This window comes from Glossina fuscipes, unplaced genomic scaffold (genome assembly GCF_014805625.2).
Source record: "Glossina fuscipes isolate IAEA_lab_2018 unplaced genomic scaffold, Yale_Gfus_2 61646, whole genome shotgun sequence".
Taxonomy (NCBI): Eukaryota; Metazoa; Arthropoda; class Insecta; order Diptera; family Glossinidae; genus Glossina; species Glossina fuscipes.
In genome coordinates this window covers 812582-884670 of record NW_024003855.1, presented here as the reverse complement: position 1 = coordinate 884670, position 72089 = coordinate 812582, and the positions used below count along the sequence as shown (strand labels likewise).

At 34.5% G+C, this 72089-nt stretch overlaps 1 protein-coding gene and 1 long non-coding RNA gene across 14 annotated transcripts in view; one reads left to right on the top strand and one right to left on the bottom strand.

The window, feature by feature from the left end:
• Window positions 1-3397, top strand: part of LOC119643796 (zwei Ig domain protein zig-8) — an 84940-nt gene extending 81543 nt beyond the window's left edge. For all 13 annotated transcript variants that reach the window (XM_038043288.1, XM_038043295.1, XM_038043292.1 and 10 more), the window contains 3 exons: window positions 1630-1732; window positions 1788-1975; window positions 2037-3397. In XM_038043288.1, the coding sequence (XP_037899216.1) occupies window positions 1630-1732; window positions 1788-1975; window positions 2037-2293 (548 nt within the window). In that variant the 3' untranslated portion in view covers window positions 2294-3397. The remainder of the gene's footprint in view (window positions 1-1629; window positions 1733-1787; window positions 1976-2036) is intronic.
• An 18580-nt stretch (window positions 3398-21977) lies between these two features.
• On the bottom strand, window positions 21978-53182 carry LOC119643791. The gene is made up of 3 exons (XR_005248438.1): window positions 52991-53182; window positions 49750-49861; window positions 21978-22891 (listed from the first exon to the last, which is right to left on the bottom strand). It is a non-coding gene; the product is annotated as an uncharacterized LOC119643791 (long non-coding RNA).
• Between the last annotated feature and the right edge of the window lie 18907 nt (window positions 53183-72089).

The window sequence follows — 72089 nt, the reverse complement described above, 5'->3', positions numbered from 1 at the left end:
AATGAAAAATTCCAGAAAAAAAAGCGACAGTAAATTCCAAGGCGTATATTTATTTTATGCAACTATTGTAATTCATTAACATTATGCACAAAAGCCACATTTCTAAAATATGATGTTCTAATTCTCTTAAATTTTGGTTAATATATTGCAAGAAGCTAAATTGCAAAAACACGATTTTAGAAAGAAAAACGAGGAATACTGTCATCATTTTTATCTGCTCAGTGGCAGTAAAAATAGTTTGACCTTCCCGTTTACCTTTCATTACTTATCAAAAAGTTATTTGCGATATTTCAAGAGGAAGTCAAACTTGCTTTTAATATTTTTTAGTTCTTAATAGATTTTAACAATCCTATTCTGGTCATCAAAATTAACAAAAAATTGTGTTTAAAAAATTCTCAACTATTTAGAATCCACTTTAACACAATACTCTATTATGGGGGTTTTTTCAGAATAAGCGATACAGGTTTTCAGCGATAGTGATTAGTAAATGGACTGTCTTGTTTGGACATTCTAATTGAAATAATCAAAAGCAGGCAAATGTATTTAACTCTTCGAAGTCTTCCGCTTGATTGCGACCGCACGGAAGAAGAGTCAGATCTAATAATCTCGAGGCTTTGATATCATGAATGGCATATTATTGCATTATTCGACATTGAACTTACTTTACCTGACATTAAATAGTGCCAAACAAAACTTTTAATTCTTGTAATTCTTGTACCATTTGACCAGACATTGAATAGCACTGAACAAGAGCTTTAAGCTTGTAAAACTAGCACGGAACTTATAATCTAATAAAACCCCCAAAAAAAAAAACAAAACGATTTAATTGAAATATTTCAATTCTACCCGTACGCTACTAACAGAAAATTACAGACAAAATCAATTTCTTGAGTTACAAGGTAAAATTTTGCGCCAGAAAATGTGGTAAAAAAATTCTTAGTGGAAGAAACTTTCATGAATAATATCCGCTTTCTATAGAAATTCGTCCTCGTAAAGAAATATAGTTAAAAATTCTCAATTCCTTGGGTGTCCCGGTCAATTCACTGAAGTTTCTGCTTGTATTAAAACTAATGTTCATACCTGAAGATTACTTTCAGAAAACAAGTTGGAAATACACACTCTTCTTCTTGGACATACCGAGCACATGAGCTATGATGGCCTGGTCGACAAGCTTGAAAAAGTTTCTTTTGCTTCCTACAAAAGGTGATGGAAAAGGCGAATTTAAAAGCACTGAATCGGATTTGCAGTTTGCAGACAATATTCTATATGTATTCTATTTGACGATTCAAAAACTGACTGATAAATTAAAATGAAGTAGGAAATTAAAATTAAAATTACTTATTTCCTTCTACACTACCACTGTACATGAACTTTTAGTACGAAAACTCATCCCGCTTCAAAAATAAAAGAAACCCACTAATTCTAAAAATACGAAAAACACAAATAACTTCCGTTTAAAAACAACAAACAAAATATTATACGTACCCGAGCAACTTCGAAAGCACTTATCTCTGCCATTTTGGTTTCTCCAAATGCTACTTTTTAATAATCTTGATGACTAGAATAAGATCGTTTGCTTAGATATTAATTTGCTAACTTTGCTGTTTTAATTACGTCTTTGTATGATAGCTGCTCGTGCAAAAATTTTGGGCTCAACGGAAATTCATGTAAAACGTGATAGCACTATAGCATTGGCCTGCTCCGTCAATATACATGCTCCTTCAGTAATATGGTATGAAAATAATGCATTCGTGCAATAAATCGTAGAATGCATGAACTCTTTTCAGGTACCAAGGGTCGTCGATTGTTGACTTCGATTCACTACGCGGTGGTATCAGTCTAGAAACAGAAAAAACGGATACAGGCACTACTAGTCGTTTAATGTTGACGCGAGCTTCTCTACGCGATTCAGGCAATTATACTTGCATGCCCACCGGTGCGATACCTGCTTCAGTGCGTGTACACGTTCTAACTGGTAAGTACAAATCTAGAAAATACTTTAAAGGAAATCTCACAGCATGACTTGATTCCTGCAGGAGAACAACCCGCCGCGATGCAAACCAGTAAAGGTTTGCACATTGCAAGAACGAAATTGGCTATTGTTACAATATGCTTGCTCACCTTAACTGCATGGCAGCGTTTCACATTTATTTCACATATGACGTCTGTACAATTTATTAACAGCAGGTTTTGGCAATTACAAGAAGAACAATTTAACGGTTGGCTCATATCTCGCAAGCAATGTAGCCATCAGCAAAATAAATGGCACCGTGCTGATCGACGAAAAAGTTGATTCGAAATTCATCATTACGTACCACACGCTGTTCTCGTAGTGAATTAATTGTATTATTTACTTGTCATACATATAAAAGCCACACAAATAAATATTCATACATTCAATAAAAATACTGAATAGAGAGACAAGCTGGAGCATAAACAGCAAAAGTTTTTGTAGAAAATCGTCCGTTTCCTGTGATGAGAGTTCAATAAATCGTATTGTTCAATTCAATTACTTGTGTTTCCCGTGCCTTTATTGCCCTCAATTTTGTTTATTACTTTAAGGGAAAAAGCTACTATAACACTCCGCAAAAAGAACAAATTTCTTTGACAATTTGTTTCGAATGAAGAGAAGGTAATATAATAATAACATTAGAAGAAGCGGTTAACCATATATACGCATATTTACAATGGGAGTACCGAGTACGATCGCTTTTAATTTTCGATATCCAAAAACGTAGTTATTTGTATGAAAAGACCTTCGGGTATTCAAAATCAGGTTTTTTATATTCTATTCCTTTCGAATTTTTGAAATGTCGATGCCATATATACACTTAATTCTCATTTTACATTTACAGTTACAACGCACATTTGTGAGAAGTGTGAATAAAACAATTCATAGAAACGTCAAAAAACAATAATAATATTCCTTGTGATTCTAAAGAAAAGAAAAAAACAACTAAATGTTTATAGACTAATACTATTGGTTTGGCGACGTTGATTGTTTAAATTTTTTGTTATAAAGCTGGAATTGTATATGGTTAAGAGGGTTATTTTATCAGTTAAAAGTAAAAACACGGAAAACAGAGGTGTTTACAGTTTTTGTTACATAGACGTGTGGGCGTTCATTAAAAAGTTTGGCTCATTTTTAACTTCTTTTGCAAGTTTGGGAGTCATATCTTCCACTGTGGTTTATGGAGCAAAAAACAACTTGTTTACTTCTTTAAAAAAACAGACGTGTTCTTAGCTCACATAGTAATATAGGGGTGTCCTGCAAACAGTTTTGTCTATTTTCAATACCAATCTACATGCAAAAACTTTCCAGGTTTTTGGCAAATTTGAAATCGATAGCTTCATTTTTGCGGCCAGGAGAACGATTACAACAGACATTATACAAATAGCCAGACGGACAGACAGAAATATATTTAGAATTTCATGTAGTAGATTAAGCATATATATACTTTGTGGAGTCTATGAAATTTTCTTTTGGACATTACTAAAGTTTTGACAAACTGAATATATCCCTTATCCCTTCAGTGACGTAAAAAATTCATCAGAAAAATTTACTAAAAACATTTATAAAAAAATGCATATAATATTGAAAATCGTGTTGAAACAAAACAATCCCTGTAAAAAGAGAACTTTTTCTTTTTAACTCGTGTTTCGCGAAAAAAAGCTGATATAAAACAATTTTTGTGTAAAGGGGTGTGTACCTTTCTGGCAATATGGTGATACTGTATCAAAAAAAAGAGTTTAGCTTGGCAGCGATCCAACCATCCACCCATTTTCGCAGTTCTTCAGTTTTCCAAATAGCGTGTCAGCCAAACCATGCTGCATCGATCTGAACAAGTGGGAATCAGAAGGTGCAATGTCTGGTGAATATTCTGGGTGCAGCAAAACTTACCATTCGAGCTGCAACTTTTGCAACGCGTGGCCGAACTTTGTCATGCAAGAGGATGACTTTGCGTCTGTTGATGGTCTTTTGTGTAATCATACACGGATCAATTTGTTCAATTGATGTCGTTACCCATTTGGAGTAACAGTTCCATTCGGTTTTAGCAGCTCACAATATACCACCATATGCAAAGCAAGACTTTATGTCCGTGAATGCTCCGCTTTGACGTTGACATGGATAGCTCTCCTGAACGAACAAATAACTTTTTACGCTTGGAATTGTCGTAATAAATCCTTTTTTCACCGCCAGTCACAATACATCACTGTTCTTTTTTTGCCCTAAAATGACACCCCCTATGCTGAAACGCTTCGAAAGGGCATTTTCAGTCAATTCGTATCGTACCAATTTTCCTTTTCTTCGCATTTCCCATCGCATATAAACATCTACAAACAGTAGATATTTCAAGTGCTAAGCTTTTCGAAAGTTTTGTGAGAGTGCGGGCTGGGTTAAGTGTTGCAATTCATTGTGCTCGAACTTTTTTGGTCTCTCAAGCCGTTCTTTGTCAGTCGCATCAAAATCACAACAATCCTCTACATTTCGATAGCAGTTTTCTAAAAATATATTCATGGGATCAAAAACGACAAAAGAAAATTTGAAAAAAATGTCGGCGTTGTTCAAGATAACATTAGTTTCTTCTGCATTGTGGGCATACATGCGAAAAAATTGCATTTATTTGTCAGATATTTTTCAACGATCAGGGAATGTTTGTGCTAAATTTTTGTTTCCTATCTTTATTTTCGAGGCTGTAAGAATTCGCTAAATTTACATGTCAAATTAGGGGTTATCAGTGAAAATAAGTATACACAGCCGCGTTTGCATCAAAATAGCAAAAGTGGGTATGCCACAAAAAAAAGAGTAGAGATGTATATTCATTGCATTTTGTCATCAAATTCCATCATGTCACATTTAGGAACATCTATTTCCTCATGCTTGATTTTTAAAATTAAAATTCCGTTAAATAGACTGGCGTCGGTAAATCTAGTGCTAAATTAGCTATTATTTAATTGAACTAAAAGATGGAGAATAATTTTAGAACTTTTCCCTTTCATGTGACTGTACAATAATACTTTCTGGAGTTTAAAAAAAACATCGTAAAAATATTAGGCGCTTCAAGCTTACAAATTATATCTTTCATCTTTTAGTTCACTTAAATAAAAGCCCGTTAAAAAATGCTTTTTTGATATAACTTATTTATTCTTAGTATATAACTTATTTTTATTTGGTGGCAATCTTTTCTGAAATGTTATATTTGGAATAGATAATACCCAAATATCGTTCCCAATTTCTCTCTCTATCAATGTTTGACGCAAACATTACAATTTCAATCATATATGCAGACACAGTATCACCTCGTTTACAAATGAATATGTGAAATGTAATTCTTATTGGGTAAGATATAACGAAGCGATTTATAAAATTAGTGTCTTCACCCAATGTCTTGACATAGACAGGAAAATAAAAAGAACGAAGAAAGAAAAAGGCAAACGAACATTGAATCAACAATCAATCACAAATAAACGTTATAACCTATTTAATAATTGCCACTTGGTGAAACAAGAAAATAGAAATTAAAATTGTTATATTAAAATTTTAAATATCACAACTTTTAAAATTCTTATTATACCGAATGTAATTAAGATACTAATATTGGTACTAAAATTATTAATATTAATTAAGAAAGTGTTAATAATAATAGCTAACAAGTGAAAATGATATACAACGGTATATTCGGCAAAGCACTTGTGCAATGAATTGCGTATTAATCCATAGAATATTTCGACGATTTCTCTGTACATATAGCCCTATGTCTTTAATATCACAATCTTCAAGGAAAGCTTGTTAGTTTTAATTATTATATATGCCCAAACCGTCCGCAGGTATTCTGTGCGTTTTATACAAAAGAGTGCTTTTAATCGATGTTTTATAAAAAGGAAACACTATAAATGAAGATGAAAATGTGATATGAGCTGGCATAAATTTTCGGTTTTTATCCATCCCCTTTGAAGAAGCCAAACGACTCCATTTAGAACTGTTACAGACCAATTAACTTAAATACGTATAAATTGTTTGCATAATTGGGTTGTTGAAATCGATTCTTATAAAAAATTCACTGCAGCTTTAATATGTGTGCACGCCACATCCCGTATGTAACAGTAGTTGTGCAGTTCTGTGTAGAATTGAATTCATTCTGCGTAAGATTGAGACAATTCTGCTTTTTTATTCTACCTTTATTTTATGTATTTATTATTATTATTATTTTAATTTTAGACTAATAAATTGAATTCTTACACTAAAAAAAGACATTGAGCACTAGCAACACAGGCTATCGGCTCTAATTTAAATGAATGGATATTAGATAATAAGCTTAGTAGTATTAATAAAGTAAAGTATTGAATTGATATTCTGTTCTGAAGCTGATTGTAGAATGTTCAAAGGGTTAATCGTTCCAAATGCAATACTTCTAGCCAAGGAAAAGTTGAGGCAGTGGCAGAGAATGTGCTTTATAGTAAGAGTTTGTCCACAACAGCAGATTGGGGGAGAAGACTTCTTCAGGATCCATCGGTGAGTTGCAATTGTACGACCAAGGCGAATTCTCGAAAAGGTTTGAATCTTGGCTTTCTCAACATTTGTTGGATATAGAGGTAGAGTTAATTGAGGGTTAATGCAAGAGTAGTGTTGATGATGGTATTGTAAATTTCCTTCTGCAATTTTCTCTTTAACTTTTCTTCCAATGTATCTTTGAAGATCCAACTTTTCCATGACATCATCCATAATTAGAGGAGCAGAAGCAGCATACTTTGCCGCTCGATCAGCCTGCTCATTTCCCAGTAAACCGATGTGACTTGGTAACCATAACATTTTAATTTTTCCGTCGGGTGTAGTAATTATATTCCTTAATTTGTTGATGGTGCTCCATCCGAAGGGTTCCGAGTAGCTAGTAATACATCCAAATTGTCAGTAACAATGACGGTTTTGAGTTTATTTTTATGGACAAGGTTCGCAGCGTGAAAGGTAGCTCTGGCTTCGGTGGTAAAAGTTGAAGTACTTTCGTGAAATATGTGGTTGAGAAGAACCCGTCCTGTAGCATCTACCACCGCAGAAGCAGCAGGCAGACCAGGAGATCTTGAGCCGTCTGTGTACAAAAGATTCCAACCAGTAGTCTCCAATACTTCAGCTATTAGATTCCTGAAGACGTAATTTGGAGTATCTTCTTTCTTGTGCATAGACAGTGAGATGTCAAAAGAGCAGTCTTTCAAAATCCAGGGAGGTTTAACACCAAAAGAGCGGAAAATTTTTAAGGGAATGTTCAATTCCTTTGCGATGCACAAACAATGGTCAATTGCAGATGGTGACTTTGGAATTTTCTTCGCAATAATAATCTTTTTTACGTCATCACCGAGAATGGATTTGTTTGAATTAAGAAGCTTAGCTTTTAACTCATACAGTCTATTTTCTATAGTTGGGAGACCAGTTTCAATTATAATATTATTTATGGGCGTCGACCGAAAAGCATAACAACTTGCTCTAACGGCTTGCTGATAGACCGGTTTAAGGATGTTGATATTAGATTTGCAGCTATTGCCATAAATTATCAAAGCATAGTCAATCTTGCTTAACACAAGCATTTTGGTAAGATAAGCGATAGTGTTAATATGCGCATGGCTTCTCCAAGCAACGTACTGTATGAAATTTACCCTTGTTAAAAGGGAGTTTTTTAACCGAAGGCAGTGTGCTTTCCAACGATAATTGTTTGAAAACGTGAGCCCGAGAACATGGAGCGTCTGCACATTTAGTACTGGTAAGTCGTTAATATACATCAGTAGGTTTCCTGCATCGCACATTTGTTTTCGACAAATGTGCATTTTTTTGATTTTTGTATAGAGATTATAGCTTCTGACGAGTTTGCCCATGTGGAGATCTCACATGCAATAGATTCGAGGATGTTGATTGCTTTCGTCTTGTCTTTTTCTTTTGTAAAAATGTATACATCGTCCGCGTAGAGACAATGTTCCACTCTTGGTACACGGCAAAGAATTTCGCTAATTTCGTTGAAAGCGATCTGGAAAAGCGTGACAGAGAGAGGAGAACCTTGCGGAATGCCATTCTTTAGCGGAAAGGAACCAGAAAGATGATTGCTGATTCTAACTTTGAACCGTCGATGCGACATGAATGATTTGATGTAGTTGAAGGATTTGGGTCCAACATTCCATGATTTCAAGAGTCTTAAGATAATATGAAGACTAACTCTGTCAAATGCTTTTTCGAAATCAGTTAAGAGAATTGTTACGTGATTTCGTTCGGAAATTGCTTTGCTTGTGAAATAATCAATATGTAACAGAGCATCCTCTACACCGCTTGAAACCGACTCGTTGCTTTGTTATCAGGTTCTTAGATTCAAGAAACCAAGATAATCTAGATGCCATAATCTTCTCTAAAACCTTAGAGAGGCAAGATAAAAGAGAAATTGGACGATAATCAGATGCGATGGAGTCATTTTTTGACTTTGGAATTGGAACAACTGTTGCCAGTTTCCACATGTAGGGTATATGGCCAGTCATAAATACCGTATTATATAGGTCCAGTAATTCCTTTTTACTAGACTTAGACATAGCACTGATCATTTGGTATGAGATTCGGTCTAGACCAGGTGTCTTCGCCTTCAAATTGGAGAGACAACTTTCAAGTTCTGAGGTAGATACGCAATTTTCCAGGAACATGGCACATCTATCGATATTATTTGGAGGAGATATTGGAGTCCTTTTATTTTCGTGAAAGCACTGGAGAAGTTGCTGTCAGAGGAGTATTCGCACCACACTTTTTCAAAATAATTAGAAATCTCATCTGCGTCAGTTAAAGTTCCATTGGGAGTGCAGATGGCAGAAATTTGGTTCAGGTTTGAAGTCCTATTAAGTCTGTTGATTTTGTTCCAGACAACTTTCATTGATGTATTTCTGTGAATTCGTCTCGAGAAAAGTTCGAAACTAAGTGCCTTTGATTTCCGTAATTCCTTCCTGAATAGAGCATTGGCCTTTTTGTATAATAACAAGTGATTCTGATCAGGACATCTCTTAAAGCGGTGCCATAGATCCATTTTATTTTTCCTCAAAAACGAAAGCGTGTTGTTCCACCATGGAACCCTAGCTCGTTTAAAAGAGGTGTTGGATTGAGGAATAGAAAGATGAGCAGCCGTGCGAATCGCTTTAGACATAATAGCAGCATCATGGTTGCAGTTTCCGTTAAATGGTTTTGAGTTCAAAAATGACTCCACCTGTTTGGAGTAATTGATCCAATCCGCTTTATCTAGGAGGAATTTGGCCTGTTTTGCTGGAGTAGCAGAGGATGTTGAAAGTTTAAGATCGATTATGATTGGAAAGTGATCACTATTATGTAGATTATCAGAAATAGACCAGGACACCAAAGGAAGAAGTGATGGAGAGCAACATGTTAAATCAATATGTGAAAAAGTATGATGAGTTGAGAAGTGCGTTGGTTTTCCATCATTTAAAACGCAAAGGTTGCTTTGAAAAAAGGCCTTTTCTAAAACAGTACCGCGAGTGTTGTTCACTGTTGAGCCCCAGATGGTATTCCAGCTGTTGAAATCGCCGCATACAATTAATGGGGGGAAGGTACGGAGAATAAATTGTAGAGTTCTTGCTGGGAAAACGATTGCGAAGGCGGAATATAGAGCGAAAGCACTGTAAATTTTATATTTAACATTATTTGTATCGCTACGGCTTGTATATTTGAGCTTAAATTTATGCGTTTGTGAGGTATACTTGATTTTATAAAAATACCTACTCCTTGTTTGGAACATGAACTTTGATCAGCATTCGTGAAGTATCCAGTATATGATTTGGGTGGAATAGGATTAAAAGAGCTTCTACAATGGGTTTCTTGAAGTGATAAAAAGGTTGGATTAAAATCACTTATGAGTGTACGGAGTTCATCAAAATTGTTAATAAGTCCCTTAATGTTCCATTGTAGAATTTTAAAAACTTTATTTAATTGTAATGACATGTAAGCAGAGTGGAGGAAGGGTTAAGTTGACATGTCAGCGTCTCCGTCGAGAAGGTCGCTATAGGAATTTTTCGTGAATGATTTATTCTTACCAGCAGAATAATCTGTATTTAGGTGATTTGGTACATTTGAAGCGCAACGGGTTGGCGCACGTGAATAATTTGAAATTGAAGGTTGATTGAGGGATGAAAGAATGGATTCATTAACACTTGTGATTTGTTGAGTAAAGTTGAGAGCTGGAGATTCTGGAGAATTTGGTATATTAGATTTTAGCATATGTGTTGTTGTTTTAATTTTTTCAATATTTGCCGTTGCTTTGGTTTTCTCAATATTATCTTTGGCGGGTGATGGAACTGGTTTCGCAATATAATTTTTGGTTAATGGTGGAACAGGTTTTTCATTGGAAGCAGTTGGAGTTAAAGGCTTACTAGGCTCGATTTGCGAGGCAACAGCAGCGTAGGTATTACTTTTGCGAATTCCATGGGCTACAGATGGATTTCTTTCCCGGTATGTGCGTCGCGCTACGCCCATGCTACAGTAATTTTCTGTTTTGATTTTCAGTATTTCACGCATCTGTACAAAACGTGGGCATTGTTTGTCTAACGCTGAGTGTTGATCATTGCAATTTATGCAGAAACTACGGGTACAGCTTTCAGTCGATGGAGTCGATGTATGTTGTAATGCTATCTAGAGCTTTTTTGATAGCAAAAGGGCTAATTTGGGAAATTGTTATTCGAGCATCGGTTGAAGAAATAACAATATATTTTTTATCAATAGGGGTTATATCGCTGATCGGCAACACCGGAAAATCTGAATTTTTACTTTTTTTTCTTTGGGGGGATGTATCACTTAATAGATAAAATCTATTCGAGTTTTTGTCTGGCGGCCCCGGGGCCATTATGCCTTATTTATGTCTATTGCTTATTATTTGTGAAATAACCACTCACTTGAAAAGGTTTGGGAACTGTGGAAGAAGGTTGGGAACTACTAAAGAAAAGTGTCAAATGTTTTCAATTTTTTTTATTTTGTTTTTTTGTTTTCTATTTTTTATTATATGTAGACGAAACAAAGCACATGCGCGATATCCGCGTTAACCAGTTTTAGCAATAACACTGAAAAGACAGAAGTTAAATACACAAAAACACTGAAAACACCGAAACAATTGAAAAAACGCAGACGAAAAGAAAACACGCACTACGCTGAACACAAGTCGACTTAACAATGTATTTATAAAAAGTACAAAGTACTCGTATCAAGAAAAAGAAGTATATTATGGATTCAACGTTTATTTCAATTTTTATATAAAAAGCAAAACTCGGAAGGTGTACTTAGGCAAATTGATAAAAGAAGAAACAATACAGTTTTTGTCTTGTTATTTGGAGAGGAAAATCGAATTTTCAATTGGAAGCATTTTTTAGAATTCTGCTTTCTATCCCTTTTAACAGCGACGTTAAGGATTTAGCTATGCTAGCATATACTATGACGAACCTTCTATCCAGAAAAATTTCCATGTAAATAATTGTTTCTATAAAATTGCTTCTTAAGACCTATTGGAAATCCTGCGACCCGTGTTTTCCTAAGAAAGCCTTTTTCACGTCGGTTCCCTTTGAGGTAAAAATCGCGATTTCGACCTACTACCATGATCTGTTGGCAACCGCTTAAGTTAGCAGATGCCTCATTTATGTCGGAGAAAGTGTATTTGTCAGATACGGTGAATGCATTTAGATTCCTGGAATCCCCAGCAAATGAATGTTTCCTTTTCAGCCAAATACAAGGCGAGCAACATATTTTATGATCGCCCATCATTCTCTGTATCCCATGTTTCAACGCTTCTCTTAATGCCACCAGGTATGGGTAAGTTTTGATGTAAATGGAGGTTTCGCTTATGACAATTTTGGAAGAGGTTTGCTTCTCACCTGGATCAATGAAAGGATTTTCAAAGGCCTGAGTTATTATCTTTGATTTGCTCTCTTTTAGAGTTTTTCATTGGTTTAGTTTAAGTACCTAGGGTATTTACGGAAATTTTTCTATTGGTTTTAATGGTGAATTATCTACAGTGCGGATAAATGTTGAAAGTTCCTTTAACCTATCATTTTATAACATACCGTTAGCAAGTGCCAATCCGAGTAAAATAAAGAACTTTTGAGGAGTGATGATGTAACCAAGAGTTACAAATTTGCATTGAATCACTTTTACACTCGCTGTCATGGGTTTGGTGAAGAAAATTACCTCGCTTTCCTGCGGGCTTTTCCCTATCAAAGACTTTATGTAATTTTTAATGCCTCCTGTATCCAGCAGAATTTTCTATATTTCGCGATTACTCAGCCTAACTTTATAATAAATAGCAGTTTATTTTGTATAATTAAGATTTAATGGGTATTCGCTGTTCCGTATGTAATGTTGAGGACATTGCCCGTGGCTTTTACTCCATTGTTCATCATGTGAGACTACATATTTATTTTCTTCGTAGTCCGATATTTCAAATTTTCCTCACTAAGCTTCTTCGGCCTCTTTTTTCTACTGTTTTATTTTTGTGCTGCCATATTGAATCGATGCTGTATTTACTGCAACGGGTCATGGTGGTTATTCTCTTTTAACAGCTGTTCTACTTACGGAGCTTATTTTTCTTGCTTGCAACGAAATATCCACTTTTATGGATGTTAGAAGTTTATTGGTTAGAGTTGGCCTTTGGAAACTCTGCTATTGTTGCAAATGTTGGCGGAAAGGTTGGTTAATAGGGTATCTATTTTAATACATTTTCAGTTGATTTCGGAGGTATTGGCACAGTGGCCGTGGTTGTATGAGGAGTGGTAACAGTGGTCTTTTGGCTATACCTCCCTGTGGTATAGGTCAAGTCTGGAAAGAATTTTGGTCCACACAATATATAATATGCCATTTCCCATGTGCAAATTTTCTCCTCGAACTAAATTCTTCAAATTTTCTTGAGAATTCGCGAATTAACTTCACGGCAACCGGTATTTTACGTCGTTCGTTAAAAGAGGACTCAACGCTATCCTACGATTGACGAACATCTTGATATGTCGTCTCTGATTCTGCTTGACTCTGAGTTAATGTTTCTGAAATAAGAGGTTTCATTTCTTGTTTCTGCAATGCGGGCAGAATTGATGCTGAATTAATTTCTCCTGCAGACATTGTCAAGTGTTTGCTTAACTTCTCTGACAGATCATCTACGAAGTTGTTCAGCATGGCAGACTAGGTTTACTTTAACATTTGTTCGTGTATTGTAAATAATTATAAAAAAAGCTGGCACCTTGCCTGGGGACTCCGCGACATAAGAGAAGAAAGAAGAACTCAGCTTCTTTTTGTTTAACCACTTTCTTCCATTTATTTTTGTCGAAGGTGAAGGCAAAAAACATTTCAGTTTGAGCAAATTTTGGAACATTCGTCTTTATTTTGTTGGACATATAGAGCTATAGATATTGGTTGCGTTTGTAGGTATATTCGAAGACTCAGAACAATAAAATTCGCTTCGTACAATAATCCATACTACAAAAAATATTTGGCTTAAAAACAATTTTTGTGGATATCCCATTCGAAAAACCTTATGATCATAAATTACGTTTGCACGCTTATTCAAAGGTGCAACCGAATAAAAACAAATAAAACTTTTGGCCCATTCAATAAATAGCGTATCAAACAACATTCGACTTAAAAATTTTAGCGAAAATTCAATTTCAAAACCCATATCGTGCATTAATATTTCGTGGTTGATGTCATTCGTTCGTGTACGTAAACCAAATCTGTGCTATCTTGATTTTCTTTCTGCAAAACTATCTTGATTTTCTTTCTGTAGGTAAGATACCTCCAAAGTTATTAGATGCTTTCATGTACTTTGAAAATTTTTTTATTTGAAAAGGTCATTTATTGAAAAAAAGTTTGACACAATATATATTAATCAAAATATTTTTCTTTTTCCATTTTTCTGGCAGCGCGATACCGCGTCGAAAGAACGATATTGAATTGGCAGCGCTCCAATCATCGACCTACTTTCGCAGTTCTTCAGTATTTCTAAACCACGTGCCAGCGTACCTATGATTCGTCGATCTGAACAAGTGGCGATCAGAAGGCGTAATGTCTGGTGAATATGCTGGTCGCGTCCCGGCAGAACGTTCCATTCGAGCTGCAATCCTTGACAACTCTTGCAATGTGTGGCTAAGCTTTGTGTGTTAACTGGTATTGATGGTCTTTTTGCAACCATACATGCACCAAGTTGTGTACTTGATGTCGTTGCAGTAATAGTTTCCTTGTGCTCTAGCAGCTCGCAATACACTACACGTTGTTATTCACACCATATGCGCAGAAAAACTTTATGGTCATAATTATTCCGTTTGGTATCGACACGTTTGGCTCTCTTGGACTAACCAATGACTTTTTGCACCTACGGTTGTCGTAGTAGACTCACTTTTCATCGTTAATCACAATGCCCACAGAAAACTCGGCTTTTATAATAACAATAGCAAGAACAATATTAGTAATACTTGTTAAGTGGTAGCATTTTTCGCGATTTAACGCTCGCACAAAAGGAATTAGTGAATCTGTCCTCCACTTAAAGCTTGAATCCACCATGCACAAAATCACGTTTGCCTCCGAAAACAAGTAGCGCAAGGAAGAAATGATACCTTTCTACCATAACTATTTGACATAGATTTTCTTTGCCTTCTATTTGAAGGCGAAGATAGCGGGCTTTGAATGAAACTATGTTTATTCTGGCATTCTGCACGGTCGGTTGCCGGTCACAGTCGGATGTTTGTTTTTCTTAGGTCTAATTTGAGTACTGATAGTTAATTAAGAACTACGGTTATTAAGAGCTAAGGTTTTAATTTCGTAATTAAGAGTGATTATTCTAGTTTAAGAGCATTCTCTTAAAATTCGGTTCTCTTTGAAATTCGGTGTGCGTGCACAGCTGAGAATTTATATCATAGTAGCTACTTTTGGTAGAGCAGTTTGAAAAATCAATCTTTGGTGGCGTTTTACTGACGTAGCATTATCATTAGTCTAGCGGGAAGACAGTTCTGCACTGCGCTTTTCGTTATTTAGTGACATGAATTTTGTGCAAGTATGAGTAACTTTCTGGAGTGTTCCACAATAGTAAGCTAGTTCCTCGAACGTCAACGTTTTACCTATGTATTTTGTATTTATATGAAATCTCCTCTTCTGACCCACCAACGACTTGGTTATTGCAGTAGTGTTAGGTGTACCATATATACCTTTATACAATAGCCCCCAAAACAATGTGGAGAGGACGGACGCACAGTAAAGAGACGATAATCAAACAGGAATGGTGGTGAAAAGCAAATGCTTTTCGGTTAGCCCGTGGCTTTAATAAGCGTGGTGAGAGTGTTTTGCCGAATGAGTCCAAGAAGAGACTGTTAAAATTGCCAATTGCGGAAAAGAAAGTTGTGTAGTATGTTAGACAACTACGAATATTATTAACCCCAATTTCACAAATTAATGCATCAGAACAAAACCAACTGCGCCTCGAATTGAGTTGAATGACACTTATTCATTTCCGTACTGATCTTCTTTGCACTAAAATATACGGGTTATTTAATTTTATACAATTCCATTTTATTATATCCTACACTCCTTGCGGTACAAGGATGTATTATGTTTGTGCGGATATATGTAGAGTCCAAAAAGACTTGTGATAGACCTACTTTTCATTGTACCGATTGATTTCGACTCGACTTAAAATTGTTCGTCCATCTATCCGCTTCATTTTCTTGTGTTCAACCTATAGGCCATAATTTTTGATACAGTTTTATGAAATTGGGTACATTGGTCCAAGAATGAACGCTATTGAAACTTATTCAGTTCGGAATTTATTATTTCTTATTTTGAAAAACCTTTACATCAAGAATTGTAAGGCGGTGTAAGGTGTTTAACGTGTGGTCATGGCCGTTATAGTGTTTTCGCTTGTTTTGCTTGTTGTTACTTTTATCTACATTTTAAGCCATTATAAACAACTGTATTTATAATAGAGAGAACAGACATGAAACAGATATGCTTGTCTGGTCTTTGGTCGTTGCGCATTATTTGTTGGGATACTTTCAACCAACGTTGCAGGTCCTTAGATGCTGGCTTTAAGTAGACAGGAAAACGTGGCGAAATAGTAGAAGCAATAAAATTTTTGTAATATCACTACATAACGATTCTGCTATTTTACTATTGGAATTTTCTGTTAGTACCAAAATAAAATAAAATCCAAAATAAACCAGCGGCACGAATGTATGATATGTGTCACTTTTACACACAACACTTCACCACACACCGACACAAACTACAGACCCTTTTCACTTATTGACGGCAAACTACCATATATGTCTAGTGATATTCGAAAGAATAATAAGAAAGAAAAAAGGAGAGACGTTGATACTTATTTGATTGAATTAAAACCCAACCCAAAATATATTGTAAGAAGAATTAGAGATTTATCATTTCAGAAAGAAAAAAATGTAAGCCACCGTACGATGGTGCAGATAAGATTCCCGATCCATATAATCCCAACGTAGCTAAAGAAACCTCGACAAACGGAACATTAATATCAAAAAAATTGTTTTAAGAAATGTATATGGGATAAATCAACCGTTTAAATAAGCAAAATTAATCACACTCCTACACGTCTATAGGGGATAGTATAAGTACTACAAGCTTACTTTTAGCATGCTATTATAATCGCTATAGATTTTGCGTAACAACAAACATTTTTTTTTTCTAAGCAAACTTTTTTTTTAAAGCTGCAGATTTAATATGCGGAACATTTCTAACTCTCAATTCGCAAAACGGTTCATAAGCATACTTTGTAAATGAAAAAATACGCCAAGAATGAGAACACTCATTTATTTTTGTGCTGACGTACTATGCACTAATATATACCGCATTGGTAAATACCTAATCATGTAATTTTCGTCTATTCTAGTTTATTTTTCTTTAATTTTCTTGTACTGTTTGCATATAAACCACAGTATTTTTAATATTAACGAGAGCAAATGTTAGACGAAGATAGTTGTCTCGTGGGTATCCATTGCATATTATTTGCTGGGATAACTGTGTCCAACGTTTTAGGTCCTTAGATCTTGTCTTTAACTAGACTGAGAAACGTAGGGAACAATAAAAACACCAAAGTGTTTGCAATGTTGCCACAGTGGCGAAAGCTCAAAGTCCAGGGGGTATCTGCAAATCGCCCCATGTTAAAATGTTCGCAATGTCGACTGCTTTGTTGGCTGCTGCGCATAGAACTTATTCTCCGGATATGGCTACTGCTGTCTCCCCAGCTATTGCTGCTGCTTCAGCTGCTGTTACGACATCTTCCGCCGCTGCTGCCGATTCTGCTGTTGCGCATAAATGGAAGCAGCGATCGGTCGCGTCCCCAATTTTAAGTGGTATCGTTTGCTGCGGCCAAAACTGTTCTCATGTGGCCCCGATGTTTGGCATGCAGGTTTGCGATCTTAAACCAATACGTGGAGGTAGGATGGTTATCCGCTTCACTCCTGTTAACGGGAAGTCGAAGGTTGTGACCAATGCGAAGTTCGCGGAAGTCAGGAACGAAGATTATTGTGCAGTTGAGCCTTCAAAATTGAAGCCCGTTGAAGTTTATGAGGTAATCGTATAAAATGAAGTTTAAGGCCCGCTACCCGTGAGAAAGTCGGCAGAAGCACCCCTCTCATCACGAAACCCTGGAAAGGTGCTTATAAGTGTCCTAAAATGGTGTTTTAAAGCTAAAAATGTGCGCCTAAATGATGGCGGGGTCTTCGCTGTTTGGATGTTATTCGTAGTGGGTTGCTATAAGGATGCACTGAATAGTTTCACTACCTATACCTTGGCTATATTGTCCGAGGGTATTGGGTATATGGGTATTGTAGACACTTTGATCGAGATGGCTATACGTATGGTCTGTGTATGAAGGCCGCGCATTGCATGAATTAGGAGTTCATTGGACTTCTTTCCTTGCATAATGTCCACCGCCTGACTTTTTATAAAGGAAAGGTTTCGCGGGCAGCTGTTTTATGATAGCATTGAATACCTTACTGGGAATACCTTTCTAAGATGCCGCTTGGAATTTTGAGTGTTAATCTTTGGATAAGCATATAATATACAGCTTGTATGTTACTGGCTTGCTCCTTCAGGTAAGGAGCCATCCTTCGTCTTACTGGCACTTTAGAAAACTTTTGATCTGAGCCTGTGTGATAGGCAGCTTGGTTCTCGTAAGGCCTGTGCGCAAATCTGTAGCAATAACTGAAACTGAATTTATGCCACTCATGTTTATTGGCTTTAAAAGTGTATATAACTAACTTAGCTGAAACAGTGTACTTGCCAAGCTAGGGGAGATAGATGGCTTGAAAATCAACCTTAGCGGAAGCTATGTCTCGCAGAGGGGCGCTTGTGCTATTGGCACAAACGGCGTCGTCTATAGAAATTTGGTTAGAGATTGTACGCAGGAATCCATCTGTAGACCATTCATTTGGAATCTTCTAATGAGTCATTAATAAGACAACTAGAAAGCATGTACATAGAGCAAGAAAACATACTCTGCATGTGCTGAGCTCCAGAAATAAATCAAGACCGCAGCTAGGTGCGAGATGGGGAAGATTACTGTATGGGGACGTGATTAAGCCACTAAAAGGTAACCTTTAGTTCGGTAGCCTTCCATGGAGTAAGGGAGGGTTAGTAAGACCAATTTTAAGTTGTAACGAGAACATAAAAAAAAAATAATGAAAAAACGAGAACTGATGTAAAGGTTCGTCTGCTATGTAGAATTTATTTGTCTGTTACTTATCCAATTTCCACTTACTTGTAGTCCTTTGTAACATGTTTTATCAGCATTGAGTGCAACACCCACTCTTTAAGTCCGTCCTGTTGACATGTCTCTACCTGCAACCACTCCATTGTAGTCTTTAGTCATTTCAGTAAGATCAACAGATAGAACTTTCAATTTATATTTTTCCTTAACTTTAAGGATATAAAAGGAGATAATGATATATACGTAAAACAATACTCACCTGCTTGAACACAATGAATATGGATTGGCTGACGTCCACGGTACAATATGAATAATGTCCTGTGTGAATTAACATAATATATAAATATTTTTTTTGTGTATGTATACAATTCATTTTCGTTAGCTTAAGTTTAACACGTGCGCTATTTTCTTAAGCATTTAATGTTTTGGTTTGGCGAAATCATTTGTATACTTTTTTTTTGCTGTTATTTTTCTTTACTTCTAGAAATACATGTACATCATTATTATTTTTAGAACATATGTTTTTATTCTAAATTCACATTTAGTTCTTTATATATCTGTGTGCGCCTGTATGTGTTCTCATCTGTTCTTTGCCATCGTATGGATGTCGGCATCATTCATTTTTCTTTCTTTATTTAGGGAAAAGTTACACGGAGGCCAGAGGCCTTTCCTTTTTCTGGTTTGGTAGTATAGTGAATATCCGTTTCCGCGTTTCTTTGAATTACTATTGTTTTTTAGCCTGTTTGGAGTATTGATTATCTATCAAAATGTCGTTTTTCCGATTAAATAAAAGAGTTAGAGAAGAGGGTGTGCAGTATGTAAAATTCTTGTATTTTCTACAGCTCCATCTGCAGATACTAACCTGTACCGAGTGTCAAGTAATATGGAGTCCAAAGACTAATTATTTCTTCGGTCTATTGCGGGAGTTTTGTCGTGGATGTGGTTTACGAATAGTTGTAGATTGAGTATACTTACATGCTCGTGTGTCTGATCTTTAGAAATATACTTACATATACATACTTTGTACGATAGAATTCTGTCTAGGCGAAGGGGCGGGGAGTGCTCATACACATTACTCCACCTTGGTACTTCTCGACAAATCATCCTCCGGTCGTAAAGTGTACGATTTCAGGCTCTCTTTGTCATTAACCATAGTGAAGTTAAAACTTCGCGTCAGTGTTGCGACACAAACCACTTATCCATCTAAAGCGCATAATATTTTAACGTATTCGCACGGAGCAAATAATTATAATTTACTACAGCCACATGCAGTGAACAAAGAAAATGGACCACACACTTTGACAACTGATTTCACACCTCAACACTTGACAGCTTGTTTCAGTTTACTTATTTATTAAATAACTAAAAAGCCACAAATGCATTACATACTTACATAGATACATGTCATTTGCAATAAAAAAGTATAAGATAAGTGAGCATGCAAGTCAGATAGATGGCTGGTAATGTGATCATCTTGCTCTATAAACACCGCAATCATTAATTCCTATCAGCAACAAAGAACATTGTGAGCTTAACAGTGCGGTAAACCTTCCTCTAAAGTTATTCAAAAAAGCTTCGAAAGATTTCAGGAAGGATTTTAGTTGAGTGTGCGATAAAAGGTTGGGCCAAGACTGCATGGAATTTAGAAGATCAATTATATTTATCTTGTATTTTTATATTGAGGCAATTTATTTTTATATTGAAGCAGAAATACCCAGCTGATCATCCACGGCTTAACAATTGCTAAAGACTCTTTATCGAAAGAATTCAAATTATTTCCACTATCTCTATAAAGCGCAAAGATGTCATCTGCATACGTGAAAAAGCACAGCCTTTATTGACTAAATCCCCTAGGCCATTTACGAAGAGACTAAATAATAGGAGGCCGGGAATATATGGTACGGTTGCGGTACACCAGACATGGTTTCTTTTTTTATTATTGTTATTATTTATAGGAACAAACTGGTTACGATCCAAAATATACGACCACATAAGCTTATCGGCACTTTGCAAAAAGTTAAATTTATCATAGAATTAGCTAATAAGCTTAAAGTATTGGACTCTGTTACATGCTTTTGTTAGATCGAGCGCAATAAGAACACAGCTCATATCAACATTGCTGTTATCCCTAATGGATTCCACGACGGAGATTAATAGTTTTAAAACGAAAAGTCCAGGTCGAAAGCCGTACTAGATACCATGCAGGACATTGTTATTACGAATGAAGTTGTTTATTCATGATATGCTCCATAACTTTGGAGAGGTAGAGTAGGATGCCAATCGGTCGAACATTATTATGTGTAAAGGAGGAGCCCTGCTTAGGTATTGGTCGAGCTATTTTACACTCCTTGGGAAGTTTGGAAGTCATTAACACCGTACTCACTACCTGTAATAAATAGTATAAAATCACAATTACGTTAATATTGGCCTTATTCAAGTTTGTATAATAGACTCTATGTCCAATTCTGATTACGCTGACATAAAGTGATAATGAGATTAATGCGCGGTGCGAGAGCCAGAGGGCAACATCTGGACAATATTGTACAGAAGTGAGATTCTCACCTATGCGAAAATCATCTATAACTGAAGTGGATTATTGCTGAATACTAAAATGAGTTGGTAAATAGTTATGCCTGCCGCAGAGATCATTTCTGAAGCACATGGGTCGTAAGTTAAAGTGCTTATTCGATTTCACACAATGGACTGTCTTCTTTTGTTGTTGTACACAGTGGGTGTCCGCTATGTAAAGTAAATGTCAAAACTACTTGCTCGAGGTTTTGCCGTATAGGCCATTTTACTTTGGAGTTTGGACAATCATAAAAGAAAACAGCAGAAAAAAGCGGACACGTCCTAATTACACACAACATGACGTTTCCATCGGCCTATTTTTTTTAAATGTAGCGATCTTCTATGCGCTTCATTGCAGTTTGTACGGAATGATTTTAAAAAATATAATGTATAAGTTCTTCCATTCATGGATGTGTGATCTCATTTACAACTTCCCATATTCAGCTTTCTTTGATTCAAAGAAGAAAATAATTATTTTCTTTTTTTGCTAATCCACTGTTAAGGTAGATTACCATATTTATTCTGATTTAAAAGTATTGATTTTAAAAAAAAAGTGCGTATCATTAATGTTGATTACATGGTGATGAGAGTATTGTTGGAACATACTATTGATTAACAATAACGCGGTTTCAGGTTTCGTCTTCATCCTGTGTTGGCTATTTTCGTTGTAGTTTTGAGTGACATCACAATATAGCTGTGTTGGGTGACGATATAGTTATGTTGGTAGAGTGGAGGCCACAAGAAGTTTAAAACGGTTGAAGCGATAGTAGGTGTTGTGTGCGGTTTCATGTTTGTTTCTTCTTGAAGGATCAAAATGTCTTCCTTGCCTTCAATATGGTAGTCTTCTAGTTTCTGCAGACTGGTTGTTTCTATGATGGTCTTTGATTTTATTTGTACATATGTTACTGGAATATTCATATCGTGATACAAAATTGATAATTCTTTTAAGATATTAGTAAAGCGTTGGTATTCTAATCTTAAATATTATATTAGAGTTTTTATAATAGACTTGTAAGATATTAAGCTACCAACTGTGAAAGAATCGTAAATTAGTTGTATCTTGCATTGATGCAGTATGAGTGTTGATATGATGTTAAGTACAATTCTATTTTTTCTTGCTACTTATTAATATGGAAAGTTAAATTTTTGAATCTTTAGAACATTTGATTGTTTAAGTTATTTTATTTTGCAATATTGACTTTATATCTTTTTAAGTTTTCTATTTGATTATTTAGATTTAACCACCTTTATCATCCATATTTGCCGTTGTAAATTTTATTGCAGTTTCCAGCCCATTTATCAGTCCGCCCTTTGCTCTTTTGTTAGGAGTGAAAGTAGCTAGTTTGTTTTGCAGTTTGTTATGTTTAAGATTTGTAATTTAAAGTCTGTCGGAGTTCCTCCTTTTTGAAACATCGTCAGTACGTATGAAATCGTCTTAATATGTGCATTGAATTATTTTAAATTTACTATGTGTACATGATTACTAAATTTATTAATTATTCATGTCGGTCCATGATGTAACTGAATTATACTCTGGTTGTTTTGATGGGTTGAATTTGAGGTACTTGAGTGAAGACCAGCGGAGTGAAAACCTAGGAAGAGATATTTAACGTTTTTCTTTTACTTTTATTTATTGCTTTGGGAATCTTTAAATTTTTTGTGGTAATTACAGTTAATTTATTGTTGTGTTTTATACTTTATGTTTTGAAAATCTTAGTGTGATTTTGTTTCGCCTATATTCTATTCTATCGACATTCTCGATAATCTCAAAATTTTAAGTTATATATTCTATTGTATATATTTATATATTTAAATAATATTTAGATTTAATTTGTTTATTCCGTTGTTAACTGCATTTTCGAACTTGTCCTTGATGGTGGGACATAGGTCTTCTCGAAATTCGTTAATTTTTTTATGTAATCGTGTGAATTGTTAAATGTTATATCGTTGTCGAATTTATGAGTTCGTCCGTGAAAAATCTCGTATGGTGTTAACTTGGTCGTGGAATGAATAGCAATGTTATATATAACTAGTGCATCGGCCAAAATTTCTTCACGATGTTTTTCTAATCTGAATTATTTTCGTTTTGCATTATAATTCTATAGGTTTCAGTAAAACTGTGATGAAGTCTCTTGACTGATCCATTGGTACTGGTCTGTTGGAATGAGGTAATATTTAGGTTTATACAGTATTGTCTACAGAAATCTTAGAACATGTTACTTTTGAAACTTAATCGCATATTATCGTTCTAGGAAAGTCTTGCCTAAAAAATGTTTCCAAAGATTTTGTAACAGAATTTTGAAAATTTATCAAGTATCGTAAGCACTTAGTTGTGATTTACACCGTATAAATGAATGTGGAGTATGTCACTTGATTTTTAAGGTGTTTCTGGCTTCTCATAGTTTAATTTGGTCGGTTTCTGTACTTCATCACTTAACACTTTTTGCAGTTGTTAATTGTAAGGTATCAATATTTTATATAAAAGTTTATTTTATATGTAATCTTAAGAATTTGTGTTTTTTTGATTTCATTATAAGTTTTGTTATTAAATTAATTTACGTTTTTTGAGTTAGTTAAAACCTCAATAAAGAAACCAACCAATGTTAACAAATAAAAATGAATTTATCTTATGTTACAACGTGGTATAAATGACGATCCTGCCCAAAAGATATAAACGGTTCACGCCCTCAGTTTTAAGCAAAAAGCCAATGCAATTTAAATATAAATAAAAAACTCTCCATTAAAAACCTTTAAAAACAAGTGACGTCCACAACAATTAAAAAAAAAGTACAAATATGCTATATAAGTATTACACAAAGCCCATACAAAATTGTGTAACAGCCGTCAATATGATTTAAAACTTTCATCAATCAGTAAAACTTGAATAATAACAAAAATAGCTAAATTGCTTAGCAACTGGTTTTGACAATAATTTTAATGGGTGAAATACTAAGCATAAAATTTCAAAACTAAAAATTTTGAACGCCAATTAAAAGAATTAATAAATAGAAAATGGAAGAAAACTCTGTCAAAAAATGAGAATGATTGAACATTGGACACCAAAATTCAATTTCTTTTTTGTTTTACAGATTGATAGATCCTTAAGAATAATAATGCGCCGTTGTCAAATATGGAGTATGAAGAAAAATATTAAACAAAAAAGAATAGTGGATAGGTGCTTTCTTTCAATGTTGTCAATTTTTTCGCTTGAGAAAGGAATTTCTTGTGAAAAATTGGTACATTGTATATTAATCGAAATATTTTCCATAATTTTCTACATTTTATCACATTTCTGGCAACACGGCGATATCGTGTGGAGTGGCCTTATATTGGGTTGGCATCGATCCAACTACCAACCCATTTTCGCAATTTTTCAACTCCGCGCAACCGTATACCGGCCAAGCCATGCCGCATCGGTCTGAAGTTGTAATGTACGGTGAGTACGCTGAGTGTGGCAGCATATGATTTCCATTCGAGCTGCCACAGTGTTTCTCTGAACAGTATGGTTAACATAACTGAATGGAAATTCAAAAGTAAATAATTTCGTTATTCAGTGCATGCAAATAGCAAAAAATGTTTCAAATATCTTGAAACACGAAAAAGAAATCCGATAAAGTACAGGAAGTACAGGAAATGAAGCAATAAAGGCGAACGCGGTCGATAATGACTCAATCGAAAGTATTAACTAATACCAGAATATCAGAAACAAAACAACTAAACCAAGGAAAAATATTTAAAACATTTTTTTTATTGGTTTGGAAAAAAATTTTTTTTCTTATGTGTCAACTTTTGAATTTTTTCTTCATTTTTCTTAATTCTCATATATTGTTATTTACTTCTATCTAATCATAACAATCATATATATATATATCATATATATATATATAGATATCATATATATATATATATAGATATCATATATATATATATAATATATATATAAAATAATGTATGTATATATATGTATATATATATATTTATTATATTTATATACATATTCTTATGTGTGTATATACACGTAATGTGTATATAGATATTGTTATATGCATTTATATTGTTTTTATTGACTGATAGATGGCGAATAGATTATAAGGTAGAACATTTGGCCTGTAATATTTGCGTATGCAAACTATTAAGTACTACTTCTAGGCACCCAACATAAACAAATGATATGAAAGACCGTAGGAGAGACTAAACGAATTGAAATTTACATTCAACGTACCGATCATTTAACTGAAATGCCCGTGAATGTCATATGCAAAATTTCATTAGCTAAATTATTTTTGATCGAAAATTAATATTTAGAATTACAATTATTAAACAAATGTCCCTAATTGAAGAACCCGATTACATGACCAAAACCGTGAAATATAAAATCTCAAAAGAAGAATCCGAATTGCTAGTGAAGGCCGATATATGTGTGTGGTTAGGAACAGTAGCATTTTTTCAAAACTAGATACAGGAAATACACATTATCAAGTGCCTATGGGTGAGGATGACATTTATAAAACAGCCGTAGTGACACCATTTGGCATGTTTGACTGCAGAACGCAGCACATAGTTTTTACATTTGCGTACATTGTCAACGTCTTGGTTGCCAGTAAATCTGAGTCAGAACATCTAACATATTTAAAACTGGTATTCGACCGGCTCAGCGAGTACGGTTTAAATGTTCAACCGCGTAAGTGCGTTTTTGGAGGAACAAATCTCGATTTTCTTGGACACAAGATCTCAAGAGAAGGTATTCTACCCTTCCAATATAAGAACCATTCTGCCATTGAGGACTTGGAAAATCCCAAATCCATTAAACAGGCACAAAAATTTGGGGGAATGATTAATTACTACTGTAGATACAAACCTAATTTAGCAGAGTATAACGGACTGATTCACAACATTATCAACTCTTGTGAGCATGTTGAAGATGCATTTGCCTCAAAGGTTTTATTAAATCATTTTAACAATGAGGCCGATCTGGTGTCCGTCTGAAACTAAATATGGCACGATCGTTAACTTTTAGCAGTATATGTTAGTACGTAGCGAAATTAACGTAGTGATAAATACTCTTTCGCGAGTATTCAAAAGTAATGCGCTGAGATGAATAGATTTAAATTTCAATATTCCCTATCGTGAACAACAGATCGGTGACGAATTTGCAACGCGAAAGGGTCTGTTAAATTCAACTATTTGTCTAAATATAGAAGTATGAACTTTATTACTTTTAGGTCCCCACGTAGGTGCCATTTTAAGAGGATTGAAGGCTATAAGAGACGGACACACATGTCATTGTGGAGCTAGCTAGTTTAAGAAGCATGGGTGCTTCCAATTTTTGTCCCACGGACACTCCACAGACGGTTACAATATTCGTATATGGCCCAACGGAAAGACCAAACCTACTTAGCGAACAGGCGCTGCACTCTGGGTCATTCTTCATCCTACTCTATCTACGGTCTCCAGCGGCATACAATTTTCAATGTCGGGTCCGTAAGCTACTCCCCTCTCATAAAAAAAAATTTAACGCGGCATTTATCAAAGAATTAAAAATATATTAATATGAATAAGAAAATTCTTATTTAAAGTCAATAACAAGAGTAAGTAAAGTAGATACATTTACATCACAATTTGTGTTACGTTATGAATACTTATTATGATGAAGCTAGAGTAATGACGACGTTGTACTAAGCGGGTAAGGGCGCTGATAATGCTCCAGAAAAGTGTAGGTACAGCTGCTAGTCATGATATTATTGAAAACTATATTGATGGATTATGTTGATACTGCTGATATGTTTGTAGCACACAAAAGTAGACGTCCTTGAATTACTTATAAATTTTAGAATCATTAGGTTGCAGGGTGATTATATAGTATGCTTTACAGTACATTAATGACCTTTACGTTCGTGAAATATTAAATTGTTAATATATTAACGTTTAAACACATACACGAATTATGTAATTTGCTTGCATGCGTTTAAGTAAAAACGTATTGTTTATATTTTTATTTATATGTATATTAACTTAATTATTTTCTTCTTCTTTCTGCAATGACTTTCTGTGAAAAAATATACTTTTACTAATAACAATATAAAAATACATTCCCTATAGCTACATAAGCATATAAATTCATAAATCTTCTTCTCCAAATTGTTCTTGCTTTAAAATAATTTATCATTTTAATTACATTTGCTTTTATTCTCAACTTCCACTCCCCTCATACTAGAGAAACAATCACAAAGTTATTCGCGATCACTTCATACCAGCAAAACCTTCGTCTTCTCCAGCCCTTCTCCCACCATCTTGGCCATCTTATTTTTCTTTCCTTAATTTTGCGTTTTCAGTCCATGCTCTTCGGGCTTCCCATAATTTTGCTAGTCGTAATTTTTGGTCGATGAACTTACTAACGCTAACCTCTGTAATCCTATAGAGTTGAGTTTGTGAAAAAACGGAACGAATGTTAGATGTTACAAGCTACGGCGTTTATTTAATAAATAAACCAACAATATGAAACTTTTCAAAGTTCCAGTACTAATCTTTAAAATTATTTGTGAAATTTCTGGAAAATTGTCGAAACCTTATGTCCTATCGGCTTTAAGAGGAATAGAGTTCGAAAAACTACAATGACTTATTGCGACCAGACATTACTGACCAGATATGACTCACTGTCTGGTCCAACCAATGTACACAGTACCAGAAATCAGAGATTCGCAGACATACCAAATCTCAGCTTTTACAGATTCCTATTCCCAAAGGCAGGTTTAAACTTGTCTATATGGGTCTGATTGAACTTTCATCACCATCATAAGGCCGTCGACCAATATTGACAGAAATATATTGATTTTCGCGCTGGCCAGAAACATACGCTCTAAAAGATATTAGTGCTAATGCAATCGCATTAACCTTTTCTAATAATTATATATCAGAATCGGGGGTGAGAAAATAACTATTGGGCAAGGACCACAATTTACAAGTAAGTATTTCATCGAGTTACTTGGTTGTCATAAGATGGCATAGTTTAACGGTTTCATAGACAGTTCAAAGCAGCCAAAATGACTAAAAGCAACACAATGAAATGGTTTGACGATCTTTATTTAATACTTCTGCGTCTCCGATCTACTTTCAAAGGAGATACTTCCGCAACACTCGCCAAAATGGTATATGGTTGAAATTTACGTTTACCAGGTGAACTCTTAGCTCCTAGCTTCGACACTAATAGCTCAGAAGTTATAAACAGCCTCAAACAGCATTTTAAAAATATACGATCTGTAGTTTATCATTACAAAATACAGTATATTTTTTGTGCTAGCTAAGAATAATACCTTAATAAAGAGGCCAATCAATATTGACGAATGATAATCAGTCCATCTCGTTTTAAAATGTGTTATATTAATACTTTGAGTTATCTTAGTACTATTTTACATTTCTATTGAAGTGGATAACAATTTCGATTATTCCGGGATGATTATTGCTCTCGTTATATTCCCTGATAAGTTCTTCTTGTTCATCAGTTTATGTGATGTTGGGATTGTTTAATGCGTGAGAAGTGTTTTCAATATGTTTATTATGCTATGAAGAATGTTTCAACGTCCGTAAATATAGTGTTCAATTTATTAGATAGTATTTTTCTGTACTCGTTTCTAAATATTGTTGCTAGAATTATTATTGATCTTATATTCCATTCTTCTAATAATTCTTGCAAATTCAAGTCATTCAATGGCTTTTAGAAAATTTAAAAACGGTTATCCAAATTCCATTTACAAAATGTTAGGGGCCTAAACTCAAAAATTTGCTGTACTTTCCCATGTCAGTGCGCACGGAGTTTTTTTGTTTGGCCTTCACTGAAACCTGGTTAAAGCCCGATTTACATTCATTGGAACTTTTCACAATTCTTTGCAGATTTGCAGAAAGAATCGATTGGATCGCGTTGATGGTGACGTTTTAATTACCTTATCTGCTTCTATTCATTTAAATTTCCTACTCCTACTGACGTTGAATTTATTGCCATTCGGGTGAAAATTGGCAGTAAAAAGTTGCTCCTATATTCCCCCAAATACAGACATCCCTATTTGTAAGAAACACACTGCCTTCGTTTGTGGCATGGCTGAAGAGTCTAAGCTAGCTGATATAGTCGTAACGTTGGGGGACTTCAATTTTCCACAAGTCACTTGGCGTTATAGTGATAATTCTGTCTGGATAATTTCCACTTCAACTTCAGCATCTGATAGAGGTATTCTGTTTGTCAATGAATTATTTGATCGTAATGTACTTCAATACTTCTAACTGCAATGGCAGGCTGCTTTTCCACTATGCTAATGTCCACTTTTAGTTTGCCTGAAAATCCGTATCATCCAGCAATTAGCATTTTCTTTCTTTACAAGAATGATGGTCTATTGAACCATTGTAATGTGTCAAACCCAACTTCCTCAAATAACATTATGATCTTACTGGTCAAATCTTATCTTCCATCCATTATGTTCGATTTTTTTGCAGAGAATATCAAAACCCTACTATCATAGTTCGATAATGTATTAAACCTAGCAATTTCTCTTTCCATACCGATCAAGCAACCTCGCCTTTAAAGTATTAGAGTATAAAATATTATAAAAATAGGAAAAACGAACTTTCCAAAAAATTTGTGAAAGTAGTTCTTCTTATTTCGCTTATTCTGCTGCAAGACATAGATTTAATTACCTCATCCACCAACCTTGTTGCAGATACCTTCAGTTGATAAAATCCTCACGGCTTGTTAATCCTAAATATTTTTTTAAGTTTGTCAAGTCCAAAAGAAAAATGTCCATACATTCCTCGCACGTATCTATCATTTTTTTTGCTGAATTCCTCCGACGAAATTTGTCACTGAAGGTGCCGAAACGAGCACCGGTGTCCGTTGCTTCGCCACTGTTTGAGGCGAAACTCTTATTAAAGAATTTATAGTGCCTTGAAATCTGGTTGTGATTCAAATTCCTATAAGGCTGATTAATTTGATGCATGGTAGGGTAAAATTTTGAATATACGACTGACTGCTTTGAGCTAATGATATTTTTAGTGATTTAAAATTATAGTTATAATAAGATTGGTATATAAACATGTGGTTATCATGGTCCCTATGATTGGGTTTGAATGTGTGTTTTTTTTGATAAAATATATTTTGTTCCTTGACGCAAGGGCCAGTGTTGCGGCTAATGAATCAGGTTTCGTGACTCTAATTGTCGATGCTTAAAGCTTCCTTGAGCCTGTAAGGATGGTATTTAAGCATATTTCGGCAAAATTTCTTTTTTTACCTTAGCAACACCTGGATCGGTTTCATGAATTAATATATTATTACATAAGTTGGTTAAGGTTATGCAAATCCCTGATCAGAGAGCTTTCTATCCTCTTATCAGAGTAATGTAAAATTAGATTTTGTTTTATTTGGTCCTAAAGTAAAGGCGTTCCGTACATATTCAGAACTTCACTATCCTCTTTCCTCTTCTTATGGCTCTTAATAAAATTTTGGCATGAGTAGTTCCTTCGGCTTCCCTGAGGTGAACTAAAACTTTTTCACGTCAAGTTATAGGAGACCTTAATTAAAAACGTCTGACGCCATCTTTTCGCTACTTGAGTTACTATTAAGTTAAGCATGGATATTATTTTGAAGATGATTATCTCTTTTAAACCTTAAGAAGAAAAGGCCGTTTTTTTTTCTTATTATTATTACTATCACCTTTTTTCATTTATAGTGGGACTGCAGCTAAAATAAATGCGTTTGTTTTTTTCGTCTTCTCTTTTTAATATTTTTTATATTTCGTTTTTTTAATACATATATATACAGAAAATGTAGTAATATTCGATTTGATTTTCAGACGCCCATATGATAGAAGCAGTTGTATGCTACTGTATTGCTGATTGCAGACTCAACGATTTCCTTTCAGAAAACGTGCGGCTATATTGAAGGTAATGGTAGACTTCAAAGCATTAAAAAGCATCAGTTATTGGGTGCGCTTGCAATTTTGTCTCCTTTTGCAATGTGCTTTTGATGGATACACTTATACTCCGGAAATTGTCACTTCTATCTATGACATGCCGGCGTAGATTTTTATTACAATTTTGTCACTTTTATCTAAAATATGCCGTCATAAACTTTTATTAAATTTTTGTCACTTTTGCCGCCATACATTTTTATGACATTTTTGGTTGGTCTTTTTTTTCACTACACAAACCCATACACCGTTCCGTCAACTGCGTCACTTACGGCCCTGTTTGATTGAAACAAGAAAAAATGATTTTCTTTTTCCGCTCAACGGCTGTTCAGCTAGATTACAATATTTATTCTGGTTAATACTGTTGAGTTTCTATGTATTACATATTCAACAAAAAACTACTTACTGCTAATGTTGATTACGTATGTAGATGATATTAGTAGTAGTACGATTCAGTGTTAGCTGAGTTCGTTATAAAACTTAAATAATTGTAAAAGGCACTATTAATCGAATTTTAATTGTAATTTATATTGATCGAATTGTTTTTGAGCGTTGATGTCATTTAATTTGCTTTAATTTTCCTGAAAATTTGTGCCGTGAAAAAAAACATTTTTTTTTTTTGTTTTTCTTTTTTTTCCTTCATAAGCTACTTTTTTTTGTTTTCAATGGACATAGACTGTTTATTTACTCCATGTCGTGCGAAAACCGGCCCTGAATCTGAACGATTCATTTCTTGTTGGTTGTGTGATCGTTTTGGACATGCAAAGTGTGCTGGTATTACCGGCCGTGCTGCTGATGCAGTCCTTGACCCTTCTAAAGGTTTACTATGGTCATGTCCTGACTGTAGAAAGCGGGACATTGATTTCTACAAACTCTTCACGGAGACGAGAAATTGTTTCTCAGATTTCAGCAAAAATCTCGGCTCTTTGTGGGAGAAGTTTGAATTAATCAAGACTAGGTTTGATGAATGTCGGTATATTGTGCAGTCATCTTCCTCTCCAGCTAACAAAGTCTCAACGCGTAGCGTAGCGTGTGGTTCGTCACCTCCTAAGTCCGTTTCGTTGATGCAAGTTAGCGATTCCCTAAAGGCTACAAATAATGTTAGTGTTTCTGCTACGGCTGAGTTGGTTGGTAACATAAATGTTACAAATAGGCCGAGAAGTCCTTCTGGCTTGAGCTATGCTGAAGTGGCAAGGGTATCTCCTCCCATAGATGTCACTCAATCTTCTCAGGCGTCATCGCCCAAAACTAATAAGGGTAATAGTAAATCGTCCTCTCCTCCTCGCTGTTCGAGTGTAAATGCTGGTCGCCAAACTGAGCAGGTCGCACAAGCTGCTCGTGCAAGTGTGGTTACCCCCTCTATATTTTCCCCAACTCATAACTCCCCATCCGTTAACCCTGCTGCTTCCAGTACTGATGACATATGCTTGAAGGCAGTTCCTCCCAGAAAGGCAATATTTGTGTCAAGACTGGCACCAGATACATCTGTTGAAAACATAAAGGGTTATCTGGCAGCGAAAGCCCCTTCTGTTAATTTAAAGCGCGTTAGTATTTTCACACTGGGTCCTCAATCTAGAGCTATCTCATCTTTTAAAATTCTAGTTCCGACCGAAAATATGGATTTGATTTTAAATAAACCTTTGTGGCCGGTTGGATCCTTAATTAAGGAATTTATCCCTCGGGACCGACCCCGTAATGCGAATGCAGTAGCTCTTTCCCCTTCAAAAAACTAAATATTTCTTCAGCCTCATTTTCTCTCATTTATCAAAATGTTAGGGGCCTAAATTCAAAAATTCGTTCTACTTTCCTAAATTCAGTGAGCACGGAGTTTTCCTGTCTGGTCTTCACTGAAATATGGTTGAAGCCGGATCTACATTCGTCGGAACTTTTCCATAATTCGTTTCAAGTTTTCAGAAATGATCGTTTGTATCGCAATGGTGGTGGTGTTTTAATTGCTATTTCTACGGCACTCCCCACCTATTCGTTGGAATTTCCAACTACTCCCGATGTTGAATTTATCGCCATTCGAGTGAAATTTCCTAAGAAACACTTATATGTGACCTGCTCCCATATTCCCCCAAATTCGGATATCTCAGTATATAAGAAACAGGCCGCCCTCATTTGTGAAGTGGCCAAGCAATCTAAACCTACCGATATAGTCCTTGCGTTGGGTGACTTCAATTTGCCTCAAGTCAATTGGTTTTACAGTGATAGTTCTGGCTATTTGATCCCTTCCTCAACATCTGATAAAACCGTTGTGTTCTTCAATGAATTAGTTGATAATAATTTAGTTCAATACAATGGTACCCCTAATTGTAATGGGAGATTTCTTGATCTCTGCTTTGCAAATTTTCCTGAGGTTTGCGTTAATCGTTGTCTTCCGTTTAGTTTACCTGAGGATCCATATCATCCAGCATTGGGTGTTTCCTTTCATTACAAGTATGTTGGTTCGTTGAACTTCTATAACGTTCAAAATTCAAATTTTTCATATCAACTTTATAATTTCCATAAAATCAATGTTTCCATACTAAAATCACATCTTTCTCATTTTGTGCTCGATTTCTCAGAGGGAAGCATTGATAGCTTACTGTCGTCGTTCTACAATATATTAAATCAAGCTATTTCTGCATCCGTTCCGATCAAGCAGTCCCGTCCTCGAAGCAAGGGTCCCCCGTGGTTTAATAAAACAATTAAATACTACAAGAATAGGAAAAACAAGCTTTTCAAAAAATTTTCGAAAAGCGGTTCTTCTCTCGACTATTTCGCTTACTCTGTTGCAAGGCATAAATTTAATTCCCTCAACCGCCAATACTACTGCAGTTACCTTCAGTTTGTTAAATCCTCCTTGTTTGCTAACCCTAAATACTTTTTCAAGTTCGTTAATTCCAAAAGAAAAATCTCCATAAATCCGTCGTTTGTGTCTTTTAATGGCTCCGAGTCCGCGGATGATTTTGAAACCTCAAATCTCTTTGCGGAATACTTCCGACAGAACTTTTCAACTGCCAATTTTGATTTATCGGTAAATTATCCATATCCGATTTCTAATTCGATTTCAATTCCTAACTTTGTTATATCTGAAAATGACGTTTTTGAAGGATTGAGCTCTCTGAAATATAATTGTTCGCCTGGACCTGATGGGATCCCCTCATGTGTACTTATATCTTGTGCTGGCGAGCTTTGCGTCGTTATCTCAAAGATTTTTAATAAGTCTTTGAATTTAGGTGTTTTCCCTTTGTGTTGGAAGACTTCTTTCCTTATTCCTATTCATAAAAGTGGTAGTAGGCAACTTGTAGAGAACTACAGAGGCATTGACAAGTTGAGTGTCTTACCTAAACTGTTCGAGCGAATTGTGGCTCAGCATATAGCCTTTTCCATGAAATTGTATATTTCTCCTTTCCAGCATGGTTTTCGAAAGGGAAGATCTACGGTGACCTATCTGTTGGAGTTTACTTCTCATGTTTTCAAGGCTTTTTTTATTGGTTCTCGCACTGATGTCATTTACACTGACTTTAGCAAAGCGTTTGATATGGTTAATCATAGACTTCTTAGATTTAAACTCCAGATCTCTAGCTTTCCTCTCTTCTTAGTGGAATGGTTAAGCTCTTATCTGTATGGTAGATCTTTCAGGGTTTTGTTTAACCTCATTACCTCGGATGAATTCCCCGTGACTTCTGGCGTACCTCAAGGTAGCCACTTGGGACCTATTTTATTTAATTTATACATCAATGATTTGCCCTCCGTGATTAAATTCAGTGAGATGTTAATGTATATTGATGATGTGAAACTGTTTTCTTCTTTTTGCGTAGAATCGCAATCACATCATGTTCAAAGTGATTTGAACAATTTGGTTGCATGGTGCTCTCTCAATCTTCTGAAACTAAATCTAAATAAATGTAAGAAGCTTTCTTTCTTAAGAAGGAAGTCGTTTAGTACCCAATACTTCATTGATTCGCACAGGTTGGAAGACGTCGATTCGTTCATTGATTTAGGCGTTCTATTCGATTATAGGTTACGTTTCAATTTGCATATTGAGTCCTCGTTAAGCAAAGCTAGGTCCGCGCTTGGTTTTATAAAGAGGTGGTCCAAAGAGCTTGATGATCCTTATATTACGAAAAGGCTTTACACGTGTTTGGTTAGACCTATACTTGAGTATGCCTCCGTTGTGTGGTCTCCTTCATATAGGTGCTACGTAGATTCAATTGAATCTATACAAAAGCAATTCTTGCTGTTTGCCCTTAGGAATTTGGGTTGGGACCCGATTTCCCCTCTTCCACCCTATGAAAATAGGTTGCTTCTGTTATCCTTACCGTCACTCGAGAAACGTAGATTTGTTCTTGGGGTTTCCTTCTTAATCAAATTAATAAATGGTGCAATTGACTCGCCCGCATTACTTCGTGAGATAGGCTTTAATGTCCCTAACCGTTTCTCTAGGCACTTTATGTTGATAAAGCTTAGTCAATGCACACATAAGTTTGAACTGTTTAACCCGCTCAGAGTTGTTTGCAAGAACCTAAATGATGTCTATCATCTATTCTCATTAACGGACTCTTTAAAGTCCATTAAAGCAATATTGCTTAATAAGCGCGATTTACCTATATCATACTTAAACTGACTTAACCTTAAATATGTCATTATGAGTCGAAAATTAATTTGTTGTTAACAATTATCGGTTGCCAAGCTTATGCATGTTTGCGATGGCTTAGGGGTTCACTTGCAATTTGGTCCTGTATCGGTTGTGGGTGTGGCTCTATGCTAATTGTGTACATGCTTTTTTTTTTTCCTCCTTATTTGTTTTATTGTACTTAATCTAAGTTTTATTATTAATTAATTTTAAGATTTACTTAAGAGTCAATTGAACTCGACTGCCATTTTGTTTTAGTTGAGTTTCTTGTATAAGTGGAATAAATAAATAAATAAATACAGAGAAAATAAATTTCTTGCGGTCAGCACTTGGTGATCTCGTCAAGAAATATCTTGGTTGTTGGATTTTCCCTTTTTGGCTAATTTGGATCTGTTATGTTTCTTGTTCGAGGTATTTACTTTTTCGTGTTATTTATTATGTTCAAAAATTGTCTTTTGACAACTTTTGGTAGTAACTACAAGCTTGCAAATAATTTGTTCTTCGCTATGCTTTTGCACTATTTTTTAATTTCTTGTTTTTTGCTTGGCACATTTTGTTGTTTTAATAGTGCGTATTTTTTTTGCGCTTTTTGAAGTGACTATTGCGAATGATTCGATAGACATGTTTTTTATATTTCTTCTTTTTTTTATCTATCATTTTTAACATAGATTATTTATTTGCAGTATGTCTTATCAAAACAGATCTGCCATGCGAAATGGACGAATATTATTGACCGTGCTGCTTGGATCCAACGAAAGGATTACTACGATCATATCACGACTGTGGGAAACGAGATATAGATTTTTATGAGCTTGCAATGGACTCTAAAGAAAACGGTTCAGAAATATGCAAAGAACTCACGACATTCATTACTTACCGCACTCACCTTCCCTTCAATTGTATAAAAGGTCAACTTGTAGGGTAGCTTGCGATATTTCCTCTCCGGCTTCGCATCATAGGAAAATCCAATAAAGGTATCGTGCACTACATGCTTGCTTGAAATAACGTCAATATTTCTTCGGTCAATAGAATCTCATCCTAACTCTAACGCCAGACTACTAAATGTGTGTTTTGACAACTTCCTAGAGATAGTTGTAAATCGTTGTCAACTCTTCCTGAAGACCTACATTTACCAGTGTCATCCAGCGAATTTCTTTGCACTTTTAATGCAAGCGGGCTGGCCCGTTGAATAATTCTAGCAAATTAAATCCTACTTGCTGAAATATGTAATATCGTTTTAATAAAACCAACATCGTACTGTTTAAATCTCATCTTTTACACATTATGTTTCATTTTTCTGTCACGGTAATGGAAATCTTAATGTCATCGTTCTATAAAATGTCAAACCTAGATACTTCCCCACCCGTTGGGATTAGACAACTTTCACTTTGAACCACTTTTCCGCTATCAAGTATTTAATTAAAAAATTGAGTGCTATAAAAATCGCAAAAACAAATATTTCAAAATATATATAAAAAGTAGTAATGCGTGCGACTATTTCATTTATTCTTCTGTAAGAAATAGTTTCAATTACCTCAACCATCAAACTTATCGCAGATACCTTCAAGCAATAAAATCACAGTTTCTTATTAATCGGAAATATTTTCATAAATTGGTTAATTACAAAAGAAGAATCTTCATATATCCTTCCTCCACCTTTTTGAAAGGCTCCGAATCCTGTGGAGATATTGAAACCTCGAATCTCTTCGCTGAATGCTTTCGGCGAAATTTTCTATCGCTGACTCCTATTTAACTTAATTACCCTTAACAAATCACAAACCCGATTTCGATTCCCAATTTGGTCATTTCAGAAAATGACGTATTGTATGCTTTCAGGTTACTAAAGTATAATTTTGCGCCTGGGCTTGATGATCTGAGGAACTATGTGGTATTATTTTTAAGATTCTTAATCATTCTTTAAAAGCATGTGGTCTCCCTTTGTGCTGGAGAGTAGCTTCCTTGCTCCTCTGCACAAATGGAAAAAAAGCCGTCTTGTCGGGAACTACGAAGGCATGGCTAGGTTGAGTATCTTACATAAACTATTTGAATAAATTGTTACTCAGCAATTAGTTTTCGCTATCATGCCTTCTATTTCTTCTTTTTCCACATCGGCATGGATTCTTAAAAGGAAGGGAAGATTCAGTTGCCATATTTTGAAGAGTTTTTCTAGTGGCTCCCACATTGATGTCGTATAAACAGACATCAGCAAAGTTTTTGATTTAATTAGCCATAAATGGTTGGTTTTTAAACACCAGGTCTTGGGTTTTTCTCCACACTGGTTCAACTGTTTCTAAACGTTTAAAAGCGATAGGAAAAATGCAAAAGCAGAGAAAATGGCTACGATACGCATTGATTGAAAATGCTTTCAACATCGCGGTTGCATTGTTTGCCAGGCAAAAAAAGTTTTCTAAGCCGTATTGTGCTGGCAGTGGAAATGCATCTACCACGACAATTGGAAGCGCACAAAATCATAGGTTAGTACAGGAAAACCATTCACATGCCAACGCAGAATATTTATATTTTGCTGTGCATAAGGTGGGATCAGAAACGTGTAGTGTATTACCAGCTGCTTAAATCGAATGAAACTAATAGTGTGGTGCCTACCGACGTCAATTGAACAAAATGAACGATATATTGTTGCAAAAAAGACCAAGTGGCGGCTAATAGATGCAAAGTCATGCAGCATAGTTTAGCTGGCACGCCGTTTCGAAATACTGAACAAGTGCGAAAATGAATGGATGAATGGATAGCTGCCAAGCCAATACCGATGTTTCAACGGCGTATTGCCATGTTGGGTGTCAAAAGTGGCAAACAATTATGAAAAATGATTGAAAATATTTTGATTAACATGTATTGTACCTAATATGCCCAATTAATGCCTTTGTAAGTGAAAAAATGATCAAAATACATGCAAATACATATTGAACACTAAAACAAAGAGGTTTCAATCTCAAGGAGAAGTTCATTCACCACCGATTACTTCGTCGATTTACCAAAATTAGAAAATGTACATTCGTTAATGAACCTAGCACTTTTATTTGACCATATGTTTTCTTTTAACCATCGAAGTGTCGACTTTACGTGGTGAGTTAAACGTCAATGTCCCCAACCGTTTCTCTATGAACTTTATTTTCATTACGCACAGTCTTTGTAAATATAAATACGAGCTTTTCAATCCTTTCTAGATTATATTCTAATTTTCACATTTTCATAGGATTCGAAAGTGTACCTACATATTATTCGCTATTATCGGATAGCAAGCTTTAGCAAGTTTGCAACGGCTTGGAGATTCACCCTCAACTCGTATTTATGCTGCCTGCGGGTGCGCCTCTGTGCAAGGTGTGTACATGCTTTTTTTTCTCTGTTGATTTATACAATAGGTTTTTGTTTTTATTTGTTTTTTTTTCTGGTGGTCAGAAAGAGGAATTTTATAACAATTTAAACTATCAAATTAGATGAGAGGAGAAGGAGACGACAATAATGCGTTTTTCGAGTACAAAAGATGGCTAGTGTCTTATCTGTATTTAACTTACTTTTCCACTTATTTGGTTAATTACATTTTAATCGCTATTTGCAACGTGTTAATCATTTCACAATCTAGTTCATGCGGTGACTATATACCGATGTCATCGTCGTATAAAGCAACGTGAAAATCATTAAAGTTTGGGAAGTCTGAATCAAAAATCGAGTACAAAATTGAATCCAAAACGGAACTTTTCGGTTTAATGAGTTCTAAGTGATAAATTTAATGAGAAACTGGGTTGCCATATTATTTTATAGGAAAAAGTAAGCGAATCGATGTACAAATAAGTAAAACTATACGGTTTGAGAAGTAAAGTTAATAAATCAATATAAATGGACCCAACGAAAAACAACGATAACAAAATCAAATTTTTGAGTGATTAATGAAATAAAAAATGAAAAAAATGACTTTAGAAGAAGGAGCATGGAGGCGGACTTCAAAGACACAGTAAATCAAAGCAAAAGAATTGGCCCAAAATATATTTAAAAATGGAAATAAACCGCCTTTATTACTTGTTTTAAATCTACAACATAAAAAAGACTTCAATTAGTACAATATAAATATAAATATAATAACTAATTTCTAAATTTGAATTAAATTGTCATTATTTCTCCTGGTGGGTCTGTTTGTTTTTTATTTCTGTATATGCATGGCATTGATTCTGTAACTTTTAGTTAAATAGCTGTCATCTGGAAGGCGTATCTTAGTAGCAATTTGGTTGAAAGTTATGCATGGCTTTCGTCATTCGAAATTGTTTCGAAAAAATAGCGTCGAAAATAAGGGACAAATTTGACGATTGGTTACAATGACGCAATGAATAGCACAATTGTGGAAACGTAAATAAAAACTTAATTATGTAAAATTTTTGATGAAATGAAACGTCAAATGCTTTTAACAGAAAAAGCAAAACTTGCAACCAATGAGTTATTTAGTTGCTTCCCGAAGCGGACACATTCTGCAATTTCAAGTTGTGGTTAATAAATTGCAGGCAATTTCGATTATAAATAGACAAAGTTTTCACACCGCAAGCAAACTCCAGTTAACGTCCGCGATCAATAAATGATCGACATGAAAGAACTTATCAGTTCAAGACAATTAGTTAGTGAAGCGTATTCGCGCTTTATTAAGCAATTATAAGTAGTGATTTATCATCAAAGAAAGAACAATATGTGAGTATTTTTTGGCCATTTGCATAAATGTACTTCGGTAACAGTGAATGATATTTACAGGTCTATTACAAAACAACAATTGGAGGCAATGCTGGCTTTCGTCACGCACTTGTGACAGCAGCTGACGAGGGAGCTAAATTCAATGAGTTTGCCAACAAAAATATAGCGGGATGGCAAACAATAAGTTTTTAGAAATTATTCTCACATTCCGTTTCCATTTGTGGCCAACCGTACAACGAGTAGCCGTCGCAAAATGAAGAGTGAATAGTGTAATTTTTAACGAAATTTAAAGACAATTTTAAGGTCATTGGCAGCTAATTTCAGCTAGCCAAAGAAAAATTGGTTGCAATCTTTAACGAATTAAGAATAATAATCAGACAATTGGAGTAAAAAGTAGAAAGGAGAATTTTTTTTTTTTTTTCATTTAACATTTTTTTTTATGGTTCGTCTGTTTGTAAGTAAGCAATTTTATTTGGAATTTATTTTATTTTCAAATTACAGTTGTTTTCTGTTATAAATGCAGGTCTACACAGCCAATACTTATTCGGAACAATCAATACTAACACAAAGCGTAAGCAATTTTATTTACGCCTTATTTCACAGTTTTAAGAGAGTGTTCTTCCCATTTCTTGTGCATATATATAGCAAAAATCGAAACTCGAAAATGAAATCTAGTTAACCCCTATACATGACATAATCAGTGCCCATACGATTTGTTAATTCCTAGAAAGTCTCGTAAAAAGTCGGCGAAGTTAAAGTCCCATTGCGAAAATAGGAATAACCCATCATTACGCTTGAGACTTCCCATACAACATGAAAACTTGTTTCTCTGTAAAGTTGCTAAGCATGAAAAGATAGAGAAAATAATAAAAGCTCATATATTTTCTCCTTATTACTAGATAGCGATCCTGCCATTTTACGTTATTATTACAAGATACCAGTAAGAAAACACCTTCAACTTTTCCAACTAGCTTTATTGCAGTACATCTTTTGGAAGTGCTTGGGAACTCAGACAAAATTTGACTGCTAAATGATTAGAATGGATATCATATAAATCTAGCAAATAAGAAATAAACCTTGATATTTTAGTTAACAGAAATGCAAAACGAAGGCATAGTTATTTGAGCAGAAAGAACATAAGTCGGATCATTAGTGTGAAAAATACTTACTGAAGAGATTGTCGTGATTTCATTTACGATGTCACCCCAGGAATTTGTTCCTGTGCAACACCAATGCCGGTGTAAAGTTTCCATTAGTATGGTGAATATCCAGACCGGTGTTGTTTTTACTTATATCGGGTTAAATTGATAGGATTTTTTAGAATGTTAAGATATTATCGATTAAAATTGCAATGCTTACACCTGATTCCTTCTATCATGTCTTATGTAAGGGTAATTCTGATGGCGTAATTTGTATGAATACTTTAACCAAGTTTCAGATAATAAACATATATTGACACTATTTTAACTCTTTTTGAAATCAAGAGCCTCACCGAGCGTGATGCAGGACTGGAAACATCAAGTTATTTTGCACGATAGAGGGCCGAAGTGAAGAACAGCTATTTTAGGATCTTGCATTTTGGGCACAGTTTCTGTTATTCTATTTGCAGATAAACAGCACGATTTAGACATGCAGTGTTTACGGAAATCTTATTTTGATTGCATTTTGAACAACCTATTATGGAATTATCAGAATAATCTGCAGATTTATGTGTGCCATCGCAAACAATACTTTATGTGGGAAAAACGTTCGCCATATGGAAACATTTGGTAGCCTCGATTTTTAACTAGCTTTCTACTTTAGCATTTAATCCCAGCAAATAACAGAGTATGGTAACGTTTTAACATTCTGTTGCAGAGTATTTAAATGCACTGTACCGCTTTCACAATAAACAATAAATATGGAACCCTTCCAATGATCTTACTTTTTGACAATCGTCTGACGTAGTGGCACTTAATGTCGAGCGCAATCAGAGTTTTCAAATTTAAATGTAATATTGCAAAAATTGCATTTTTACGCAAATGGTACGATTTTATTAAACTTTACTTCTATTTATATACAATTCATTATCAAAAATTGTTAGAAGAAAATATTTTCTTACCACAAATCGAAACAAACATATCCAAAAGGTACACCTTTCAAGCTACTTTCGGTTATTGATCGTGTGGAGTCCCAATTTAACGTGCTTTCATCATGCAGCGTTTATTGTACACTTGAGTCTATCAAACGCTCGGGTCCAGTTTTCGTTCGGGTAACACATTAGGTCTCCATTTGAGCAACCTTTGTGAAAGCTATATTATCTATAGCAATTTAAGTCATTGGGTATTAGATACCCTACAAGGTAGTAGAGTTTCCATGGTTTTCATGGTCTTGGCTATTGCCGAACACATTGCAACGTGGCGGTAGTTCTTTAACTTTAGCTCCTGCTATTTTTCATTCGTGACTTGAATCTTCAAATTTTACAATGGGCGGTAAGGCAATTTTTCTAAGTTTATTTTAAATTTTATTCAATTTTTTCTTGTTAGCACTTAATTCATTAAACTCGTATTTGCAAAAACCGAATCTAAACTGTTGCACATTTGTATTTATTTATTTATTTATTTATTCCACTTATATAAGAAACTCAACTAAAAATTTTGACTATTAAAGTAAATCTTAAATTAATTAATATTAAACTCAGTACAAGTACAATAAAACAAATAAGGAAAAAGAAGAAAAAAAGCTTGTACACAACTAGCATAGAGCCACACCAACAACAGGTACAGGACCAAATTGCGATTGAACCCCTAAGCCATCGCAAACATGCGTAAGCTTGGCAACCGATAATAGTTAATAACAATTCATTTTCGACTCATCGCGACATTTTAAGGTTAAGAGCTAGTTTGAGTACGACATGGGTAAATTATGCTTATTACTCAATGTTGCTTTAATGGACTTTAAAGAGTCCGATAATGAAAATAGATGATAGATATAATTTAGGTACTTGCAAACTACTCTGAGCAGGTTAAACAGCTCATAATTATATTTACACTGACTAAGCTTAACCAAGGTAAAGTGCCTAGGGAAGCGGTTGGCGACATTAAAGCTTATTTCACCAAGTAATGAAGGCGAGTCAATAGCACCATTTATTACTTTGATTACAAAGGAAACGCCAAGAACAAACCTACATTTTTCAAGAGACGGTAAGGATAACAGAAGCAACTTATTGTCATAGGGAGAAAGAGATTCAATCGGATCCCAACCCAAATTTCTAAGGGCAAACAGCAAGAATTGCTTTCGAACAGATTCAATTGAATCTATGTAAAACCTATATGAAGGAGCCCACACAGCAGAGGCATACTCAAGTATAGGTTTAACCAAACACATGTACAGCCTTTTCGTAATGTAGGGATCATTAAGCTCTTTGGACCACCTTTTTATAAAACCAAGCGCGGACCTAGCTTTGCTAATCGAGAGCTCAATATGCAAGTTAAAACGTAACCTATGGTCAAATAGAACGCCTAAATCTGTGATCGAATCGACGTCCTCCAATTTATACGAATCTATGAAATACTGAGTAATGAATGACTTTCTTCTTGAAAAGGAAGCTTCTTACATTTACTCAGATTTAGTTTCAGAAGAGTCACAGAGCACCATGCAACCAAATTATCCAAATCACCTTGAAGCTGATGTGATTGCGACTCAACAGAGAAGGAAGAAAACAGTTTCAAATCATCCGCATACATTAAGATCTGGCTGGAATTACCCACCGATGGAAGATCGTTAATGTATAAACTAAATAAAATGGGACCTAAGTGGCTGCCTTGAGGTACGCCAGACATAACGGGAAATCTATCCGAGGTGATGAAGTTAAACAAAACCCTGAAGGATCTATTGTGCAGTTAAGAGCTTATCCATGTCACTAAATAGAAAGGGAAGCCAGGGGCTTGCAGTTTAAAGATAAGTAAGTTATGGTTGACCAAATCAAATGCTTTGCTTAAATCAGTGTATATTACATGAGTGTGAGAGCCACTAGAAAAAGCCTTGAAAAAATGACAAGTAAACTCTAACAAATTGGTGACCGCGGATTTTCCTTTCCGAAGGTCATACTGCTGTTGAGAAGTCCTTTAACACTTTAAAAATTGCATTTTCAGTAATAACTAAATTAGTTATTGGGTATGGGTAGTTTGCTGATAAATCGGAATTGGTGGTGGAAAAGTTTCGTCGAAAGTATTCAGCAAAGAGATTTGAGATTTCAAAACTATCCGAGGGCTCAGAGCCATTAAAAGAAAGACGCGAGGGATTCATGGAGATTTTTCTTTTGGAATTAACGAACTTAAAAAAGTATTTAGGATTAGCAAACAGAGAGCATTTAACAAACTAAAGGTATCTGAAGGAAGGTGGTGGAGGAAATTAAATCTATGCCTTGCAGCTGAATAAGCGTCGTAAGCAGATCCACTATTCATAAAATTTTTGAAAGTTTTTTTTTCCTATTTTCGCAAGCAGACCCACTTTTCGAATATTTTTTGAACAGCGTGTTTTGTCTATTCTTGTAATATTTAACTGTCCTATTAAACCACGGGGGACACCTGCTTCGAGCTTGGCACTGCTTGATCGGAACAAATGCAGCAATAGCTAGATTTAATATATTGTAGAAGGATGGCAATAAGCTTTCAATACTCCCAGTTGGAAATTTGTGAAACCTTATCACCTTTAACAATACAATATCGATTTTAGGAAAATCGTAATATATATTTGAAAAAGTTGTATTTGGAACATTAAAACAGTTCAACGAACCATCATGCTTGTGACGAAAAGAAATACACATGGCTGGATAGTAAGGATACTCAGATAAACTAAAAAGTGAACAACGATTTACGTTAATCTCAGGAAAGTTGGCAAAGCAGAGATCAAGCAGTCTACCATTACAATTAGGGGTATGATTATATTGAACCAAATTACGATCAATTAGGGATACGGTTGTATTGAACTAAATTATGATCAAATAATTCGTTAAAGAACATAACAGCTCTATCAGATGTTAAAGTAGAAATCAAACAGCCAGATTTATCACTCTTACACCAACTGACTTGGGGAAAATTGAAGTCTCCCAACGCAACAACCAAATCGGAGGGTTTCGACTGCTTGGCCACTTCACAAGTAAATGCGGCCTGTTTCTTATATATGGAGATATCAGAATTTGGGGGAATATAGGAGCAGCTTATATATAGTGGTTTATTAGGCATTTTCATCGACTAGCGATAAATTCAATGTCAGGAGTAGTAGGAAATTTAATTGATTTGGACGGAAATAACGCAGATATGGCAATTATTACCCCACTGCCAATGCAATTGCGTGGCCAAAGCGATCGAAAAGCCAACACGAAACGAATCTTTCAGATTCCGGGCCCGTTTTCGCCCGACAAGGTGTATATAAATACTCTGCGTCCAGTGTAAAAGACAGAAGTGGATTATGAAGAACAGACAGACAAATTGCAAAAAAATCCTCAACACAAAAATTTTTCAACCAATTTGAGCAAAACTTCTCTGTTACATTAACATTAAACCTCCCTGGGTTTTGAAAGACTGCTCTTTTGACATCTCACTGTCTATGCACAAGAAAGAACATACTCCAAATAACATCTTCAGGAATCTAATAGCTGAAAAAACCCAAATATTGAACAGTACTGGTTGGAATCTTTTGTACACAGACGGCTCAAAATCTCCTGGTCTGCCTCCTGCTTGTGCGGTGGTAGATGCTACAGGACGGGTGCTTCTCAACCACATATTTCACGAAAGTACTTCAACTTTTACAACCGAAGCCAGAGCTATCCTTCACGCTGCCAACCTTGCCCATAAAAACAAACTCAAAACCGTCATTGTTACTGACAGAGTATTACAAGCTACCCGGAACTCTTCAACTTCGAGATGGAGCACCATCAACAAATTAAGGAATATAATTACTACACCCGACGGAAAAATTAAAATGTTATGGGTACCAAGTCACATCGGTTTACTGGGAAATGAGCAGGCGGATCGAGCGGCAAAGTATGCTGCTTCTGCTCCTCTAATTATGGATGATGTCATGGAAAAGTTGGATCTTCAAAGATACATTGGAAGAAAAGTTAAAGAGAAAATTGCAGAAGGAAATTTACAATACCATCATCAACACTACTCTTTTATTAACCCTCAATTAACTCCACCTTTATCACCAACAAACGTTGAGAAAACCAAGATCCAAACATTCTCGAGAATTCGCCTTGGTCATACAATTGCAACTCACCAATGGATCCTGAAGAAGTCTTTTTCCCCAATCTGCTGTTGTGGACAAACTCTTACTATAAAGCACATTCTCTGCGACTGCCTCAACTTTTCCTTGGCGAGAAGTATTGCATTTGGAACGATTAACCCTTTGAACATTCTACAATCAGCTTCAGAACAGAATATCAATTCAATATATTACTTTTTTAATACTACTAAGCTCACTATCTAATATCCATTTATTTAAATTAGAGCCGATAGCCTGTGTTGCTAGCGGTCAATGTCTTTTTTTAGTCTAAGAATTCATTTCATTAGTCTAAAATTAAAATAGTAATAATAATAATAATACATTAACATTGTAACAAGAGATCGAAAGCAAAACAACTACAAACACCGAAAAAATAAACAGACAAAAAGAGATAAAACAAAAAAAAGAGAGATTTACACCAGAGCTCCAAATTTTTGTTTGCAAAAATCAAATGAATCAAAGCGTAAAGAAAAACTATTTGTTTTACTTTGAATTCACTCACTTTCTTCTCAAAGTATATTTAAATTCACACGCTATAAGGCAAAATAGCCACGAAATTCAACGAAGATATAAAATATTAATTGCCGAAACAAAATATACACGATTATATCGCGCGACAGAGTTGTCAAATTGTCGTTTTTTTATCACGTACATGCTTCAAACTATTCGTATGTATGGAAGTCACTGGTTTGCCTCTTTTGTCGTTCTTCGCACTTTTACTTTCGTAACCTCGTCCTCTGGTGTGTTTACCATGAGTGCATCTACCAATCCAAATTTTATGCTTGACATGACGCACTGTTTAGTTTTGTGGTTCTTAAAGCGATTTAATTAAGAAAGGGGAATAGAAAAACGTGCTGATTGATCTGTACAGAAAAAGGCAACGAGTTTGATAGTAAATTTAGAGTCGCATGCACACATAGTTTTTTACATGTATACTTATGCTGACAGATATTTATAAAGCGTTTTCTAATAAGATACGTACGTTGATGGATATTTATAATATGTGATAACAGTTTTCTTTTACGTTGCTGTTTGCATAATTTGGTTGTTTGTTGAGATAAATTGTAGAAAGTCGTATCGTTAAACGAGAGGTTAGCAGCATTGTTGGTTGCTGACGAATTTGATATTCTAGAAAGTACGCTGGGATTTGGCTGATCATTTAACCACTGATGACTGGAATTTAGCAGAGGGCCTGAATAATCTTTATTGTCTTATGGATGTTCAAGAATTTGTAATTCTTTCCGAACAAAATCTTTTTGCAATTCTGTTTCAATCTCCTTCACTTCTACTAATCGTTGTAATTTTAATTGTCTTCTGGAAGTTGACATTCCAGAAGAATTTGAGGCGGACTATATTGTCCGCGAACAGAGAAAAGTGAGCCTGGTGCAGCAGTTGTTAAGCAGTTGACAAAATACCACGGCTCATTAGAAATTTTCATCTTTGCACATTGCTGACGGTACGGTAGAGGACAAATTTGACATTTTCTTGAATTACAGGTGCTTGAGGTACTTAGGTTTGGAACGACGAATGACGTTAAGATAGCGGGCGCAGCGATAATTGAATTTTAGCTAACAATTACACTTTTGTAGCTAGAATATACGAACAGAAAACAGGGATTGTTATATCCAAACCAAGGTTGTCTTCACACGACCCCCACGAAAAAGAACTTTAATTAACGTTCGCTGAAGCTGCCCCAGCCCAATGTTCTCATATAGAAGATTTCGTGCAAGCATTTTAACTAAAATCATTTATAAAACCCATTACTTGCTAAATAATAAAATTTAACGAAGAATTAAATCATTAAAAAGGAACAGGGACAAACTTCTTGACGTATGGTGTCATTTCCATTTAAACTTAACACAGGGCCGGTTTTACAATACAGAATATTACATTTTCGAACTGTGCGGTAGTAAATCTTATAAATGAAATTTATAGCAGATAAATAAACGACAATTAATACATATCTGATGCCAAACGATTGGAACGTTTGATGTGTATATATCCTTATATCTGACTTTCGTGACCCATTTGTATGCCAATTAAAAAGGATTGGAGGCTGTAAAAGACGGGTGCACGTGTTAATCAGTTAGTTAGTTCTGGAAAAATAGAAGGTTTCTAATTGTTGTGCCACTTTCACACCACAGACGATTACAAAAAACAAATAAACGTGATTGAACCCATATAAAATCAACGGACTGACGAAACCTAAGCAACGAACGAGCTGCTATTTCGCCCGTCATATAAAAATCTGAGCACAGGTTTTTATATTTTTAACGAAACGTAGAAAAAACAAATTTACCAATAGTATTAGAAAAAAAAAATTTACTTAAATATTATCTCGAAGATAAATATCAAATGCATTAGTATTGCGAATAAAAGAAAAGAAAAAAAATAAATATACTTTAAGACTTCCGCTATGTTGCGGATTTCGTATTAGTGAAGATACGATGTATATAGATTATCGATTAAGTCCAACTAGCGTACTGATGGCGCTTAATACAATGATGGTTATGTTTGGTGGTCATCGTTTGATGTTGTTACTACTGTAGTTGAACATTTAAGTTACTCATTTTCCAAAATATAGTACTAGCTTACATTTGCTAAAGTTGAAATATTATGAAAGAAACAAAGCTAGGTTTGTAGCCATTATAGCTTATCGCGTAATGTGTGTTTTCGGCATTTTAATAGTTTAAGTAAATTCCCTTTGCATACGCACTTAGGTGGATTTATATATATGAAGTCAGAATTTATTTCAAGGACAATAATCATCGAAATTCAATATTTTTATAAATATATTTTTTTTCACAGGACCAATTCAAAAGAAATATACATATATAGTATGTAAATATTTCAACTTTACTTTCTACTCATTTGAAATAGGTTCTTCTCTAACCATTTGTGATCGTGTATTAACTCTTACCTTCCTCAATGCATTTCTTCTCTATACCAACTCGTAGATGTTATTTTTAACATATCAAAAGTAGTTTCTTTAACTAACGTATGCAATATTCCATTTGTTTTAAGAAGCAAAGCTGTAATAAATAACTTGCAGGCAGAATTAGATTATGAATTATATATATACATGAAGGATGTGAAGTTATATTTAAATATAACTAGCAAAGACACAAACTAAAATTTTTTACAGAGCTCTGTAAAGCCCTTAACAGAATTTTGTTAAACGAAGTCTCGGAGGAATTTACCTCAAAATACAAGTAAAATAGAACTTTTCGCAAATTTTTTTGCAAATTCTTATAAACAAAACATGACTTTATGTAAATTAACTAATATTCGAAACCAAAACTTTTTTACACTATGCCATAAATGAGGTTGATAAAGCGAAAGTTTACGGAGCTACTGTGACCAAACCATGTCCCTTGAAGAAATGAAACCAGGACAGAATGAATCCTCTATTAATGGCCTTTCCAACGGTGTGCAGGTTATATTAAGTTTTGCCCAAAGAGTTTTTTTATGGGACATAGGCTAACATATAAGCAAACTTTGAAATGTCGCTGTGGGCAAACCATGCCCTTTGAAAAAATGAAACTAGGACAGAATAAAATATGCCTGGCGGCTATTTATTATTTATTACATGTCTGGTTTTCTAACAAAATTTATATTATCGATCTAATTTTTGGAAAAAGGCAACTATGATTGCAACGCAATTATTACATCCCTTACAATTATTTTCATAATTTTCATTGACAGCGCTTAAAATATTGTGCATAGTAGTTGTACTGAAAATGAAAATTTTTATAGTAAAAAATGAAGCAAACGATGTAATATGCTAATATTTATTTTTCGCGCAAATGCATACGCAAATCTCATTTATATACCACGTATATTTCTCAATGCCGCTTTTCTAAATGTTCGTTATTTACGCATTCTCTGTTTCGCCCTCTCTCTCTCTCACCCAATTCCTTAAAAAAAATATTAGATCAACATACATGCTAGAAGAACAAAAACTATTTAATATATTTGCAAGAGCAATAAATCCTTCTGTTACCATTCGTTTACGCACAAACCCACGCACGTATGTAATGCAATGAGCAATGAGAGAGAAACATTTTCAAGCTCGCACATTTATTTTGAGCATTGTACAGAGGCAAGTAGTAAAAGAACAAAACAAAATCAGTTTAGTGTATGTATGTACATTTATATATTCATATATAGATTTTAGATACATATATGTGATCGGCTTTAAATACACTTGATAGCATAAAGTATGTCTACCGACTTTTTATTGTTAGCTAGTGAGGTTTTCTAATAAGATCTATACATTTGCTCTTATTTATGGAAAAGACAATAATGTCAGCAACGACAGTCATAGTTATTGTACGTCTTCCCTTTTTATAAATATTTTATTCTCTTCATTATTTGGAGACAAAAATATAAAATAAAAAAAAGGCGAAGAGAAAAAAACGTATATAATAACATACTGATGTTTATTGTTTGTGGTTACTGTTCCTAAAATATATATATTATAATAGCAAGCAAAATCAAACGAACGGACATTTGTTCGTCTCTGTAATGTTTGTCAGCCTGACCGCCGCTCATTTCGACCGCTGCCAACAGACCACGTTATTAATGTTGGTAATATTTCTCAAAGATTGTTATAACGTCCGCAGCGTTTTGTGTTTACACCCGTTTTGTTTATGTTTATAAATTTCATTGACAGTGCTTATAATATTGTATATAAATTAGTAGAAAACGCTGTAAACCGTGTAATTTCCTAATTTCAATTTTTAACGCAAATCCGAAAACAAATCTAATTTATATACAAAACCATGTGTATCTCATAATTGATAAAAATTATAAATAAAAATCCATATCTGATCTGACGCATTAAAACCTTCTTTATTTACGCATTTTCTATTTCGACCTCTCTCACTCAATTTCTTAAAAAAAATAGATCATCATGCATAGAAAAAAAAACGATTTAATATTTGCAAAGGCAATAAATGCCTGTTTACATTCGTTTACGCACAAATCAACGCAAAAGTACAATGCACTGAGCAATGAGAGAGAACCATTTCGAAGTTCTCGACTTTCATGGTGGATTAACATTGTTTCTCAAGCTGCCTATGTTATGAAAAGCAATTTTCAAAGTCCCATAAAAAGATGCTCAGAAATTACTTTCATGATATTTTTGTTTTACTCTCATGATACTATTATTTTACTTTCATAATAGCCCGCATTATGTTAAGTATGGAAATTTTCAAAGTCCCATAAAAAGACTCTTTGGGCAAAACTTAATATAACCTGCACACCGTTGGAAAGGTCATTAATAGAGGATTAATTCTATCCTAGTTTCATTTTTTCAAAGGGCATGGTTTGCCCACAGCGACATTTCAAAGTTTGCTTATATGTTAGCCCGCATTATGTTAAGTATGGAAATTTTCAAAGTCCCATGAAAAGACTCTTTGGGCAAAAGTTAATATAACCTGCACATCGTTGGAAAGGCCATTAATAGAGGATTCATTCTGTCCTAGTTTCATTTTTTCAAAGGGCATGGTTTGCCCATAGTGGCATTTCAAAGTTTGCTTATATGTTAGCCTATGTCCCATAAAAAAACTCTTTGGGCAAAACTTAATATAACCTGCACACCGTTGGAAAGGCCATTAATAGAGGATTCATTCTGTCCTAGTTTCATTTTTTCAAAGGGCATGGTTTGCCCATAGTGGCATTTCAAAGTTTGCTTATATGTTAGCCCGCATTATGTTAAGTTTGGAAATTTTCAAAGTCCCAAAAAAAAATTTTGGGGCAAAATTTAATACAACCCGCACACCGTTGGAAAGGCTATTAATAGAGGATTCACTCTGTGCTGGTTTCATTTTTTCAAGGGACATGGTGTGGTCACAGTAGCTCCGTAAACTTTCGCTTTATCAATCTCATTTATGGTATAGTGTAAAAAAGTTTTGGTTTCGAATATTAGTTAATTTACATAAAGTCATGTTTTGTTTATAAGAATTTGCAAAAAAATTTGCGAAAAGTTCTATTTTACTTGTATTTTGAGCTAAATCCCTCCGAGACTTCGTTTAACAGAATTCTGTTAACGGCTTTACAGAGCTCCGTAAAAAATTTTAGTTTGTGTCTTTGCTAGTTATATTTAAATATAACTTCACACCCTTTCAATTTTGTTCCGTTTAAGCTTTTTCTGTTACCGTTTAAGTGAGCAAATCATTCCTGTTTCTATGATATTTTGTTTTCCTTTTCTAATTTTTTCGCGGAATCTTTGCAACGTCAGCGAGAACCTTCTGCTTGTGCTTTCGTAAATGTACTTAAATATTTGCAATTTTTTTCTCATTTCTTAACTTTTGCCTACATTTCTACTTTTTTTTTCTTTTGTTTTTATTGAATTTTAATACAAATATCCATAATTTTCTTCTTATTTCTTAGCTTTTGTCTACATTTTGATGATTTTTCGTTTTCATTAGATTTGTAAAGAAGTTTTCGTTTTATTGTTATAAATATGTTCTTGAAATTTGTTTTATATTTTCTATTTATTTATAGTCATTTTACTGGTATTGTTCTTTTGCTTGTTATAACTTTTCTTTTTCACACAAAAAAACAAAGTTTTCTTGTCCGCACAATAGTACTGTAACATTTAACTGCTGTTTCTCGACACTAAAAGATCAATGATCAAAAACCCTCCACCAAATAATTTTCTCTTTGTCCTTTTTTTTACTTTGCATAGCTAGCGGCTAGCCGCTATTTAAAAAAAAAAGGGGGAAAATAATGTGATATCATCTAACGGCATGCTGCTATTATGACACCCGTGGCAAAAGCAGACTGACAGACCCCCTCCCTGAACTTTTTTCGCGGACGTTACACAATTTTTAATTGTTCTCAAAAGCTTTTAATCGAAAAAATATATCGATGTCATTCAATAACCTCTCCCGTGCCTTGAACTTGATAACTTGTTAACTTCTCGGTAATTTTGTTTGAGAAATATTGTATTACGATTGCCTTTTTGATGTCGCCACATTATTTTGTCCTGCGAGCCGAAAGTGATCTTAATATACGCCACACATACCTTGTCTCACAATTCTTCATAAGATCTTATGTGAGTTTGATTCAATTTCCAAAGCAATATAAAAAGTATCATCAAATTTCAGATAATAACAATATCACAAACATAATTCCATATTATGTAATGACCATTATCCTCAAACGCTTCTATACTTCATTTTCTAAATTTTTTTTTATTTCTTTCAACGAACCATTAATACTTCGTTGCTTCATTTTCATTTTCTTCAGTATCGCGTCACTTCTTTTCTTCCTCTTCTGCACCACGCTAGCCTACTGTTTTCTTTATGTAAAACATGCCAATCTCTTCTGTTAGTCGTCATTTCCTGTTGATGAATTTACCAACCCTACCTTTAACTATGCTACAGGGTTGTGTTCGTAATTAAGGTTACAATCGAAAGTTGAATATTTCGCGATCATCGTTGATTTGATACGTAATTTTAGCCATTCGGTGATGGCGGTAGCAATTATTTTACTCATCGCTGAAGGTTGAGGTGTATATTCATTTGTCCAAAACGGTTACGTACGTTGGTAAACTTCAGAGGATATATACACTCTTGATCTGCAGAAAATTCAGATCCGTGTTAGGTATGTCTATGTGTCCGTTTGATTGTCTGGTAATGGTTGTCTTGGTAACAGAAGGAACAGAAATATTGCAGAAACATTGAAAGCGTTTGTACGCAAACTGGTATTGAAAATCGATTGAATCGGTCGGACGACACGCCTACATTATCGTGTAAACTGAGAACGGCACTGTTTTTCAGAAGAAGTAACCAATAGCTTTTTGCTCATTACCTAAAAGCTACAACAGATATATATTGAAAAATTTCAACATATATTCTGTGGACGACGCTGTGGTAGCTCTACAAAAACAGAAAATATCAGCTGCGCCAACTTCATTTTATAGTTTGTCATAGTTTCATTTTTTCTAAACTTTTACAACGCATAGAAGCAAGGTTTGAAAACCTCACATAGCATACAAATTGTTTGCCAGCTTTTAAATTTGGGATTCAGTTTAGCATGTCCATCCGTTCAACAATCCATCTAATCGTTTGCGCCACCGCATAGTATCTGTAGTAAACATTCTACTGTTCGTGAAAATTAAGATATCGCTTACAAACTTGCAAGCGAATTTGGGAACTTCTCAAAATTTTCAAAAAAAAAAAAACGCGTTCTTAAAAAATATTTGTAGAATATTGAAAATCGTGTTAAAACAAAACACTTCGTGCAAAAGGAGTGTCCTTTTAATTCGTGGAACAAGAGAATTAGTAAATCACTTTTTCATGATATTACTTTATATATTTCTTTTGAAATTAAGTTCTCACCACTGGAATACTAATAATAGTGATTTTTACGATAGTGAAAATTTTATTTACAACATTACGAGATCTATTTACAAATTAATCACGTGAACTTATATATACAACGCTTTACCTGTCGTTCTGGTCTTGTTGGTTCGAATATTACAATTAAAATGTCTGAAATAGACTCTCACGATTCACTTTTCGATTTTTTTATGACTGGCTTACAATTGACTCGACTGATTTTTCCTTTCCCAAATATTCTCTTTACATCCCCTTTCTCCAACAAGTTAGCATTACCTTAATTTATCGCGACATTTTAATCTGTTAACTTGTTAATCCGTTTTCCCTTACATTTCTGTCAATTGTTGTTAATCTTTTCGCCAATCGGCAGCTGCATGACGCAGGGAACAGGCCGTAACTGCGGCTTTGGTTTTCCCCTTCCTTGGAATTTAGATTCTTAGAAAACCGATTAGCTTTCATGAAAGCTCAAATCATTAAATATGGCATTTGCATAATAATCTTATTATGCTACATATAATCTTTTACTTTTATATCTTCCAAGTCAATATAAAAATTATAAAAATTTTAAATTCGTCTATATTCTTCTAGACTGAATAAATAAAATTAAGCTTTTTATGACACATTTGTATAAAGAATATAAACTGTTCTGATATAAAATAGATTTGGATCGCCATATTATGAGCATGCAGGGTTGTCATCTTATAAACCAATACAGAGGTTACGCCATAAAATCGGGGATTGCGAAAATTAAGTTTCGCGAATTTTCGCGGTGTACTTGGTTTTTAATTGAGTGCTATTATTCTGATTCCAACTGAACTGATTGAATTGTTCTTATGTCCAAAGTATATCTTATATACTAAGATATAATAACAACTAACTAATAATGAAAATTAGCCCAAATAAAATATAAATGCTGCCGCCAATAACAAAAATAATTTTACTTAAGATTTTAAGAGTGTTGTAAAAGGCCTATTTACAGTTAATTTTCTAACCTTTGTTTAAAAATTTTCGTTTAAACCATATTACCTCTTCGAGGTTTTTATTTACGCAATTTTATCGGTTATCGAATCGCCGTATTGAGTGGTGAGTTTCCGGCAGTTGATAGAGTAAGCATATCTGTTACTATTAAGTAAAAAATTTCGCGATCGTAAAGTTGCTGTGGAGTATCCTTCTTAAAAGGAAAATAAAGTAGAATATTATTGCGAACTGCAAATATTTTATATAATTAATAGAGAGAAGAAGATCTCATCTCATTAACGACGGAAATTCCAAAATGTTAGCAAAAGCAAATAATTAATTTCGAATTTTTTCTCTTCTGGTACCATAAAATAATTTATTTGGGTCATTGTTTTGCTTATTTATTTACTTTCTTCTTGTTCTTTGCGTTCATTTGCTTAAATATTGTTATTAATAAACTAATAATATCACAAATGTTTCGTTGTTTATGCCTCAACTAAAACACCTTTCTCTATTCGAAAGCAATCGAGTTGTATCAGCTCTTAGAAGGATACAATCGAGAACGACTGTCGAAACGACTACGCACTCGACATTGAATCTCGGAATGTGACCCCACGGTTTGTCAAAGACCTGAAACGGTTACATATCATCAAATATCAAATCAGGAAGATAAGATTTTTGTGATTCATAACGCGACAATAAGTATTAAAAGTAATATAGTAAGAGTTTCATGGTTTTAAAAATAAAACAAATAAAACATTGAAAACAAAAACTACCAGATCCCTACATTGCTCTCTTTCCGAAAGAAATAGTGTTTAGTGAATATATATTGCATGCTTTTATTTTGCGGGTTTAATTTTATTTATAACTGTGGTTTGGACTTCGTTCATTGACTTCTAATTTGAAACATTTGTGCTATCTCTTAACTGTTCGACGCAGATCCCTGCATTTTTTCTGTGAGTGCGATTTATTTACAACACGTGAAATCAAAAATTTAAAACCTTTAAGCTCTATAGGTATTTATATTTTTGGGGTATTGTTTTGATGTTGTGTGACTATTCTGAAACGAATAATTTAAAATTTTGTTTTCACTACGAACTCGCCCGGTAGTTGACTATTTTATCCGCAGACAACATCTATAGCCGTAGATGACGTAGCTTTCATTTCTTCTTTGTAATTTGATCGAAAACAGAACAAAGCAATGAGGAATTCTTCGCCCCACTTTGTTGTTTGACCTTTGCATAAAACAATGCGCTTTAGTTGACTGTAGCATAAGTTATTTAATTTACTTTTTTATTATAACCACCAGCGAAAGATGTGTGTAAATGCTTTTTCTCATTATTTTTGTATTAATTTTTGTTTTCCTCATTACTCATATATTATATTACAATATAAGTGGCAGCGAGCTAAAAATTTTGAAATTTCTTTTTTAAAGAGCTACGCTACACTCAAAAACAGAAAAAATCGACCACGCCAATACAAAGTTGTAAATGACCACTTTCTAATTTTTTTTCACCTTTTTGAGGTTTCCTAGTTATTACCCATCAGGTAAACAAGATAGAAGGTTGAGATTAAAATAAGCTAAGTGATTTAGCTGTAGGCCATTATGATGTAGTGGATTAATTTTTTTTTTTAAATTCCTTTGACATCAGGGCCAAATAAGAGGGCTTGGAAAGTAGAACATGCATTGTAATACACTACAAAGCATTGAAAAAAATATACCAACAAATTTTTTTATGTAGGCCTTTATGGTATTAAACTAACAATTAACAAATAAGTTTTCCTAGCCACCGTTATGAGACCATATACAAAAGGTTGTTGCTCTTAAGATTTTAATATGTAATATTAACATATAAGAAATCGGTTTATTCGTAACGTCTCAATCCTTTACGTGTCGTCACATAAAATTAAAAAAAAAATTTTTTTAGATAATTTATTTTCCCTGTAATTTTTAAGTTATAATGAAAAAGTTGATTAAGGCATGAAACCTTTACCAGTTGAGCATACATCTCAAAGTATGAGAAATATGTGTATAAAATTGTTTTCATGGAAGTGTGGCGTAAGATCAAACAACAATAAAAAGAACTGATAACAAAAAATATATCGTTAAAGCATGAACAGATAAAAATGGCTACTTTATTATAATATATTCGGTATGAAACATATATGTGTACAAATATATTTTAAAACTACACCACAAATTTAAACTTAGTCCAGATAACTATAGGCAGTGTCGTAGGTCAACGGACTTAGATTGCTTACATTTAAAAACACCCACTACATTTGATTGTCCCACAGTTTTCAACACATCTCTGTTTAAATTATAGGGAAATTATTATTTGGCGTCCTTTCGGTCGCACTATGGACAGATGTTGACGTGGCCCAGGAGTCCAATCTTTTGAATATCACCGCAACTCTGTATTTATTAATTCCTACCAAGTTTTCCTAAGGTTATTTTCAGGGTGGTTGGAATAGCGGTATATGATTGTGTAAACAACACACCTATGCCTGATACAGTATTTAATTTCCATTATCAAGTTAGTTTTGAATAAATGCTCCGCTAAAGAGAAACTGTCCTCATTGATGTAGCCTATAATCGTCCTTTTATTTTGCAGACGATCCGAGATTTCCATTCGTTCATCAACTTTCTCTAGTGTAGTAAATGGTGGATTATTGTACGTTTCACCTGGCAGTGTCCATGTTTCTACGAAACATGTCAACTTAGACTTTTATCTGTTGATAAGATCTTAGTGTATATGTAAGTCTTGGGTATTGTGGGAGAACAGCTTATTGCTATGCATGAGTTGAATTGTGCTTCAGTCCCAGAATGTTCACGGAGCACATTCAGTTCTACTTTTATTTTCCTATAATTTAGAAGCTACAAGGACGCCTATTATTTATAGACTGGACGCCTGGGCAGCCCTGCCCCGTGCAAAACAGATTGCGGCCTTACTCATTCTTCGAAAAAATGCCACCTTGGCTTATATGAATCGTGACAAACGGAAACTGTTTTCTTTCAAGATAAGTTTCCTTATTTCTTTTGAATACCTCTAATAATTTTTGTAATTGGAGTCCAAAAGGATTCGGATATTTTCACTTCTTACAAGAAACGATAACACTTACACTTAAAACAAGAACAAACAAGATATGTGTATAAAAAAAGAAGAGAAACGCATACACATCTAATACAGAGGCACACCCTTAGCTGCTATAAGTCCGAGGTGGGAGTGAAACCCTACGAAGATTTAAAGCATCCGCTGTTGAGATTAAATTATAGATACCATTTACATATTTGCAAAAGATCTTAAGCGGGTGAAGTGACTAAGATTTATCAATATAAAGCTCCTATAGAAGCTGTTAAGCACATTTCAGAATATCTCGCCAAATAATGCAGTCGAGTCAATAGCACCATCCATTAACTTAATTATGAGGCATTCACCAAGGATAAGTGTACGATTGCCAAGTGATGATAAGGCTAACAAAAGAAATTTATTTTTATAAGGTGCGTGACGTGCAAAATCGGAGGCACATCATTTGACGTCCACATAGATTCAGCATTAAAATGGCCACATTCGTTTGATCAGATTAAGAAATCTATATGGGGTCTATACGACCATAGCACTTATATTGCGAGTTGTAATAATGTTATCTCTCCAATTACAACAGTATTTACGTACGCAATATACACAATATGTCGTAAAATATAACCTATCTATCCTACGGTAAACCATACAAGCGTTTAGGATTTACACGTGTACTAATACATATTGCATGTTGTCCATATATTTACAATACGCTTGTATTGATATGCTTGACCCTATTTATCTCCTTATTGTGTATATAACGCGATTCGTGAACGATCCCTCTCGTTACTCTCACATGCACTTTTTTAAAATCAGCATTGAACATTTATTTTCTATTTGAGAACATTTCTTTTATCATATAAACAATTAATATGTTTCCATAATAAGTGCTACTGATTCGTAACTCATACGTAGAAATGTCTACTATGGATAGGCATAAATAAACGGTATGTTAAATGTAGAGATGGTTGCCTAACAACACATTTTTGGAAAGGCAACTTTTTCTACAGGAATAAAACAATTGGTTTTAAAAGATCACACTGATATATGTATGATAAATGTAATTAGTTCCATATAATGTTATATTAATTTATGTTACATGTATATATGGATATCTCTCAATTTTTATAATATTATATTAAATTAAAATATATTTATGTACTGCTATTCTTTGTTATAATATTTCATTATATTAACGCATTCTCCTTCTTAATATTGTATTGCTATATATATATTCTAGTTATTAAATATACTTACTTATCGCTCCCCTAATTAAGTCTCATAAGAGTTAAATATGATAAACATATTATAATAACCTCTAATACCATACTCTTACGTTGTAGCTATTTTATGTATGTTACTACAAAACGCTCCTTTATTAATTATTTTGTAAACGCCTACTTTAAGTACAGCTATTACATTCTTTGCGTATCAAAGCGTTATTTCCCGCTACGAAACCTTGCTTTAGTAGGCAGTAATTCCAAGAGCGAATGTTTTGTAAATATCAATTGAGAATCGTAAATAAAGAGCGATAAATGTGTGTGTGCGTAACGTGGACACTGGACACGACAAGCTTCACTCGTGAAGCTAAAAGTTGTTAAATTACCATGGTAGAGATGTAAAGATACAAACGCGGCTAAATTTAATTCCTAAGGGCAAAGAACAAGAGTTGCTTCTGAACAGATTCTACTGAATCTTCATAACAGGTATTGGGCTCATGTACCATACCTGTCCTTCAGCTCTTTGGGCTGACGAGATATCTGTTTTCATATAAGTGAAAGCTACTTATCCAGCACAAAGAGAAAATACCTATTGTCAGAGAAAGATGAGAAGCCTGATGATAAGGTGGTCAGAGCGCAATTTGGGTGCATATGGCGAAATGGCATCGATCACTAACGAACATGCCAAAACAATAATTTTAGTCGACTGGCTGTCATGCCAAAATTTCATTACGTATTAATAGGATAATTAAAGCGAATTACAATGAATTTATGCTTAGATTAGCAAAAAATGTCATGCGTACGCGCCTAATATATGAACATGCAATGCAAATTGATCGCTTGTCATTTTTGTGTGTGCTGTTTTTGCTTTCTTTTTTTGTAATGAAATTAAAGGTTAGGTGTGGTAGCATATCACTGAATTATGATGTTACATAGAATTGATGTTCTTAGTATTGCATACACTTATGTATGTACAACTGATGGTTTTAACACCTTCATTAATTAGTGTTCGCCATACAGCGACTTATTACAACAAGACTAGTACCTTTTTCAAGCCTCGATATATATAATATGGAAAGAACATGTAAGAAAGCCCCAGGCTTTTATTTATTGTCAAGATAAATTGGATAAAATCTATGTTTCACTTTTTATTTTACTAAAAGTTGTTGGGAAAAAAAATTAACTTGCCACGTCGCGACGTCCACCGTAATTAACTTAGAGTTAATCCGCTATCTTTTGTCGTCGTAAACTGTCCCCTTCTACTCCCCAAGTCCTATTATTTGATACTTATATCGATTGTATTATTAAGAAAGCTTAGTCCACCATGTCATGTGTCCACCACATTCATTTTGGAATTTTAGAATTAGAGCTTTCCTGGTTCGCTTTTATTGAACTTTGGCTAAAGCTTGAGCCTGATTCGCCGGAGCATTTTCAAAACGATTTAAATCTTTTCAGAAAAGATCGATTAGATGATATTGATGATGCTGTTTTACTCGCCATATCGGTTGCCTTCTCCTCTTATTTCTTTGTATTTCGAACTCGTCATGTCGAGTGTATTGCTACTCATGTGAAAGCTGGAAATCAACATTTATATAGAACTTGTGTTCGCATATTCTGCCAAACGAGGATATTTCTACGTATAAGAAACATGGCGGAAACGTGGCTGAAACGTTGTCCTCATAGTTTTGGGAAACTTTAGCCTACAGCAAGCCATTCGATGCGATAATCATATTTCATGCTATGTGGTCCCCACTTCAACATCTGATAAAACTCATGTACTTTTTAATGAATTATTTGATCGAAACATTCTTCAATACAATCATATTTCAAATTACAATGGCAGTTTCGTAGATCTTTGCTTTGCCAATTTCCTAGAAATAGTTGTAAATCATTTTTAGCGGTATGGCCAAAAACTTTACGAGATGATTTATGAAAAATTTTTTAATAATAACAGATCGTTTTTAATGTTTTCAATTTAATATCTTTGCTTTTTTCAATATTTGAAACTTGAAATTTAAACCATAGATTTAAAACTGGTACAATCCCAATTACTTTCTATTCAATAGAGTGCAGTGATAAAATAGTCTCCATTAAGGAAGCTACAATTCTGTATTCTAAGCCATCCACCGATCGCCACGAAGGAACGGTTGGGAACTTATTTCTACCTACTTCAGATATCCATGCAGACTTTAAGAAACTTACAAAGGCATAGGAGAGCTAAAGAGATATTTTTACTACCCGTTAAGACAAAGAAGTTATAGTAGAGGTAGTTATACCTCACGAAGACTATCCTGCGATACCATTAATGGCATGGAAATAAATGGCGAACAACTTCCTCCGGTTTTATCTTCCTCTTGTATGTATACAGACACCGAAATTTTCCATTTAGTGGACAGTGGTTCAGATACTTCGGTTGTGCTCCCAGCTAACCAAAAAATTTAAAAAGAAATTTAAACTTGACGGCCGTATAAAGCACGTTTGTAACTACTTTTGAAAAAAATTGGTCAATGTAAATCTATGCTTTTGGAGTTACCATTTATTTTCACAATGGTCAACATTGTCAACTGTCATTCACAGGGCAGATGTTTTTAGCTAATATGGAAATTTGGTGAATTTAAAAAATATATCAACTAATTAGTTTAAAAATTCAAGCGATTGCAATGACTCGCAATCTTCCTTCACCCAAATTATTATCGGTCAATTACGCATACACAGGATTGCTTCACGAATTTAATGGAAAAGTCGTCCATTCTTTCAAAAAGCAAGTTTTTTATTATAATTTTTCCAGATTTATCTTAAAATACTTCACAATTATTATTCTGTAATTGTTATTTGTTTAAGTAGGGAGCTTTAATTAAATTATTAGACGCACTTTTTCTTTTCGTGGCAACAAAAGAAAAAGTAAGTTTCCTCCTTGCTCTATATGACGAGTTGCCGATATTTGTAATCTGCAATCGAAATATGGAGGCTTGCCTAAGACAGCAATATTGCTTTCTCAGATATTCGTCGACAATCATGACAATATTACTTACTTTTGCGCGTGGTCGTTTAAAGAAACATTCTTTAGGCAAGTAAGAACAACTCCCCGTTTTTTCTGCCTGTTCCTTTCCACTGACACCGTGAATGGACCAAAATGGTCTACACCAATAAATGGACGTTGGAAACTAACAAGTGCAGCATTGGTGGCATTTGTGGAACAGTAGGCGTTGTTGCATTATTCTTACAACGTATTGGCTTTCTTTTTTGTACAATATACATGGTGCGATTGTTAATGATAACTTCTTACAATTAAAGACGTTATATGGTTGTTACACGGTAAAATGAAGGATTTAAAGCGACGCATCCTTTCCGCTCTTCAATGAACGCGATAGACCGTCGTCATCAAAAGATCTAATTGACTCCCCTATCGAGCTACGCTTGTTAATGCTTTCAACACGCTTGAGTTGATTGATTGCGTCGGTACATTCACGTTGCTGAGCCTGCTTGGTAAGAAACAGCTTCGGCTTCTTTATCATTTCGTACGATTATCATTTCTGATAGTCTCTCATGTTTAACAGTAATTTCTATGCACATTAGATGCAGCATAAAAGCGGCAGTTGCGCGACGCAATCTCCTGCAATAAGAAAAATATTTATCGTTAGCTGATACCCAACTTCGTTGGTTAACGTGTTTAGGCTCATAAATTTATTCAACACGAATCATAAAAAATTTATTAAATTTGCTTGGGTGAGAAGAGAGCCATCCCAGCATTGTTCTGGAATCTGTCAACGCTGAATTGATTCCATTCACGACTCTGATTTTCTTCGCTAGGCCAGCGACCGCTGCGTACAACTCCATATTTGGCATAGAAATGGATCTTAGGGACACTACATTAGACGTAGTTGCTACTGTGGAAATCGCAACCTTTCCCTTTGACATCATTGTCAATTTCAAATATTGAAAAAAGCAAAGATATTAAATTGAAAACATTAAAAACGATCTGTTATTATTAAAAAATTTTTCATAAATCATCTCGTAAAGTTTTTGGCCATACCGCTAAAAATGATTTACAACTATTTCTAGGAAATTGGCAAAGCAAAGATCTACGAAACTGCCATTGTAATTTGAAATATGATTGTATTGAAGAATGTTTCGATCAAATAATTCATTAAAAAGTACATGAGTTTTATCAGAAGTTGAAGTGGGGACCACATAGCATGAAATATGATTATCGCATCGAATGGCTTGCTGTAGGCTAAAGTTTCCCAAAACTATGAGGACAACGTTTCAGCCACGTTTCCGCCATGTTTCTTATACGTAGAAATATCCTCGTTTGGCAGAATATGCGAACACAAGTTCTATATAAATGTTGATTTCCAGCTTTCACATGAGTAGCAATACACTCGACATGACGAGTTCGAAATACAAAGAAATAAGAGGAGAAGGCAACCGATATGGCGAGTAAAACAGCATCATCAATATCATCTAATCGATCTTTTCTGAAAAGATTTAAATCGTTTTGAAAATGCTCCGGCGAATCAGGCTCAAGCTTTAGCCAAAGTTCAATAAAAGCGAACCAGGAAAGCTCTAATTCTAAAATTCCAAAATGAATGTGGTGGACACATGACATGGTGGACTAAGCTTTCTTAATAATACAATCGATATAAGTATCAAATAATAGGACTTGGGGAGTAGAAGGGGACAGTTTACGACGACAAAAGATAGCGGATTAAGTCTAAGTTAATTACGGTGGACGTCGCGACGTGGCAAGTTAATTTTTTTTCCCAACAACTTTTAGTAAAATAAAAAGTGAAACATAGATTTTATCCAATTTATCTTGACAAAAAATAAAAGCCTGGGGCTTTCTTACATGTTCTTTCCATATTATATATATCGAGGCTTGAAAAAGGTACTAGTCTTGTTGTAATAAGTCGCTGTATGGCGAACACTAATTAATGAAGGTGTTAAAACCATCAGTTGTACATACATAAGTGTATGCAATACTAAGAACATCAATTCTATGTAACATCATAATTCAGTGATATGCTACCACACCTAACCTTTAATTTCATTACAAAAAAAGAAAGCAAAAACAGCACACACAAAAATGACAAGCGATCAATTTGCATTGGTCAGCAATTATCTGTAACTTATAATTACATAATTATGTCGGTTTGTCAAAATGTTCTTGACACTGCATGTTTATATAGAAGACGCGTACGCATGACATTTTTTGCAAGTCTAAGCATAAATTCATTGTAATTCGCTTTAATTATCCTATTAATACGTAATGAAATTTTGGCATGACAGTCAGTCGACTAAAATTATTGTTTTGGCATGTTCATTAGTTTCGCGGTTCGTCCAAGTTCCTAGTACATTAAAGTGCATGGACTGATCAACACTTATTCACATCTTAACAGAAGGTGTTAATATTTTGTGTATTTTGTGACTGTTTATTATATTAAGAATAATCTAGGTAAGTGAAATTTGCAATGATAGAATGCAATGTTTACTGATAAATGGGTTTGGGGGTTACTTAAACTTTTAATTTTAATATTGATATTTATTAATAAATAATGTTTATTTAAAAATGTGAAAATAACTTAATTTGTTTTATTTATCAACATATATAAACAAATAAATAATAAACGCTACAATAGAATTTGTCAGACGAAGATTCATTATTTAATATTAAATTATTCGTTCGTTTGCATTCCAGGTTCTGCTGGGTAAACGTTAATTATATCCACAAAGCCAATTTAGATTGTTACTAGTATTCGACTTATTAAAAGAAGATGATTACTTTCCCTCTTCAGTCCTAGTACGACCGTGAACGACTTATGTTCTCCGATCTTTGTCGTAAATGATACGAAAATCTTGAGCGAAGCACACAAGAACGTTTAACGGCTACATCGCGAACCAACTATAACTATAAGATACGTGATCCATGCAAAATTTTATTCCTATGAAGAAAATGTGCAAATACTTTGCGATGATATAATTTGATTTGTTGTCAAATTCTTTGGAATTGATTTTCTGTTTCATCCCATTGTTTTGGCTTAATGTGTTAAGTGATGAAAGCATGTTTCAGGCATGGTTATCAAACGACACAGAGACTTTGTGTGTTTTATGTAGAATATCCATAAGTATTTGAAAGAAATATTCTTAGAAAGCTGCGTATGCTTTAAGGTTCAGTTATACTAAGCGCTTCTTATCGCCAAGGTCAATTCGGGAAGAACCATCCTCAATCAGCTACTTAAGGGTGATGTAAGCACTTAAGACAACGTTCTACGAGGCTTTGTAGGAAAGGGACATCGTACTCATTTACAGGTATGCACACAATTAAAAGAAGAAAAAAAAACAACACTTGAGAAGAAACAGCAGCAATTTATTTTACATCTAGAGATTATTTATCTAGTTTATGTTTATTTTGTACTTATTATTATTATTATTATTATTTTAATTTTAGACTAATGAATTGAATTCTTAGACTAAAAAAAGAGACATTGAGCACTTTTGTACTTATTTAAATGTTTTAAGATTAAGATTTTGTTATATACTCTATATTATTTTATAAGGAATGAAAATCAAGCAATAACTGCTAGATATATGTTATATATATCAGATCAAAACCCTAGCCGGCCTCCATGTCCTTACTTCTAAAGTCAGTTGTCTTCATCCTTCATTCTATTAATCAGTCAAATATTTGATTTGCTTTTGTATTAATTTTTTTATCAATGTTTTTCATATATATGCTTTTTACATTTATGTTGGTTTCTTTAGTTTTATTTCTCAAATCGTATGTTTTTGTTTATATTTACTTTGACTTCCTTGTTTTCTTTTAATAAAATAATAAGGTAAGGCGGTTTCTTATTAATATACCCCGCAGACTTATAAAAAGTCTCATCATTGTGTTTAAGCCCTAAATATGCGACACATTTTTGTTTTTTTTTTAATCTTTTCATTATTTTGTAGACACGCTGTAACAAATTATATAACTTTGTTCTGATCAGTCCTCTAAAAGTCAAAGGTGTTAACTGCGCATAAGTTAGGGCAACCTTGCGGTGCGGAATAAAAGCCTGTCAGTTAATCGTACGTGCTAGCTGAGCTAGTTAGTTCTTGAGTTATGGGAGGGGTTTTATATCTTACTCATGAACCCTCCTAGGCCGGTTACACCCAATAATTTGCACGTACTTGCCCTTTAATTTTATACCGGCCGGTGAAACCCTAACTAACCAAATGGAGAACCTCGTCCCTGGGTCTGAGTTCTTTACTTACCCGTCTTCTTGGTCTCCTTATAGCTTATCGATAAGTTTGTAGCGGACACCGAGTTTTGGGTCTGAAGAGCCCTTTAAAGTCTAATTTTGTCTCACAGTAATAAAAAAACGTTTAATTTACATCACGTAAATCACACATTTTTAATCCAGTTTATTTATGACTTAGAAACTTTTCATACATAGTAATTTGGCTATATGGTGTTACTAATAAACGAAAGTGGATATATCCATATAATGTATTAATAAATAACTACAATATATATAAATTAACAACATAAAAAAAGCTTAAAAAAAGAAAACATACTATAACCATTACAATGCAATAAGATATGTAGTCCTTTTCATTAAGCATTTATAAATTGTATGTTCTCAATTACCGACTTACTTTCATATAGCTCATCTTCCACGTTTCCATTGTGGTCTTAATAATGTTTCTGTTCTAGCCATTTTTTAAATGCACAAATTGTATTATCATTGAAATAGAATTACACATTTCTAGCCAAACTATTTAATCAAATCAATTACTTAGTTTTTGTTAGCTTAATTTGCTACAAAATTTAACTCAAATTAAACCACTTTTCTACATATATGCAAACCAACCACGGGACTATACTTCTAATTTAGGCCCTATGACACAGAGAAAAACAAATTTTTCTTTTTATTATATGCGGCTTCGTTGCAAAGCTTGATAATTGCGAAACTGTATCAAAAATTAACATCACGTTGCATTTTTAACTAAAGATATCATATTTATTTTTATGGTTTGCTATGTGCGCAGTCAGGAACCAAAATCGTCCCTCGTTTTGGCCTCACAGGTTTTTCGTCTCTGACGGGGAATGCTAGAGTAAGTTAGGCTAAGAAAATTAGGATTAAATAAAGAGAAATCAGAAGAAGCCGAAAATAATTAGCTTAAGCCGAAGTTTAGTAGGTTAGAAGTGTTAGAATAAAGCAAAATTACAAAGACCAACCTTTGGAAAATGAATTACAAAGATAGCAGTTTCCATTAAGACCTATAATGCACTCTTTTATAATACTGCCGCCTTGTCCTCTCCAATTTTATTTGCATTTACGAGACAACTTGCCATTTCCATAGCATCGCAATCTACACCTGTTTCGTGATCATCTGTTACTCCACCTCAACCCTAAAACTTTTCGCTATCTTCAAACATATGGTTGGTTGCAGCAGCAGTCCTATAGAAAAATCGAGTGATTCTTCATCTTGTCGTGTCATTCGTATCTTGTCGTGCCATATTATATTCAACGTCTCAACTGATAAAATTCTATTCTCGTTTATCAAATCAACTTCAACTACGAATAAAGAAACAATCTCTTACCATTTCTGGCGCACAAGATGGTGCTTTGCAACTTTGCGTAATGTAAGCCCCTGAAACATACCCAAATATGTGCGATTACCAGATCTCTTACTTTACAAACCACACCGTATCGATGTTCTAGCCGATGGTGATCTTCTCTTCGATTACATGTTTGTTGACCAAATGCTTAGCCAGAAGTTTATTTACCGTGCGAAAAACCATAATTGGATTGGTGGTCTCTGGTGGTAGATGTTCTACCGCAAATTAATTGTCATTAGGAACAAGCGTTAAACCTATTTGGCACAAAGAAAGCAATTTGGATACAACGGTTAAGTTTTTCTGAGAAGTTGATTCTTATCCTGCGACCAGCGAAGATGACATTTTTGAGTTAGATTTTCAAGAAACAATAATTCATCTTGATTCAGAGTCATATTCTATAAAATAAGAGAAAGTGATCTACCTCGAAATTTCCCTGAGTGCGCTCTTCAGTGTTTTCAAGGTTTAGAAAGGAAACCGAACAAGCATTCAGAAATCAAAACACATCACGTAGATCTTATCAACGAGTACATGGAAACAGGTCACAACTCACATCTCCGTCAAAAGTCAATACCTAGCACTTGCTACACTATATTAGAATCTGAAAATTGCCAGCGGTCACATGTAGAACTAAACCACCAGCTTTTTCAGCAATTCGTGCTATGCATCAACTTTCGGTTGATGAACAAACGCCTTTTCTTTCACAAATGAAATTGGAAGAGAAGGTATTTCGTTGCTGACTTAATCTCTGGCGGTCGTTCCACCGAGGAAGCAATTAAAATACGGAAGGAAGTTACATCCTTATTACGGAAAGATGCTTTAATAACTCGAAAATGGTGGTCAAATGAGGAAGCCGTTTTAACTGAGGTTTTGCTATCGGATTGCGAACAGTTGCCCAAATTGTATAATAAAACTGATGTAACTAAAACTTTGGGTTTTGTTTAGGATCCTAAAACCGATAGTTTATTTTTTTCGTTTTTGGCTACGGTAAATTCAGCAACAAAACGCTTCGATTCGTCTGCTATAGCTTGTCTCTATGATCCTCTCGGTGTAATTAGTCTAAAAATAAGCGACAAAATATATATGCAGATTATGTGAAGAAACCATCCGCAATCAGATGGAAGCTTACCCCAATTACTGCGTTTGGCATTACTGAATTTCATTTCTAATTTTTCTGTCGTTTACATATTTATAGTTTCCTGCTTCGTAGGAAACAATGTAAATTCATATCGTATGCTATGTTAACTTGGCAGCATATGGTGCATGTAGCCATGCACGATCTGAGGTAAATAGTGTTATCTAAACCTGCCTATTATCTTCCAGAGAGCTCGAGTTATCAACAACTTTGTTATCAGAGCTTCAGCGTTCAGCGTTTCTAATCGGATTTTATCAGTGTTGTATGAACAATACTGTAACGTTAACATTTCGGTGGCTAACAAGGCAAAGCAAATGCAATTCCTTTCCAGCAAAATGACCTGACATTACATTCCAACAATTTTAAATCCTGCAACTATATTATCAAACGAATCATCTATTTCACGAAGAATCTAAGCTACATTATATAACTGATCGGAGAGCTGCAAGTACCATAACTCGTTAGAAAAAATGGAGGGTGTCTTTGGATATGTTTATAGATACGTAATTTTTTGATATATGCATTGATTCAAAAAGTCAATTTTGATCCTATTCGATCTCAAAGTGGATATGAATCTATTCATTCGCAATATAGCAAGTAAATTTTCCAGCAAAATATAAATCTTCAAGACGAAACAAAAACATTTCATCTAAAACTAAGCATTGTTCATTAGCAACATCTAATACGTGTTGGTGGGAGACTTGAAAAAAATCAACGTAGGCTTTAGACACTCGATATACCATTATATTATGAAAACTCCATTCGTTTGCTAAGGCGCTGCTCATGCTACCAAACCCATTGGCATCCAGAGCCGAAATTTCTTCTCGCGAAGAGTCGGCAACAATATTGGCCCAACGGTGGGCGAAAATGCATTCGATGCTTCCGCTTAAAATCAAAATACATGCAGCGTATCATAAGTAACTTGTCACGCAAATCTTTTCACATAACTTGAATATTAGTGGGCCATTTTACTACAAAGCGTAAGTGTGAAGTCGACCGTCCCTAAAATGCTTCATTTGCATTTTCATTTTCTTTTCAACAAAGGCTCCCCATTCAGAACTTGTTCCTTATTTATCTATATCATGGTTTCTAACCGCTGTGAGGTGTTTTTGAGCAAATTATATTTTTAAATTCTATTTCTATCCTTTACAAAATCGATTGAAGTGGCATTCCGTTGAGAATCTACTTTTCATAAAGTAGAAAGTAATGAAAACCTCCTACCTCTTAAGCGCCAATCGTGTGGAATCATCGACTTTATTTGAAGCGGCATTGCAATAATCGATGGAAAGACTGGAAATTTGAACCGTTTCACCTACCGATAATAATTTTGGTTGAAAAAAAAGTCCTATTGAGGGGAATGTTCGTAGCAAATTTGCATATGCAAATTTGAGGTATGGGCATGTGGGCTTTATAGTCGTGTTCTTTGAAAAGTTTTAGTCAATTCCAAATTGTTTTCCAAATTTGCAGGCGATACTTTCATTTTCGCTAACGGAGAATGTAACAAGCATTTTGGTGGCATGGACATAGTTGTACGAAAGCTTGTTAGAAGAAGAACGATGCATTCAAGCATTAACTGATCTTTTCGACAAAAAATATTAATGCTAATTCAATTGGCCGAGTATTTTTCAAAGAATTGGATGCACGCTTTGAATGTTCTGACACAGTACAAATTAGTTGTGAACGATAATTCATATCCAGTGATTTTTATGATCGTACGAAATATGGCGGAACAAAAATTTTTGCAGCAACGCTTGGTTTCCGCATGTAAACGAAATAATCGAATGACTTCGCCCAACTCCTTAATAAGTAATAACCTATCACGAAGACCAAGAATAAACTAATAACTTGCACTTGTCGGCATTCGATTTGAATTTTTTTCTACAGAATTACATCACGGAGAAGCTCTTAA